A 72089-nucleotide genomic window follows, 5' to 3' on the forward strand; every position below is an offset into this window, starting at 1 on the left:
ATCAACAGCTGCAGACCTGCAGTCCATACTGAGAGATGTAGGTGTGAACACAACTCCCAGCATGTACTGACAGTCTGCTGCCCTCAGGATATGATGGGAGTTGTAGTATAGATGAACAGACAAGCCTTGGATAATCACTAGTGCTGTAGAAAAATTTATTGATGAACTTTCATGGTTGTGACCCACAGATTGCAGCCACTATCAGCCGCTGCACAACCATCATTAATTAAAGGGTTGTCCTCTCAGGCACTAAAACTCCCAGTAAACCCTGAGAGATTTATAAGTGTAAGGCATCCTGAGAGTTGTAGTAAAAGCGTGTTATTAGGGAGTTGTGGACACAGATCCTTCCAGGATAGAAACCAGTCATTATGGTTCTCACTAGAGATGAGCAACCGGGTTCGAGTCCATCCGAACCCGAACGTTCGGCATTTAATTAGTGGCGGCTGCTGAAGTTGGGTAAAGCTCTAAGGTTGTCTGGAAAACATGGGCCAATACAGCCAATGACTATATCCATGTTTTCCACATAGCCTTAGGGCTTTATCCAACTTCAGCAGCCACCGCTAATCACATGCCGAAAGTTCAGGTTCGGATGGACTCGAGCATGCTCCAGGTTCGCTCATCTCTAGTTCTCACTGGTTCTTCGTTGGTGGGTACCAAGCATGAGTTCTACTGGTGGGCACCAGGTACCCCAGTTTGACACTGGTAATCCGCTAGGCTTCTTCCATCTTAAGTAAGGGCAGCACTTACAGAACAAACAGCAATGTTTAGTATCACCATGACAACAACAGACGGTGTGTGTAGTGCAGTCACTGACAGTTACTGAGCTGTTGTAAGACATGTAAAGGGTCTTAGTGTTATGTAGTGACCCTTTATGTTCCTCTTTGGTCATCCAAAAAGTAGGGAGCTATGTGCTGGTTACAGGGTCGGTCTCCTCTGTGTCACATATACAGCCACATGTGTCATCTCTAATCTTTATAGTGTTCTTAGTGCCGAACCATAAGCTGCTTGCTTGGTCACAGGTGTGTTTAATGACCTCTATGCTATGGTATAGCAAATCGTCAGTCATTAAAGGGTTAAAGCTCACTGTACCTGTAGTCACCATGGCAACCACTACAACAATTGCTTATGTCATATAGAAGGTTCCATAAAAGAAAGGCCTGCTACCTGGATCAGTGCCATCTTGGATGACCTTGAGGACCTTGAGCTGGACCCCAATTTGGAGGTTCTACCAGGGGAAAAGAGGGTTGTCTGCTTTAGACTACCACTTTAACCAAGTCTCTGCCTTTTTGACAGGTGAACCTTGATCTGTAAGGTAGAAAAGATACTTCCACCCAGGCATTAATAAGGTGACAGATATGCAAGTCAGATCTCTCACATGCACTGTAGTATATGTATAGTCTATTTTCTTATGTTTTTGTCTGTAAATAATGTACAATGTTCAATTTTTTAAACTATGTTATATTGGTATTATCCTTTAAGCCCAGGGGATGGGCTACACTCCAGCCATGGCTCCCTTGAGGTTTCCTCCACAGGGGTTTTTTCCTTACCTGAGTGCAGGAGGGTGACTCTTTGTCGAGTCGTGGGTCTGCCATTTGCAGTGTGATAAATAAAATTGTGACCATTTGACACCTGATTACAACTTGTCATGTTCTGTGTTCTTTGGTTTCATTCATTTTGCTTAGGAGTTGGGGGTCGATCACATATTGCAGAGTCATAAAGCAGAACATTTGCCCACCAAAGAAATCCTTCTTCCTCTTTATTTTTTTTTTATATATATCTTCAGCAGGGGACAAGCTAATATGTTTCTATTAGCTCTCCATCAACACTGGAAATTTAGGGAAAGGATCGGATCTTAGAGCCTATTCACTTCAATACCTGTGTGAACAGTGCCCCCTGGAGGAGGCTGTTTAGAACACATCACACCTATATCTGTATGTGTGTATGTATGCGATATAGTATTCATGTAACTGTTAGTTTACATTCATTGTGGTATTTAATATAGGCTTACAGAGAGTGTAACCCTGCTTTCCCAGGTGACTGAATGTCAATATTGCTTATTTGGGCAGGAGCGATTTTTTACTCATGGTCTCTAGGCAAATGGGACATACACAATGGATTCCAGGTTTGGTGGAGGTATACACACTCTGTATGTAGATAGTGTTACCTGGTGCACAAGATACCTTGCTTTCCTGAGTTCCTGAAGAGGTAATCTGCCTGGGACAAGGAGGATTGATCCAGACAGATTAAATGTTCAGTTGTCTCTGTGACATCTGAAACCCTGAAACGAGCCTGAAATGTAATTCTGCATAACTAGATAGATGTAGAATTTAGCAGTTTTAGCATAACATGGTAGATTTGTAAATTACAGCTTCCCAGGGATTCTTACCAAGCTTATTACCTACTGTATATAACAAATCTGACAATTTACGTTATAATGTGAGAACTGGGGTCCTCGGCAGATATGGCGGCCTGAGAAGCCAAATATTCCTAACTTTTTGGGAGAAGTGTATTTTAATACTTTTGCAGAATAAATAAATTTTATAGTTTACGATGTCCATCTTGGTGTACAGTATATGTAATTCATACAAGAATGATGAAGATTTATTGGATCCCTAAGTGCTGGACTTTCTTCTTTGATATTTCATAGCCATCTTAATGATTTGTGCAGCGCACTTTTGTGCTTTTTTCACTAATATTTTCTACTCTTTACTACATTTATTATTCCTTAGTCCCACAGTATTTTGACTGCTCATAATATGACATTACTTACCTAGTAGAACATAGTATTGTTTGCCTATGACTAGTGAAAGGCGGCCTATTAGACTCTGCCTCTGGGATCAGCTAGTTCTGATCTGGCTATAGCCTAGCTGTCTACTGTACCTTGCAAAGCCAGTGCATTAGTAAGTTCTTCTCCCAGCACCAGTTATATATAGTAGTAGTACTATAGTAGTATGTCTTGATGATTGACCACAAGTTCTCAATGGGATTAAGATCTGGGGAGTTTCCAGGCCATAGACCCAAAATCTCTATGTTTTGTTCCCTGAGCCATTTAGTTATCACCTTTGCTTTATGGCAAGGTGCTTGATCATGCTGGAAAAGGCATTGTTGATCGCCAAACTGCTCTTGGATGGTTGGGAGAAGTTGCTCTTGGAGGACATTCTGGTACCATTCTTTATTCATGGCTGTAATTTTAGGCAAGACTGTGAGAGAGCTGATTCCCTTGGCTGAGAAGCAACCCCACACATGAATGGTTTCAGGATGCTTTACAGTTGGCATGATACAAGACTGGTGGTAGCGCTCACCTCGTCTTCTCCGAATAAGCTGTTTTCCAGATGTCCCAAACATTCGGAAAGGGGATTCATCAGAGAAAATGACTTTCCCCCAGTCCTCAGCAGTCCACTCCCTGGACCTTTTGCAGAATATCAGTCTGTCCCTAATGTTTTTTCTGGAGAGAAGTGGCTTCTTTGCTGCCCTCCTTGAGACCAGGCCTTGCTCCAAGAGTCTCCGCTTCACAGTGCGTGCAGATGCACTCACACCTGCCTGCTGCCATTCCTGAGCAAGCTCTGCACTGCTGGTAGCCCCATCCCGCAGCTGAAACACTTAAGAGACTGTCCTGGTGCTTGCTGGTCTTTCTTGGGCGCCCTGGAGCCTTTTTGGCAACAATGAAACCTCTCTCCTTGAAGTTCTTGATGATGCGATAGATTGTTGACTGAGGTGCAACCTTTCTAGCTGCGATACTCTTCCCTGTTAGGCAATTTTTGTGCAGTGCAATGATGATTGCACGTGTTTCTTTAGAGATAATCATGGATAACAGAAGAGAAACAATGATGCCAAGCACCAGCCTCATAAAGTGTCCAGTGGTGTCATTCTTACTTAATCATGACAGATTGATCTCCAGCCCTGTCCTCATCAACACCCACACCTCTTTTAATGGAGCAATCACTGAAACGATGTTAGCTGGTCCTTTTAAGGCAGGGCTGCAATGATGTTGAAATGTGTTTTGGGGGATAAAGTTCATTTTCTAGGCAAATATTGACTTTGCAAATAATTGCTGTTAAGCTGATCACTCTTTATAACATTCTGGAGTATACGCAAATTGCCATTTTAAAAACTGAAGCAGTAGACTTTGTAAAAATTAATATTTGTATCATTCTCAAAGAGCACGAAAATCATCTTGTCAATGCTTTAAAAGGTTAATTTTTTCAAATTATAATTGTATTACATTGACAAGACTGACATTAACTTAGGGTGGTATTACACGGGCCGATGGGGGCCCGATAATACCTGTAAACGAGCAGTGATCTGCTAGATCGGGGGCTCGTTTACTGGACCTATTACATGGCCCGATAATCGTTAACCCCTTCAAGACCAAGCCTTTTTGCACCTAAAAGACCAGGCTCATTTTTCAAAATCTGACCTGTCTCACTTTATGCTCTTATAGCTCAGTGATGCTTTAACGTATGCTAGCGATTCTGAGATTGTTTTTTCGTCACATATGGCACTTTATATTAGTGGCAAAATTTGGTAACTACTTTGTGTGTTTTTTGTGAAAAACATCAAAATATAATGAAAAATTTAAAAAATTAGCATTTTATGAACTTTGAAATTCTCTGCTTCTAAAAAAAGAAAGTCGTAGCACATAAATTAGTTACTAAGTCACGTTACCGATATGTCCTCTTTATTCTGGCTTCATTTCATAAACATATTTTACTTTTTTAGGGTGTTACGGGGCTTAGAAATTTATCAGCAAATTACCCCATTTTCGTGAAAGTTTCCAAAACTGATTTTTTAGGGACCAGTTCTTTTTTTAAGTTGATTTAGGAGGTTTGTATACTGGAAACCCCCATAAGTGACCCCATTTTGGAAACTAGACACCTTAAAGAATTAATCTAGGGGTATAATGAGCATTTTAACCCTACAGGGGCTGGAGGAAAGTATTCACCATTAGGCCGTAAAAAAATGAAAAAATAAAATTTTCCAATAATATATACTCTTAGATTAAAAGCACCGCAAAATTTGTAACGCACGTTCTCTTGAGTACTACGGTACCCCATATGTGGGCGTAAACCACTGTATGGGCACACAGCGGGGCTCAGAAGGAAGGGAGCGCCAATTAGCTTTTCCACTGCAGATTTTGCTGAAGAAGTTTCCGAGCGCCAGGTGCATTTGCAGAGCCCCTGTAGTGTCAGCAGAGAGAAAACCCCCCATAAGTCACCCCATTTTGGAAAGTACACCCCTCAAAGAATTCATCTTGGGGTAGGATGAGCATTTTGACCCCACAGGTGTTAGAGGAAAGTATTCAAAATTAGACAGTAAAAATGAAAAACTCTAATTTTTTCCAATAATATGTTCGTTTAGTTTGAAATTTCTCAATTTCACGAGGAACTAGAGAAAAAGAAGTACCCCAAAATTTGTAACGCAGGTTCTCCTGAGTAAAAAGGTACCTCATATGTGGGCATAAACCACTGCATGGGCACACAGCAGGGCTCAGAAGGAAGGGAGCGCCAATTAGCTTTTTCAATGCAGATTTTGCTGAAGAAGTTTCTGAGCGCCAGGTGCGTTTGCAGTGCCTCTGTAGTGCCAGCGGAGTAAAATCTCGCCATAAGTCAGATTCTAAGATTCTATTACATGTGGGTGTGAGGAAAAAAACATTTAGACATTCATATACGAAGAAAAGAGAAATGTAAGATTAAGTGCAGTAAAAATAAAAATAAAGACTGGCACCAGTAAAAAATAAATTCCAGTTATTTCTTGCCTAACCAGTAAGACAGGCAAGGTTCTGGATCCACATACCAGTGCAGGAGGAGGAGGGTTTGGGGGGTTTCTGTTGGGTAAATGATCAGCTAAATATTGTTTTATAGCTGTTTTTGCTCATGCAGGTAGTAGCGGTTGTAGCAGTGTGATGTAATACCATTTTTTATTTACCGTTATCCATGACTACCCACCGAAGCCAAAGCTGGCCATGCGTTTTGTTAGATGTGAGCTGAATAATTGTTCAGCCAACAGCTCTCTCTCTCCTGATCCCCGATACCCATGCACACTTAGTAACTTGTTTCAGGTTCCCACAGTGGGATATGGTTCAAGTGTATTTTGTGTTTTCCCCACTAGGTGTCACTACTGTGTTTTCTGTATGCCTTTTATGATGCATAGCTGAAGGAATACACTGGGTTAATTGTCTTTCACATGTTGTTCTTGTGTACAGTCATAGTGGCAGGCTTGTTTCCCTTACTTTTCTACCTATCCTCTTCCTTCTCTCTTTTGCACACACTCTTTTGCACCAGCCCGACCAACCACAAGGAGGTTTAGTTTGGCCTCTATAAAGGGAGGTTAGTTGCTGGTGGGAGAAGTTTGGGAGTTCGCTAGTCAGGAGAGAGAGACAGGGACACAGAGAGCGATTTTCCAGCTGTGAATGACCGCTAGCATGCAGTGCTAGACCCTTCAGGAGAAAAGGACGTCCTCTGAGCATCACCAGGGATACTCTCAACAAGATACAGGGGAGTATACCTGAGTATGGCACTGACCCCAGCAGGACAAAGCGTCCACTTGCCTATGTATTCTGCTGTAACATACAGTTCTTCTAAAAGGTTTCGGAAAGTCTGCTTCACGCAGCGCAAAGACCTGGAACCTCATACTACCCTAATAGGACGGGTACCCCAACACTGTAGGGCATAAAGTGGTCAGATCAAATCAGATATCTATACGTGAGTATGGTTATCATCTTCTTCTCCTCTCAACTACGCTATACCGGCAGAGTACACAGCTACCTTGAACTCTACTCTCACTTCTGCAGTTACTACCTCTTCTACCTCTTGCCTCACCTGCAGTTACTGAAGCCTTATTTTTTGTGTATAGCACTGAAGAACTTGAGTAAACAGACCTTATTCTGGTTAAGCTACTGGACTCTGGTCTATCATTCTGCACCTACACACCAGGTTACACTTGGGTTATCCAAATCTGCAGAAGCAGTGCCTGTCTGACCATGGGTGGGTACCATTGCCACCAAGAAGGCCTCCCCTTAGTGTGCTTCACACCCCCAGTCCGGCCTTACTTTACAGCTAAGGATCTCATTGTGGATTACACTTTTGTATGGGGAAGTGACTTAATTTTCCTGCAGCAGTGTTGGACTGAGGTATCTGGGCCCCCCCAGGAAATGACCCTAGGTGCCATCCAATGAAGAATCAGTGAAAAATGACATGTCAGTCAGTGTTCTAAAGCTGGGGGCCCACCAGAGGATCCTCCGGTGGACCATTCCGACACTGTCCTACAGACACACATCTAAGCTGTGAAGAACAGTGGAAGGGGAACAGCCATGACAAGCATTTTTCACTCCGGAGGACTTCCCATATATGTCTATTAATTTAAATAACTAGACAAGAATAATATACCAGCTCAACATTATATCATTTATAGTAACATAAAACACAATAGGAGTATTTTTACATTTGTATTCTTGGTCTTATCCAGAAAACCATGTCAGTATTTATACCCATTTTTCAATGGCAGTTGGATATCCAATTAAAAAAACAAAACAAAAAAAAAACTACTCGCTTGTTCAATCCGCCAACATTTCAGTGCTACAGTGCTTCAGCCAAGAGGAAACTTTATAGCTTTAGTAGTTATGTACTGAACTACTGGCATCACCACTGATAGAAGCCATGATGCCGGTAGAGTGGCGGAGAGTCATGTACTGGCCATTGGTAAACAAACACTGGGGGCTGCTAGAGCGCTTGTGTTTGATCACCAGTAGATTGAAAAGGTCAGTATTGTTTATTTGTTTTTGAAATTTTATAACCTAGAAGTCTAATGACCTTATTAAAGAGTGTTGTTGTTGTTAAGAAGTGGCGAGAGATCTGCTGGAATCCCGATCCATTCTGGAAGAAAAGCCGCTTCATACTTAAAAACTTTAAGGAAGGGAGAGTCAGGTAAAGTGTAGTTTGTTAGGTAGATGGTTTCTCCTCCTACCAAGTAGGCGGCCCAAATACCAAACGTCCCTATGGTCATGATGGTGTGGTTGCAATGTGCCAGCAAGGCAAAATCTCGACCGGGTGAACCTTCCTGGCCATCTCCAGCAAAGTGGACATCACCCAATGAATTGTCTATGTTCTCTTTACACCAGTCCATCCCATTACTGGTCACCACAAAGAGAGGGTTCTGATACTTCTTTCTGAAGTAGTCTGTGGCTTTATGCAGGTAACCCTTGTCAGCGACCACCCCTTTCCATGTATTTGGCATAAAGTGCACATAGTCTCCTCTTCGTACGTGAACCCCAACAAAGGTGACATTTTTTCTGTCTCCTCTAATTTTCTCGAGGTAAGCGTTAGACTCCTCTTTGATAAAGTCATGGAAAGTGAATTCTCGAAGAATCTCATGTTTTATATGGTGGTAAAAAGTAAAGGAACAAGGCCAACCATCAAGGCTAACATATTTGTCTTCAATGTGTCGGTACTCATCAGACATCCAATCGTGAAGTTCATAGTGTTTCCATTGGATTCGGTTAAATACCTCTTTATGAATCACTGGTAATCTAATTTTAAAGATCTTTCCTAACTGGCTGTGCATCTCAGGCAAAATGTAGGCTTGACGGCCATTCATCTTGGCAAGGGCATATAGTGTTGCATACTCGCCCATAAAGTTGCCCATCCTTCCCAAGGAATTGACAGTCCACATTCCTGTCAATGGTTTGGGTTTACCTACCACTTGCTGCCGTTCCAGTTTAAGAACTTTTCCTTTTGATTTGCTGAGCTGAATCTTTTTTCCGATCACAGACATGATCATAAAAATATCTGTGCTGGAGTAATAAATAAAGGAGGACCACATGATAACCAATAGGAGGGCAATGCCTATGGTCCAGAAATAACATTTTCTCATCCTTGCAGGGGTCTTAGCTACAAATGAAATGAAAAAAGATATGAAGTAAATATATAGCGGCATAGTAACACATTTCATATATATTTATATAAGGTTATGCAAGTAAGGCTGCATTCATACTTCCTGAATATACGGTCTGTGCATGGACTGTATGCTACAGACCCGACCTCGGAACTCCTGGCATCATCATTCATAATGTGAGTACAGTAGTGCGGTGATTTAACAGTTTGGGAGCTCATGGCATCACTTAGTGAGTAAGACCAGCTAGATTTGGGAGCATTTCTTTTTTTTTTTTTTTTTTTTTTTTTAAGCTTAAAATACCCATTTAAGTTAGTTGATAGAGGGGGTCTCATCTACCAGTCAGAGATGCTATAAGGGGCATCTTCCACCTGGTGAATTATATACAAGCTCATTGATTTTAGTGGATACGGTAAAATTCTTCTACAATTAACCACTTACGGCTGAGTTCTCTAATAGATGATGGCTGTGTTTTTTTTTGGGGTGGGGGTGGGGGGTCACAGTACCAAGATGTAATCAATGTACAATGTAATAAACTTTGTATTGGGGAGAGCCTCTAACCCAAAGTGATTTCCATGGCTGACATCCCCTTTAATGGGATAAGTATTTGTGACTTTAATGGGATGTATAGAGGACTAGGGGGATACTGGTTGAATATCTAAGACAGTGGGTTTAGCTATTTTATTTACTCTTATTCTACGGTGTCCATTTACCAAGTATGGCAAAAACTTTCGATCACTTTCATGTTGCCTCAAGCATGAGTCAATAAGGTGGTCTCCAGTGGACTCTTTGTAAGCAACCATGCTTGGTACTGCAGCTTTCTGGAAATTTAAGCTGTAAGTATTACCAGTAGGGATGGTCCGAACCGAGTTCGTACGGAGTTCGTACGAACCCGAACCATCCGCAATGATTACCGCTGTCTGCCCGCTCCGTGCAGCGGGCGGATCCAGCGGGAGGACCGCCTGGAAAACTGGGATACAGCCTATGGCTATGGCTGTATCCCAGTTTTCCAGGCGGTCCTCCTGCTGGATCCGCCCGCTGCACGGAGCGGGCAGACAGCGATAATCCGATGCTGAGCGTTCGGGTTCAGCTGAACCCGAACCTCGGCGGGTTCGGACCATCCCTAATTACCAGGAACAGGCAATACAAAACTTGCTTAGTAGTGTCTGGTAATGGAGAGGCCATTGAGCTGACCTGAGCTCATTGATGGGGGTTTGCCAGGAGTTGGACCCCACTGGTTTAATTTTGTTGTCTTATCCTAAGTAAAGGACGTTTATATTAAAGTCTCTTTAACATCCCTTAAAGGGGTTGGCCACTTTGTAGTAAAATAGTTCAGTGTACAGTATTAGTAAGTGTACTCACCGTATAAACTGACAGCAGCTCCCTATGTACATCAGAGAGCTAAAATCAGGCTCCCTGCCTCCAGGCTGGGCTGCCCTACTCTGTGATGTTTCTGTCCATAAAATGGCTGACATGGAGGAGCATGTGACCATGCCCCATCCCCTGTGTCCACCATAGGCATATACAGAATCAGTGTTGGACACTGGGGGGCGGGGCATGGTCACATGCTCCTCCATGTTGCCTTATCTTATGGACAGAAACACCACAGAGCAGGGCAGCCCAGCCTGGAGAAGGGGAGTCTGATATTAGCTCTGTAAGGTACACAGGGAGCTGCTGTCACTATATACAGTGAGTACGCTTACTTACTTACTAATACTGTACACTGAGCAATTTTACTATAAAGTGGCCAACCCCTTTAACCTCTTCCTGATTTGCTGTGTACATATACATCATAGTTCCAGTAGAAAAGTATTGAGCGGGCTCAGGAGCTATCCATACACACTGGATGCTGGTTGCCATTCACTAATAATAAATAGGCAAGGCATTGTAGTCATTTAAAGGGGTACTCCAGAGGGGGGAAAAAACACTTTTTTAAATCAACTGGTGTCAGAAAGTTATATAGATTTGTAAATTACTACCTATTATACTTACTACTAATTAAAAAAATAATGAAAACTTTCCAGTATTTAACAGCTGCTGTATGTCCTGCAGGATGTGGTGTATACTTGCTCTCTGCTGCCACCTCTGTGTGGATTTGGGGATTTGCTCCTGCTCTGGACAGATCCTGTCAGGGACTGAGGTGGTGACAGAGAGCATTGTGTCAGACTGGAAAGAATATACCACTACAGCAGCTGGTAGGTACTGGAAAGTTTTATTTTTTATAAATAGAAGTAATTTACAAATCTGTACATATTTCTGATACCAGTTGATTAAATTTTTTTTTATTTTTTTCAGAGTACCCCTTTATCTCTCTGGATGCCACAATCATTAGTCGCCACGGCATTTTTTTTTTGACAGGTGCTGTGCTGCTCTGATGGCTCCTTTGTTATACAGTGGTGTGGTGTTGATTGTCCCTCTGTAGGCTTCTATTACTGAAATGTCAGATTTACTGGTATAACCTGACAAATATTGAAATATGAAATATGATATGATTTCTTACATAACAGGCCAGTAAAAAGTTAAATAACTTCCCTTTTCCATTTGAGAAAAAAAAACTGTAAAAAGAATTGCAAAAATATCCAAACTATTTAAATAAAACACCATAAACAAAAAAGAATGAAAACATTCTAATGTGTCTGATATTTGTTCACATTATATTGGAGAAAAAAGATAATAAACTAAATTCTCATCTATCTTATCCCCTTCTGGACCGGGCTTATCTTCGTTTTTGCGTTTTCGTTTTTCCCACCTTGTGCTTAAAAGGCCATAGCAGTTGCATTTTTACACCTACAGACCCACATGAGCCCTTATTTTTTGCACCACTAATTGTACTTTGCAATGACAGGCTTTATTTTTGCATAAAGTACGCTGCGAAACTGGAAAAAAATTTAAATGTGTGGTGAAAATGGGGAGGTTTCGTGTTTACACTGTTTGCCCTAAGGTAAAATTGACTTGTTATATATGTTCCTCAAGTTGTTACAATTACAACGATATGTAACTTGTGTAACTTATTTTATTTGATGGCTTTTAAAAACTTAAAAAAAAAATTTTTCTTATAAAAATTGTTACCTCTTTTTTTAAATTGAAATTATTTTTATTATTATAAACTTTTCATTTACAAAATATAATGCTTAACAGCAAGACATGTCATTTTCCCATATCTTCCACAGTATTCATAAATTTGTTATACCCCAGATCCACCCCCCTACCCTTATATTCCCACCCACCCCTGAGGAGAAGGAGTTAGAGGAGGAAAAAAAAAAAAAAAATATCCCCAAACTGATATAAAAAAACCAAAAACACTGATCACTTTTCATTCCATTTGCTCCATATCTTATTATACTTTCCGATCCCCACTATGCCATTTGCCATACCTATCTGTTCATACCTATTAATTTTCCTCACCAAGTTTTCCCACATTTTTATATTTGGCCTTTGTGGAGATATCCATGATCTTAATATTACTACTTTAACAGCCATGATTAATTTCAATGTTATCTTAATATAGTTATCTATCCCCGTGGTCAACCCTAGAATCACCACTTTAGACTCTCTATTTATTTTATTCCCTAGTTTATTTTCTATTTGATCCAATACTTCCTGCCAGAATTCCTGGATTTTCGAACAGGTCCACAATAAATGTATACTAGTGGCATTCTCCTCATCACATTTGGGACATTTAGAATGATCACTATACCCCATCCTATGTAACCGTCTTGGTGAGTAGTATAGGCGATGAAGGATTTTAAATTGTATAAGTTTATGATTTGGGTTTACAGACACCCATTTAATGCTTTTAATAATATTGAGCCATTCCTCTTCCGTGATACCATCCTGCATAGATCCATGAGATCAGTGTTCTACTGTTCAACTTTGACAGCTGCATTTAAAAGGCTAATTAGCAGGCAATGGGATCAGACTGTGCCCACTAATGGCATATAGCACCCGGGGGCGCGGCGGTTCAGAGCGGGGTTGCCGCACGGCCCCCTTTTGAACAACCTTAATGACGCAAGGGCGCACATTTACGCGGTTGGTCGTTAAGGGGTTAAAGTGGTACTGACAAAAACTACAAATGGCTGTTCAGAATATGAGTAGAAAATGTGTATTGTACATATATCTTACAAAATGTCAGGTTCATATATAGCACCACGACAAAATGCATATATGTATACACATCAATACCTGCTGAAAATGAAAGTGCCAAGTGCCTATATAGCAGCGTGTGATCAAATAATGCAGACAAAAAGTAATGTGCAAACCAAGATCAAAGGTGCTTTTAGAAGTAAATACATACGTACATATTAGAGATGAGCAAATAGTGAAATATTTGATAATTCGAAATTCGATTAGCTTTCGATATTCGACTATTCGAAGGAATATCGAATCCCATTATAATCTATGGGAGAAAAATACTTGGGACCTGGAAATCAATATTCAACCACTAGGAGGTCACAAAGTGCACAATGAAACCTCAATAAATGATGCCAACACCTCTGCAATGCATATGGGACAACAGGGGAAGCATGCCTGAGTACATGAACGTAAAGTAGAAGTGTACCTTTTGGTCTAGCGGTACTTGCGTACGTATTAGGTGGTGCGTAATATTAGCGTATGCTTGTGTTTTGTTTATTTAGTTCACTTGCGAAATACAATTGTTTGCAGAGTTATATATTGCCCAGCCAGTGATGTGAATTGCACACATGTATATATTGCATATATAAATCCACTTTCAGTATTACGCCACTATCACAGATTATCAACTATAGACTCCAAACACAATATAACCGCTTTGCATAATGGGAAAAATACTCGGACAACTTATATCCTCTACATTAGCGTGGATAGAAAGCCAAATATTGAGCAAAAGAAAATTTATCATGCGGCCATTTAAATCACAAAAAGCAAAGTTGGTGTGGGGATTACTTTAAACGGCAATAGAGTCTCTCTCTCCATGCCGTTTAGCCAAACAGCAGTCCTTTAATTTTTTAGAAGCAATGGAAAAGCCTGGAATACGTTGGAGCAGTCATCCTACCTGTCTCTTTGACTGCTCCAGTAAAGCCGGACCCAGATCAGCTGTACAAACAGCTGATGCATTTGATAAAAGTGTCAATAACCTACAGTTACTGTCTAAAGCTACCGGTTTACTTCACCAAGACCAGGCACCTCAGTGTCCTCTAAAATCACAAATAGTATCTTCTCACAAGGCCCATGAGGTGAGCCCTCCAAAAAATTGTATAGAGGCCTATGAAATTAGGCCCATGAGGTGAGCCCTTAAAAAAAATTTGAACATGGCCCTTCAGGTGAGCCTTGATATATACACATTTTTTTTTTTTTTAATGGCCCATTTCTATGGTAGTGGAGGAGGAGAAGGAGGAAATGACCTAGAGCTGAAACATGCAACTTCACTTCTCGAGGATTTCAACTGGTGGAGAAGCAAAGTCTGTGTCTATCCACTGGGCGTTCATTTTGATGAGCATCAGCCAGTCAGCACTGTCAGTTGATAGGAGGCTGCACTTATCTGTGATGATACCCTTAGATGCGCTAAAGACTCTTTCAGACAGAACGCTGGTGGAAGGCCAGGCCAGCACCTCCAAGGCATATAATGAGGGTTTAAGCCACATGTCCAACTTGGAGACCCAATACGTGTAGGGTGCCGAGGGATCGGGGAGGACGGGGTTGTAGTCGGCCAGGTACTCCCGCAACATCTGCCGATACTTGTCCCTCCTGTTCGTACTAGGCCCTACACTGATGGTACTTTGGCGAAGGGGTGCCATGAACGTGTCCCATACTTTGGAGAGTGTTCCCCTGGTGGCTGTGGACCTGATGGATGTTGTCCGGCTTTGAGAGGAACTCTCTTCTCTGCCGCCAGCAGTGGAAGGTGGGAATATCTCCATCATATTCTGCAGCAGTTCTCTATGATACTCAAGAAATCTGGTAGTCCTCTCCTCTACTGGAATGAAAGAGGAGATGTTATCTCAGCATTGCGAAAACCCAGTATTTTTTGCTCCCCATTATGTGGACAACACATTTGTCCCTCGCAAAGCAGCCCAACATAAATTCAGCCTTGTGTGCCAGGCTGTGAATTGGCATCACTTCGCTGACCCCACCAGAAGGATCGCTCAATATTTCCTCCTCCTCTGGCTTCTCTTCGTCCAACTTCACTGGACCAATGGCACGCACACAAGTGCACCGCTAGCCTCACCGACAGTGTGGCCAACACCTTCCTCCTCCTCCGACACTGTGAAGTTGACAGGAGTGTAGTCTGACTGTCTAGTTCAGTCACGTCTCCTCCTATCCCGGCCTCCTGTTCATCAATTATTTAAAAACTGTCCAATTGGGGAAAAAGACCCAAAAAGAGCTCCTCGGAGTGGGCAAGGGTGGGATGACTATGATGGACTAATTGTCAAGTTTGGAGACATGAATGTAAGACTCTTGGATAGCCTTGAGGCTGGAGTGAGTGGATGGTTAATGGATAAATGACTGAAAGCACTTCCGCCATCCATCTTAACACTTGGTCACGCTGATCGGGCCTCGACAGTTGTGTACCCTGCCCCCTGCACAACTGTCCTATAAAGCCAGGGATGGTGGATGCGTGCGATACTGGATGTCCCTCTGAAGCACGCGCTGTATCCCACATCATTTGACTGCGACTTGAAACCCCAGCAGCATTTCCGCATCCCTGTCCTCTTCGCTTTGAACTATGCATTGAAGTAGCCATTTAACTTTTTTCATTACAATTTAGCTGTACCAGATAGTTTTAATTTATCCCACACTAACAGTATACAGCCGTATACCGGATACAGAATTGTTTTTACACTAATAAAATTAAAGGGCTGGTCAATGCCTTCACAGGACACAGATTGCTCAAATCAGTAGTAGCAAGATAAGAAGTATTATCCCACACACACAGAGTATACAGCCGTATACTGAAAATAGTATTTATTTTTAAAATAATAGAATTAGGGATGGTCCGAACCGAGTTCTGCTCGGGTTCGTACGAACCCGAACCCTCGGTAATGATTCCCGCTGTCTGCCCGCTCCGTGGAGCGGGCGGATCCAGTGGGAGGACCGCCTGGAAAACTGGGATACAGCCATAGCCATAGGCTGTATCCCAGTTTTCCAGCCGCTCCTCCCGCTGTATCTGCCCGCTCCACGGAGCGGGCAGACAGCGGGAGTCTGCTGCCGAGCGTTCGGGTTCATACCATCCCTAAATAGAATGAAAGAGCTGGTCGACTCTTTCAAAGGACGCAGACTGCGCAAATCAGTAGTAGCAAGATAAGAGGTATTATCCCATACACAGTATACAGCCGTATACACTATCAGTGGGTGTCTAAACACACCACCTGTCTCACAACAGCTTCTAAATCTCTGGATTTTATAGTTTTAGCCCTATCAAGGGCTTTTGGGGGTCCCTTCCTATCTAACTTCACCTAAAAGCTTTCTCTCCCTGGTATACAGTCTATCCTTCTCTAGCTCCAAACAGCAACTGACACGAAACTGAAATGACTATTCTAAGATTCAGGAAGTCACATGGTTTAGCGAGCCAATCACAGAATTTTTTTTTTTTTTTAAGTCCTGCCTATTCCTAGTGCCTGTTCCTCCCACTGCATGTTTATTGGCTGGAAAAAAGCACAAGGTGATGTGGGAAGGCGAATCAAATTTTTATTTCATTTTTGTTCGAATATTCGACCACAATTTGAATAACATACTATTTGATCGAATAGCTATTCGATCGAATACTATTCGCTAATCACTAGTACATATATATATATATATATATATATATATATATATATATATATATTGGGAATTAGCTGTGGTATAAGCAGGATTGACTGTTTTGGCAGACCGAGACAGGGACACAGGTATAAAGTCCAATAACAAAAGTCCAGTTTATTGTGGTGCCGCCAACAGAAATGAAAATGACTTTACACATCAGGCAGATTCAGTGACAAAACACAAAACAAAACCCTGCTTGTCTGAGCACTAACTAAACATATCACCTCTAACTAACTCCAGCACCTTACTACCAGGCACTGGTACAGCTACTCACATAGCAGTTTGGCACCTCCAGGCATGACACAGGACTGAGGAGGAGGCTGAACACTTTGCCTGGCTTCTTTGTATGCACCTGCTGCAGGTGCAGCTGATTAGTTCTCAGCCTAGTCCACTGCCAGAAGTGGACCATGGGTTGGAGAACCCGCCCAACTCTTCCCCAACCCAGAAATATCCAGGCCCTATTTTGGCTTCATTACAAAGCCAGCTAAGGTTTTTCCTAAAACACACACTGGGTACTCCCTGGAGCTATAACACGTATGACAGGAATCTGGGAGAAACATATCTGCCATCTACTATTTCACCAGTCACTATCTCACAATATAGTACCTTGGTTTAAGAGTGTTTTGGTTTAAGAGATTACAGTTTTTCAAAATTGTGACTTTGTTTAACCCCTCCTGCATGAGGGCATAACTGTATGTCCTCATGCGGGTGGGGGTGTTCAGAGAGGGGTCACAAAGCGACCCCGCTCTGAACCACCACGGTCCCTGGTGCTATCTGCAGCCCGGGACTGCAGCAATTAGTGGGCACAGTCTGATCGCTGTGCCCGCTAATTAGTCTCTTAAATAAAGCTGTCAAGGTTGACAGCTGCATTTAAAATGCAACGTTTCCCCTTCCCTGGTGTCTAGTGGTGGTTCCCCCACCACAACTTGGTCACGGAGTAGCGATCCCCGCATCTGTTACCGGACAGGGTCTGCTCCGTAACCCTTACCCCAGGGGGAATAACCCTAACCCCAGGGGGACTTCTAGTATGTGTGTAAAAAAATGTTTTTTTTATTATTAAAAAAAATCCCCTCCCCTAATTAAAGTTTAAATTACCCCCCTTTCCCCATTTTATAAATAAAAATAAATAAATAAACATGTTTGGTATCACCGCGTGCGTAATCGCCCGAACTTTTAATTTTTTTCATTTCCTGATCTCTGACGGTAAATGGCGTAAGCGCAAAAAAAATGTGCATTTTTGGTCACATCAAATCCAGAAAAATTGTAATAAAAGCCATCAAAAAGTCATATATGCGCAATCAAATTACTGATAGAAAGTAGAGATCATGGTGCAAAAAATGACACCTCACACAGTCCCATAGACCAAAGGATAAAAGCGCTATAAGCATGGTAATAGAGTAATTTTGAGGGACATTTATTTTTTTAAAAAGGTTTTATTTTTTTTAAAAACCATCAAATAAGATAAAAGTTACTTAAGTTACATATTGTTGTAATCGTAACAACTTAAGGAACATGCCAAACAAGTCAGTTTTACCCTAGGGCAAACAACGTAAACACAGAACCTCCCCCAATTGTTTTTTATTTTTTTTTATTTCATCACACATTAAATTTTTTTCTGGTTTTGCAGCATACATTATGCAAACATTAAGCCTGCCATTGCAAAGAACAATTAGTGGTGCAAAAAAATAAAGGCTTGTGTGGGTCTGAAGGTGAAAAAATACCAGCGCTATGGCCTTTTAAACACGTGGAGAAAAAAAACGAAAGAGCAAAAGCAAAAATGAGCCCGTCCTGAAGGGGTTAATAGCATTGCTTTGGTTTAAGAGCTCCCTGTACTGGGTGGGAGGGGGAGTGGAGGAGGGGCATGGTCTGCATAGCGGGGTCTACAGCACTGTACTGTGACCCAGGAAGTCTCCCTCACCTTCCAAATCATAGCAGATTCACTTCAGGCTGGGGCTTGCATCAGGGGACAGGACTGTGGAGGTAATCTCTGCTGTAACCCCTCTCTCCCCGGACAGAGAGTGCTGCATTATGTGCCCACATCTGCCCTGCTCATTCCTTCATGCTCCCTGCAGTCTCTGCCAGTCCTGATTGGTCCATGCTAAACACACACCCTTTCCCCATTGCTGTCATGTGACCACACAGACCTCTGACAGCAGCCCTGCTTCTCTATTTTAGCCTGTTGTACTACACTACTGCATTATGGGGATCTGCAGTTCCATCCTCTGTTTACAAACTGCGGCTGTTTTTCAGGTTAATGCCCTTACTATACATTATACACCACATGCTGATGGCTATACTGTACAGTAACTTATAATATCACATATTTAGCTTAATGTTTGTTTCATCTGTTTTACATGTTATTATAGTGCTTGAAAAGCACTATATTGTAATCCGTATTCTTTTTCTTCTACCGTTTCTTCTTCTTCTTCTTCTTCCAGCCATTTTTCTGCGCGTAAAACAGCCCGAACCGCTTTGCGCACAGACTCCGTTCAAACTGCGTTTTGAAGCCCTCGGCGGTGTGTGGTGTGCTATCTATTTTTCGTTTCGATTGGATTTGTCGTTTTTAAGAAATTTACGTTTAAAGACCCCAAATTTCCCATAGAAAATAATGGCCCATTGCAAATAATGGCCACACTCTAACCGCTAACAGCCACAGCACATATGCAAATAGCTGAAATATAGCAGCCAATAGGAACTGTAAGGTCTCGTCAGGCAATGTATCACAACATCCACAGTCACATGTCCATTATTGGCCTATAGAAGATGTAATATATGGAAGGTCCTTAACGATTTTGTCTCACTGACATGAGTAAGATTGTCATGGTAACCGAGCAATGATCTTTACCATTATAAGTACCCATATCGCTCTTAAAGGGAACCTGTCACCCCCCGTGCCGGGGTGACAGGCTCCCGACCCCCTGTTAGAGCCCCCTATACTCACCTAATCCCGCCGGGTCCCGCTTCTGGATCCTGTCGGGTGACGGAGATCTCAGCCGCTGCAGCCCGGCGCGCGCGCTAAGAGATGAGTCCAACGCTCATAGAGAATGACGGAGCGCTGGACTCTCCTGTCATTCTCTATGGGTGTTGGACTCATCTCTCAGCGCGCGCGCCGGGCTGCAGCGGCTGAGATCTCCGTCACCCGACCGGATCCAGAAGCGGGACCCGGCGGGATTAGGTGAGTATAGGGGGCTCTAACGGGGGCCCTAGACGACCCAGGACGTAGAGTTACGTCATGGAAGTCTGTCACCAGACGACCCTGGACGTAACTCTACGTCCTGGGTGTTTCTCCGGCTATGAAGCGTGCTCCGGAGCGGAGCGCGCTTCACAGCAGGTGGGGGCCAGCTGCAATCAGCAGCCGGGACCTCACCGGTAATGACACGCGTTTAAGTGTAAGTGACAGGGGGAGTCCCCTGTGTGACTGTGGGGGTCCCGATCATTAAAACGTACCGCCGGAGGTCTCTCACCTTCCTCCGTGCGGTCCGATCGGCGATCTGCTGCACCAAGCCTGCACAGGCAGGCTCAATGAGCAGATCGCCGATAACACTGATCAATGCTAGGCCTATGGCATAGCAATGGTCAGTGTAGAAATCAAAGTATTGAATGTAAAAGTCCCTCAAAGGGACTTCAAATGTGTAAAAAAAAAGTTAAAACCATTATTACACTACCCCAAAACCCCTCCCCCAATAAAAGTTGAAATCACCCCCCTTTCCCATTATATAAATAAAACATATAAAAATAAATAAACAAATAAACATATAATATACCGTAGCATGCGTAATTGTCCAATCTATTAAAGTATAACAAGCGTCATTGCGAACGGAGAATGGCGTAGACGAAAAGAGGGAAAAAAGTGCGCGGATTACCCATTGTATGTTACATTATATATATAAAAAAATTCATAAAAAGTGATCAAAACGTCCGATCTTCACAAATATGGTATTAAAGGGGTTGTCCGGCGAAAAAAAATTATTCACAGAATAACACACATTACAAAGTTATACAACTTTGTAATGTATGTTATGTCTGTGAATGGCCCCCTTCCCCGTGTTTCCCCCCACCCACGCTAGACCCGGAAGTGTGGTGCATTATACTCACCGCATGTCGTGTCGTCCACGGTCTCCGATCGTCAGCAGTGACGTCTTCTTCGGGAGCTTGGCGGATCTTCCCGAGTGCCGGCCGCCCTCTGCAGCGTCATCCGAAGCTCAGCCGCGATTGGCTGAGCATAACTGTGCTCAGCCAATCGCGGCTGAGCGGCTGATGACGCGGCCACGTCATCAGCTGCTCAGCCGCGATTGGCTGAGCACAGTTATGCTCAGCCAATCGCGGCTGAGCTTCGGATGACGCTGCAGAGGGCGGCCGGCACTCGGGAAGATCCGCCAAGCTCCCGAAGAAGACGTCACTGCTGACGATCGGAGACCGTGGTCGGCACGCGACAGGTAATGTATAGCGCACCACACTTCCGGGTACACGGGTGGGGGTGGTGGGACACGGGGAAGGGGGCCATTCACAGACATAACATACATTACAAAGTTGTATAACTTTGTAATGTGTGTTATTCTGTGAATAATTTTTTTTCGCCGGACAACCCCTTTAATAAAAACTAGAGATCATGGCGGAAAAAATGACACCCCATACAGCCCCGTAGGTGAAAAAATAAAACCGTTATAAGCGTCACAATAGGGCCATTATATTATTAACTAAATGCCAAAAAAAAAGGATTTAATAAAAAAAAAAATATAACATTAGAGAATCTGTGTAACCTGCATATGGTTGTGTTCGGGCTGACCTATAGAATAATAGTATCATGTCGCTTTTACCGTATAGTGTATTAGGTAGACACAGGAACCCCCCAAACGTTACCTTATTGCATCCTTTTTTACGATTTCACCAATTTATATCTTCATAAATAATATATTTGGAATTCCATCATACATGTTATGGTAGAATGAATGACGCCATTACAAAGTACAACTATTCCTGTAACAAATAAGCCCTTACATGGCCTGTAGATAAAAAACTGAAAGTGCTGGAGCTCTTAGAAGAGGGGGAGGGAAAAACGAAAGCGCAATGATCAAAATTTGCGCGGTCCACTGGGTCATTTTGGGCCTGGTCCTCAAAGGGTTAAATGGACCCAGGTCGCCCTTAAAGGAAAACAAGTCGCTCTTAAACGGACCCAAGTCACTCTTAAAGGTACGGGAGCCATGTCGCTCCTAAAGGGACCCCAGTCTTTCTTAAAGGGACCCAAGTCGCTCTTAAAGGGGCAAGACCCAAGTCGCTCTTAAACAGACGGGACCCAAGTCGCTCTTAAAGGGTCCCATGTAGCTCTTGAAGGGATCCAAGTCGCTCTTAAAGGGACGGGACCCAAGTTGCTCTTAAACGGACGGGACCATTTCGCTCTTAAAGAGACCCATGTTGCTAAAGCGACCCAGGTCCCTTTAAGAGCGACCCGGGTCCCTTTATGAGCGACCTGGGTCCTTTTAAGAGCGAAATATGTCCCTTTAAGAGCGAAATATGTCCCTTTAAGAGCGACCTGGGTCCCTTTAAGAGCGAAATGGATCTCTTTAAGAGCGACCTGGGTCCCTTTAAGAGCGAAATGGATCCCTTTAAGAGCGACCTGGGTCCCTTTAAGAGCGAAATATGTCCCTTCAAGAGTGAAATATGTCCCTTTAACAGTGACCTGGGTCCCTTTAAGAGCGAAATGGATCCCTTTAAGAGCGACCTGGGCCCCTTTAAGAGCGAAATATGTCCCTTTAAGAGCAAAATGGGTCCTTTAAGAGCGACCTGGGTCCCTTTAAGAGAGAAATGGGTCCATTTAAGAGTGAAATTGGTCCCTTTAAGAGCGTCCTGGGTCCCTTTAAGAGCGAAATGGATCCCTTTAAGAGCGACCTGGGTCCCTTTAACCCATAGCTGCACCAGGACGTTATTGAACGTCCTCGTGCCGCTATGGGAGTTCAGAGGGGGGTCGCGCGGCGACCACCCTCTGAACTGCCGCGATCCCGGGTGCCGCGAGTAGCCCGGGCTCGCGGCTATTAGCGGGCACGGTCCGATCGCCGTGCCCGCTAATTAAGTACTTAGAAGCAGCTGTCAAAGTTGACAGCTGCTTCTAAATACTTGCTGTTATACATGCCTGGTGGTCTAGTGGGGGGATCGCCCCCCTGCGGCGCGATTGCGGGGGGGCGATCCCCGCATCCATCCCGGGCCGGGGTCTGCTCCGTAATGGCGCTGATCCCGGCTCGGCATTCTATTGCTTTTGGCTGCAGCAGCCAAAAGTAATAGAACACCGATCTCATGGATTCATGCGGTATAACTATACTGCATGGATCTCTATGAGAGATCAGAGTACATATACTAGAAGTCCCCCAGGGGGGAATAACCCTAACCCCAGGGGGAATAACCCTAACCCCAGGGGGGCTTCTAGTATATGTGTAAAGTAAAAGAAAAATGTATTTTTAATAACACAAAATCCCCTCCCCTAATAAAAGTCTGAATCACCCCCCTTTCCCCATTTTATAAATAAAAATAAATAAATAAATTAATAAACAAACATGTTTGCTATCGCCGCGTGCGTAATCGCCTGAACTATTAATTAATCACATTCCTGATCTCACACGGTAAATGGCGTCAGCACAAAAAAATCCCAAAGTGCAAAATTGCGCATTTTTGGTCGCATCAAATCCAGAATAATTGTAATAAAAAGCGATCAAAAAGTCATATATGTGCAATCAAGGTACCGATAGAAAGATCATATCATGGCGCAAAAAATGACACCTCGCACAGCCCCATAGACCAAAGGATAAAAGCGCTATAACCCTGGGAATGGAGCGATTTTAAGGAACATATATTTTCTTTAAAAGGTTTTAATTTTTTACAAGCCATCAAATCAAATAAAAGTTATACATGTTACATATCGTTGTAATCGTAACAACTTAAGGAACATATATAACGAGTCAGTTTTACCCCAGGGCGAACATAGTAAAAACAACCACCCCCCAAATAAAAAAAAAACATTTTTTTTTTCAATTTCACCACACATATAATTTTTTTCTGGTTTCCCGGTACATTTTAGGCAAAAATTACATCTGCCTTAGCAAAGTACAATTAGTTGCGCAAAAAATAAGGGCTCATTTGGGTCTCTAGGTGGAAAAATGCAGGCGCTATGGCCTTATTTACACGAGGAGGGAAAAACGAAAACGCAAAAATGAAAACTGGCTGTGTCCCCTAAGGGTTAAGAGCGAAATATGTCCCTTTAAGAGCGACCTGGGTCCCTTTAAGAGCGAAATGGATCCCTTTAAGAGCGACCTGGGTCCCTTTAAGAGCGAAATATGTCCCTTCAAGAGCGAAATATGTCCCTTTAAGATTGACCTGGGTCCCTTTAAGAGCGAAATGGATCCCTTTAAGAGCGACCTGGGCCCCTTTAAGATCGAAATATGTCCCTTTAAGAGCAAAATGGGTCCTTTTAAGAGCGACCTGGGTCCCTTTAAGAGCGAAATGGGTCCATTTAAGAGTGAAATTGGTCCCTTTAAGAGCGACCTGGGTCCCTTTAAGAGTGAAATGGGTCCCATTAAGAGCGACCTGGGTCCCATTAAGAGCGAAAAGGTTCCCTTTAAGAGCAAAATATGTCCCTTTAAGAGTGAAATATGCCCCTTTAAGAGCAAAATAGGTCCTTTTAAGAGCGACCTGGGTCCCTTTAAGAGCTAATTGGGTCCCTTAAAGTGTGAAATTGGTCCTTTAAAGAGCAACCTGGGTCGCTTTAAGAGGGAACTGGGTCCCTTTAAGGGCGATCTGGGTCCCTTTAAGAGCAAAATATGTCCCTTTAAGAGTGAAATATGTCCCTTTAAGAGCAAAATGGGTCCCTTTAAGAGGAAATGGGTCCCTTTAAGAGTGAAATGGGTCCCTTTAAGACAACCTGAGTCCCTTTAAGAGCGACCTGGGCCCCTTTAAGAGTGACCTGGGTCCCTTTAAGAGCCAAATGGGTCCCTTTAAGCGTGAAATTGGTCCCTTTAAGTGTGAAATTGGTCCCTTTAAGAGCGATCTGGGTCTCTTTAAGAGCGAGCTGGGTCCCTTTAAAATCGACCTGGGTCCCTTTAAGATTTACCTGGGTTTCTTTGAGAGCTAAATATGTCCCTTTAAGAGCAAAATTTGTCCTTTTAAGATTGACCTGGGTCCCTTTAAGAGCGACCTGGGTCCCTTTAAGAGTGAAATGGGTCCCTTTAAGCGTTAAATTGGTCCCTTTAAGAGCGACCTGGGTCCCTTTAAGAGCGACCTGGGTCCCTTTAAGAGCAAAATATGTCCTTTTAAGAGCAAAATGGGTCCTTTTAAGAGCGACCTGGGTCTCTTTAAGAGTGAAATGGGTCCCTTTAAGCGTGAAATGGGTCCCTTTAAGAGTGAAATTTGTCCCTTTAAGAGCAACCTGGGTCCCTTTTAGAGCAAGCTGGGTCCCTTAAAGAGTGAAATGGGTCCCATAAAGAGCGACCTGGGTCCCATTAAGAGCGAAATGGGTCCTTTTAGGAGCGACCTGGGTCCCTTTAAGAGCGACCTGGGTCACTTTAAGAGCTAAATGGGTCCCTTTAAGAGCGACCTGGGTCACTTTAAGAGTGACCTGGGTCTTTTTAAGAGCGACCTGGGTCCCTTTAAAAGCAAAATATGTCCCTTTAAGAGCAAGATGGGTCCTTTTAAGAGCGACCTGGGTCCCTTTAAGAGCAAAATGGGTCCCTTTAAGCGTGAAATTGGTCCCTTTAAGAGCGAAATGGGTCCCTTTAAGAGCGACCTGGGTCCCTTTAAGAGCCATCTGGGTCCCTTTAAGAGCCATCTGGGTCCCTTTAAGAGCGACCTGGGTCCCTTTAAGAGCGAAATGGGTCCCTTTAAGAGCGACCTGGGTCCCTTTAAAAACGACCTGGGTCCCTTTAAGAACGACCTGGGTCCCTTTAAGAGCGACCTGGGTCCCTTTAAGAGCAAAATATCTCCCTTTAAGAGCTAAATATGTCCCTTTAAGAGCAAAATGGGTCCTTTTAAGATTGACCTGGGTCCCTTTAAGAGCGACCTGGGTTCCTTTAAGAGCAAAATATGTCCCTTTAAGAGCAAAATAAGTCCCTTTAAGAGCAAAATGGGTCCCTTTAAGAGCGAAATGGGTCCCTTTAACCTCTTAAGGACCCATGACGTACCGGTACGTCATGGATCACTGTCACTTAAGGACCCATGACGTCCTTTAAGAGGGCGCCGCGGACCGGCCGCATGCGATCGGGAGAGATGGCCTGCAGAATTACACTGCAGGCCATCTCTCCCTGACGGCATGGGGGGTTGTTAACCCCCCCCATGCCGACGATCGCCGCTATTGGCTTATCAGTTCAGATCAGCCAATAGCGGCGATCGGAACCTTTCCGAGGACGGCACCGACTGCCATTACTGTAAAAAGTAATGGTGGTCACGGTGCCACCGGCCGGCCTTTCACGGCGATCAAAGTCCCCAAAAGTTATAAATACCTGCTCCGGACCCCTCAGCTAGGTAGCTGAGGGGTCCAGAGCAGGTATTTGTACATTACTCACCTGTCCCGGGGTCCTGATCGGAGTCTTCCAGGTTCGTGGCGTCCTCGTCTTCTGGTCGGGTCTTCGGCTCCTTCCGTGACAACCCGTTCGGCCTTTTTCGGCTATTTTCGGCTCCAGCGTCGTCTTTTTTCGGATCTTGCGCTCTGCTGCCCCCTAGCGGCTGATAAGTGTAATACACGTATCAGCCACTATAGGGATGTTCAGTATGTAATAAAGGGGGTTTTTTTTCAAATTTTTTTTTTTTTCTATTTTCCGGACCCTATCGCCACTGAGTGTTGATCAGCATCACACGAAAGTGCACTGCTAATCAGCAACTCCTCCTTTTTGGCGTGGGGTGTTTTTTTTTCTATATCCTACTGCCACGGTCTGCTGATAAGCGGCACTTATCAGCAACACCATTTTTGGCGTAGGTTTTTTTTTTTTTTTTTATATACTTACTGTATAAGGGGTTAAAAGAGAAAAAAAAACACAAAATGTGTAGAGCAATTTTCCCCGAGTCCGTAAATACCCCACATGTGGACATAAAGCGCCATGTGGGCGCAGGGCAAGCCTCCAAAGAGAAGGAGCGCCATTTGGATTTTGGAGGTTGGATTTGGCTAGAATGGATGATGAACGCCATGTCGCATTTACAGAGCCCTCGGGCTGCCAAAAACTGGAACCCCCCAAAAGTGACCCCATTCTGGAAACTACACCCCACAAGGAACCTAACAAGGAGTGCAATGAGGATATGGACCCCTTGATGACGGGCACATTTGTGCCGTGAAAGTGAAAAAATGAAATTTTTCACTTTCACGTCACATTGTTCCACATTTGTGCCCGTCCCCAGTGGGGTACATATCCTCATTGCACCACTTGTTAGATTCCTTGAGGGGTTTAGTTTCCAGAATGGGGTCCCTTGTGGGGGGGTTCCAGTGTTTTGGCAGCACGAGGGCTCTGTAAATGCGACGTGGCCCTTGAAATCCATTCCAGTGAAATCCAGCTTACAAAAGCCAATTGGCGCTCCTTCCCTTTGGAGGCTCGTCCTGTGCCCGCTTGGCACTTTATGTCCACATGTGGGGTATTTCCGTACTCGGGAGAAACTGCGCTACATGTTTTGTGTTTTTTTTTTTCCTTTTATCCCTTTGTGAAAATGAAAAATTGAAGGCTAGAACAACGTTTTAGTGTAAAAAATACTTTTGTCTTTTTTCACGCCACATTGTTCGGAAAATCTGTGAAGCACCTGTGGGGTCCAAATGCTCACCGCACCCCTTGTTACATTCCTTGAGGGGTGTAGTTTTCTAAATGGTGTCCCTTTAGGGGTGTTTTTTAGGTTTTGGCACCCCAGAGCCTCTGCCAACCTGAAGTGGTACAGTCAGAAATGACCAAATATAACAGAGCCATTGAAATTCACTAGGCGCTCCGTTATATCTGAGGCTTGTGGTTCCGTCAAATAGCGCAATAGGGCCACATATGGGGTATTTCTATAAATTGCAGAAACGGAGCAATCAATATTGCGGTGCATTTCTCTGGTAATAGGTTCATAATTATGAAAAATATTGGATACCAATAAAATCTCTGCACAGAAAATTTAAATTTTCAAATTTCTTGCACACGTGGCTTTTATTTCTGTGACTCCCCTAAAGGGTAAAAAAACTTTCTGGATGTGCTTTTGCAGAGTTTAGGGGGTGCAGTTTCTGAAATGGGGTGCTTCGTGGGGCTTTCTAACACACAGTCCCCTCAAATACACTTTAAATCTGAACAGGCCCCTAAAAATATCTGATTTTGAAATTTTACTGAAAATTTGGAAATTTGCTGAAATTTGCTAATGTTTTACGCTTTCTATTGTCTAAAAAAAATGAAAGATAGTTTAATAAATGCCGCCAACATAAAGTAGACATGTTGCTAATGCTATTTAATATATAATTTATGTGGTATAACCATTTTCTGTATAAGCAGAAAAGTTTTAAAGTTGGAAAAATGTATTTTTTCACAATTTTTCACGCTATTTTGGGTTTTTTCATAAAGATTCGTTATTAGTATCGACTCCAATTTACTAGAAATGTGAAGTACAATATGTCACGAGAAAACAATCTCAGAATCGTCCGGATAGGTAAAAGCATCCCGAAGTTATTAATGAATAAAGTGACACAGGTCATATTCATAAAATTTGCTCTGGTCCTTAAGGCCATTTCAGGCCCGGTCCTTAAGGGGTTAAGAGCGAAATGGGTCCCTTTAACAGCGAAATGGGTCCCCTTAAGAGTGACCTGGGTCCCTTTAAGAGCGACCTGGGTCCCTTTAAGAGCAAAATATGTCCCTTTAAGAGCTAAATATGTCCCTTTAAGAGCAAAATGGTACCTTTTAAGATTGACCTGGGTCCCTTTAAGAGCTACCTGGGTCCCTTTAAGAGCGTCCTGGGTTCCTTTAAGAGCAAAATATGTCCCTTTAAGAGCAAAATGGGTCCCTTTAAGAGCGAAATGGGTCCCTTTAAGAGCTACCTGGGTCCCCTTAAGAATGACCTGGGTCCCTTTAAGAGCGACCTGGGTCCCTTTAAGAGCGACCTGGGTCCCTTTAAGAGCAAAATGGATCCCTTTAAGAGCGAATTGGGTCCCTTTAAGAGCAACCTGGGTCCCTTTAAGAGCGAAATGGTTCCTTTTAAGCGTGAAATTATTTCCTTTAATAGTGAAATTGGTCCCTTTAACAGCGATCTGGGTCCCTTTAAGAGCGACCTGGGTCCATTTAAGAGCGAAGGGACCCACGTCGCTCTTAAAGCGACCCATGTCGCTCCTAAAGGGACCCATGTCGCTCTTAAAGGGACGGGAGTTAAGTTGCTCTTAAAGGGATGGGACCCAAGTCGTTCTTAAAGGGACGGCACCCAGGATTAAAGTTAAAAGGAAGTCACTGGTAAAGGGGCGCTCTTTTCAAGCACTATGTATTTCCCTGGAAATGCTAATCTAGTTCAGAATATAAAATCATTATTTTTGGGGTGTGGAACCAATTGTCTGCATTTCAATGATTCCTTATGGAAAAAGTTGCTTTGGTTTAAGAGTGGATTTGGATTACAAGCACGGTCCCGGAGCACTAATTATGCTTGTAATCCAAGGCACCAATGTATATATATATATATATATATATATACACTACATTTTGTGGGGTGATTGTATAATACACATTAGGTTGGTTGTATTTATTTGGTCCTCCTTGTGTGGGAATCTATTTTTGAATGTTTTTACTGGGGTTATGGACTTGCTTGTTCTTGCGTATACAGCTTTTTTTTATTGGGAAAATTTAAATATTATGGATATTTAAGGGTAAGTAGTAAAAAAAACACACTTAAAAATAGAGAGTCACCAAGTCGGAATGGGGTTAAAGGACCACTAGAAGATTTAAGAGTGATGACATATGGCAGAGCTATACAACTTGACACTCCCTCACTTCTGTTCTGGCCATGTTCTTTTAAGCACTTGTAGCTCTTTGCCTCCTGGCTATAAGTCTCCTACAGTTAGGCCGTACAAAAAGGTGCAAGGCACCCTAAAGGGAGGCGTGTATGACTGGGCCTTGCTGTGTGCCTGGTGCTGCAGCAGTTAAGGGGTTAATGGCTGGGGAAGGGAGGTCAGGTCTGGGTCAGTGATATGGGCTGACGGTCAGTGATTGGTGGGAAGAGGGATGTAGCTGTTGGGGGCAGGGAGTTTATAAAAGGGAAGTATAAAGGGGTCGTCACCTTTTTGGCTTTGAGCTGGCTGAAGAGATCGACCGGCTTTAAAGGGGTTATCCAGCGCTACAAAAACATGGCCACTTTTCCCCCTACTGTTGTCTCCAGTTCAGGTGCAGTTTGCAATTAAGCTCCATTTACTTCAATGGAACTGAGTTTCAAAACCCCACCCAAACTGGAGACAACAGTAGGGGGAAAGTGGCCATGTTTTTGTAGCGCTGGATAACCCCTTTAAGGGTGTGAAGGGTCTCCAATATCTAAGGAGTCAGGCATTAAAGGGTTGTGTGGCAGTGGAGGGTCCTTGAAGCAGAGGTAAGCACAAGGGGGGGGGGGGGGGGGAACCAATGTGTTCTGGTCACCCTTAATGGTTAAATGTGGCACAAGTGGTGGCAGTGGTTTATGGGGAATGGCGGTTTAAGGTTATTCTCGCTAGGTTATGGGTCACTGGGGGCTTGGGGAGAAAAAGAGGTAGGGAAGAAACTCAGCTATTACACCTGGTGACTGCGAGCAGGCGGTAATCGGCTGCAGGTAACTCCCTGTGTGCGGGGACTAACTGGGAGACCACCATGTGGATCAGTATTATTAGTTCAGGGCTTCGAGGACCGCCCACTTATTATTATAAAAATGATGTGGCCATTTTATCCAACTCTGTTGTAGTGTCATTATTGGGTTAATCATGGGGGGTTGGTGAGGGCATAGCAAGGAGGCGACTAATCAGTAGTGCCCTAGTCATGTCGGCTATCAGCATCACTTTGCCGTAACAGCTGGTACTTCCCAATCATCTGCTGCAGATCATCTCCTGGTGATAGGGGTGCATCCTTACTGGCTACTTTTCTGTGTTTGTGTTACTATAGACTATTGATCCGGACCTTATCCTTGTTCCCGTTTTTCCTTTAAATACTACCCCTGGTACTTGCAGTCCTACCCCTGTACCTAACTACTGGTTACCTCCTACGTTCCGATACTCATCTGTAGTCACCTTTACGATCATAAGCATTAATTCTATCATAGGGGTGTCCGTGGAAATAAGGGCCTAAAAAACACAAAAAAAAATGCCACTGTAGTCACTAGCTGACTGCATTGGGGCCACTGAAGTCAAATATATTGGCATCCCTTTTTAAAAGGATGTAGACATGTAATGTGTTGGCATTCGTGGTCTTGACCTCATCACCTTAAGAAAGGCGAAAGGGAAAAAAAGATCAGTTTAAAAATGTAAATAATCCAATGCAAACTGGTCCTATGGATCTAGATTAAAAAATAAACAAAAAAAAGTTCATCTTAAAAAGCTCCCTGTTCCTTCAAGTTGGAGATCACTAACATATAGCATGTTCCTGGACAATGGAGAAGCAATGGACAAAAGGTTAATCCCTGACCAACCTAGTAAATACACAGAATTTCCATTGGTTATTTGAGAAGTCTATCAGCAACTGTATGCGCTATATATTTAAAGGTCAAACTATTCAAATAAGATCATGCAATACATCAGTGAGAGGTGACATTGGTAAAGTCTGGGATCTAACTGGTTTCCGGAATTAAGGGTCTCTATAAAGCAATCCAGCCCCTTTGGTACTACATATTCCTTCAAAAGTTCTTTCCTATGAACTAAAAAAAAAAAATGGATTGGTAGGGATCCATCTCCAAAGACCTCTGTCAATCTCAAAAGGGAGGACAATTGTCCTATTAGTGATGAGCAAACACTGTTCGATCGAATAGATATTAGATCGAATATCTAGGTATTCGATCTATCGAATATTATCGAATAGTTCGCCGAATATTCGAAAAATATTCGATAAGCGTTCAAATCCCCCAGCTTCCGGTTTTTACATCCAAGTGTTTTTCAATAATCGAATACTTGTTCCCATAGACTTTAATGGGATCATATATTCGATCGAATAATCAAATATTCGGGAGATATTCGTACGAATATTGAATATTCAAATATATTTTACTATTTGCTCATCACTATGTCCTATGAATAAATGGAGTGGACGCACAGATGGACTACCAGCCTTCTATTGATTCTCTATGTGGCTTCTGAATTTTGCAGAATTCAGCACTCAGAAAAGGTGAAAAGTGCCATAGAGAATCCATCATGTCCTGTCCACACATGTACCGTATTTTTCGGACTATAAGGCGCAATTAAAATACTATGATTTTCTAAGAAATTGTAAGTGCGCCTTATAGTCCAGTGCGCCTTATATATGGACCGGGACAGCCATGGCGCAGATAGGCTGCTGAGCTCACATCTCCCCGCCACACAGCGCAGCGCTCCCTCACCTGGACTCCCGGCCCATGGCTCCGTAGGCCTGTCCTGCTGTACCGCTCTCCCGCTGTAGCGCTCTCCCTGCTCTCCGCAGCCCGGATACAGGCTCAGGCATAGACTTTCATTCAATAGCGCCACCTAGTGGCCGGAGGTTATAGAGCAACACTGTACTGTACTGAGGCTCCTAACTATGGTGGCCACAATGCTCCATGCAAAAGTCTTGTGCGCCTTATAGCCGGTGCGCCTTATAAATGAACCTGGATGGCTTAGCAGGCTAAAATTGAAGGTGCGCCTTATAGTCCGGTGCACCTTATAGTCCGAAAAAATACGGTACAATGCTATTCCACTCATTTTGGTGGTTAAATGACCTCTGCTTTTTTAGAGGTCGGGGGGGGGGGGTCTCAGCTTTCGGCCCCCATCCCTTATCCTGTTGCTAACTTTATGAACTGCTTGTACACCTTTATTTACTGGTACTGGAAATCTGATAATATTCTTAGCTGCTGCCATTCACCAGAATAGAGTTTTGTTATCAAAGTTATCAGGTTTCTGGTAACAGAAATCTCTGAGCATTAACAGAGGGGGTTAATCTCTATAGCGTGATCCCTAGTACTGGAAATCAATAGTGGTATGAGATCACAGAATTCACTCTGAAGAAGTAGAACTCTATTAGGCTATGTTCATACTCGGGTTATTTCACCTTTTTATGGCCCATCTCTACTGTTTTATAGATATTATTGGTATTATAATAATACTATATTTGTATTTTTATTTTTTGTATTTTTTTATTATTATTGTATTTTTTTCACAGTGTGTTAACATTGCCTTAAAGTGCACATTTTAAATAGGTATATGAAAATGCGTAAGACTACAACTACTTAGGACTACACTAATAAAGTTACAAGACTACTTCTATCATAGTACTCAGGTTTCCCGCAAGGTTTCAGGCAAGAAATAGAAATTGCTTATTATACTCCTGTTATCTGGACTAGCCGTTTTACAAATGGCAATAAAGTGAAGGCAGGGTAGATAAGTTATAGGGAGAACAAACTCACTGGAGTTTCCTTAAATAGACTTATACATCAGTCGTTTCAGATATAAAGCTGCGTATGGAAGTCTATTTAAGGAAACTCCAGTGAGTTTCCAGTGAGTTTCCAGAAATTTCAAGGAAATTTCTTTAGTTTACTTACAGAGGTAGTCCAGCCAAAATCTTTTTCTTTCAAATCAACTGGTTTCAGAAAGTTATATAGATTTGTAATTTACTTCCATTTAAAAATCTCAAGTCTTCTAGTACTTATCAGCTGCTGTATGTCCTGCAGGAAATGTTGTTATCTTTTCAGTCCTACACAGTGCTCTCTGCTGCCACCTCTGTCAGAGACAGGAACTGTCCAGAGTAGAAAAGGATTTCTGTGGGAATTTGCTGCTGTTCTGAACAGTTCTTGTTAAGACAGAGGTGGCAGCACAGAGCACTGTGTCAGACCGCAGGTGATATGTACGGGAAGAATTGAGATTTTTAAAAAGAAGTAAATTACAAATCTATATAACTTTCTGAAACCAGTTGATTTGAAAGAAAAAGATTTTTGCTGGATAACCCCTTTAATTTCAATACCCCTCATAGGCAACTGATCATAGAATATCCTGTATCAGACAACTGTGATCTATAGGTGTTCAGTTGCTCTGCAGCAGGACCATTGGAGATATCATACTTATTACTGACATTAATAGAATAACAGAATGTAACTGATCAACAACCTCTCATCCTCTATAAAATCTCAGTAACATTTTATCACAATCCCACATGCAATCTATGATCCTAAACATCAGGAGTATCTGTAGATGTGGCTAAATACAATCCTCCATACATAGTAATATATATATATATATATATATATATATATATATATATGATAATCACAGCAGATGTACATTCTTACCTGTTGATACAATGCCTTTGTTTCCTATGTGATGACATTCACATAGGAGTCCAGGAATAAATCCTGCTCGGCACTCACCTGCCACCTTCCCTAGCTACAGGGTGTGAACTTGGCAGATACAGTAACTTTACAGTAAGATTAGGACCAGCCTTATGGGAGTGTGAACAACTGCACAGGATGCTACACCCAAGCTGGATGACGGGGGCAACACTTTCCTAGGATTGCTATACTTTATATCGCTATTGCTCCCTAAGGGTGCATTCATACTGAGGAATTCTCGCGGATAATGTCCGCGGAATTCCGCTGTCTGTCCACGCGCCCTTCCGCCGGCTCTATAGACACCATTCTATGGGCTGGCATATTCTGCTATCTGCCTAGAGAAGTGACACATACACACACACAAGGATTTAGTATTAGGCCCCTGTAGGAGGAATTAGTTCTTAATGGGAGGAAGTTCGGGGAGTTAATACTTGGAAGTCCAAGCGGATGGATGTGTGAGAGACTATTTCCTTACAAAGTTCTCCTGCTGAATATTAAAACCAATAAGCAGTGCTAAGCTCACCTTACGGGAGAGAAGCCACCTAGGAATAACTCTTGCCATGCCAGCAACCTCTCTAAAAAGTGCAGGCCTGAAGCAAGAGGAACTGACCCCAGTAGGACAAAGCTACAGTGCAAGGTCTACGTATCCTACTGCACCTCGAAAGCCTGCTCAACCCAGATAACTGACGACTGGGGCTCGTATTACTCACCTAGGATGGGTATCTCGCAACTAGAGGGCATAAGGCGCTTCAGAGCCACTACTGGCATGCATGAGTACGAGTATCTTCTTACTTCTCTACCTATACACCTGTTCCGACAGAGCACATTCACATCATTGGGCAGGGCTCCTCTGGCAACTCCTCTTCTCTTCTTCTTTCTCTATAAAGCACCTTCTACTTCCACATGCTCTGGTTACTTCTGTGTCAGCACTAATGTTGTGTGTGAAGATTTGCATTACTGTATAACGTGTACTGTTAAACTTAAATCTTACTTCAGTAAAGTGTTATTTAAGTGTTTTTACTAAGCGCACAGGACTCTGGTCTAATTTGTCAGCACCTGCACCCACACACACCTCCTGATATTTGGGTTATTTCCCCAACTATACCAACTACCCTGGTGGGTCTGCTACCATGACAAGTGCCTAAGTGACCCTCAACACTTACGGAGGTTACTGATCATTGGGGTAAACAGCAGGCAGGGCCGTTTCTAGGGGCGGGCCGGGCGACCGCACGGGGCGCCGACAGCTTGGGGGCGCTGGTGGCACCCCCAGGACGTCACTTATCGGCACGCACCGTCAGTCCACCCGCCCCGAATGCCCGACCACCCGCCGGACCGAAGCTCCGCCCCTCTCGGACCGAGCTCGGCTCGGCCGAGCCGGGCGCTCATCACCTGGCCGGCGACTGCTGCTCCCTCACACATCTTCTTCCTCAAGTAGGCGCAGTGACGTCATATTACTGCGCCTGAAGGAAGAGGATGTGTGCGGGGGCGGCAGCGGCCTGCCTGCTCCTCGCAGGCTGGAGGAGGAGAGGAGACAGGGACCCGATCTATGTATTAAGGTGAGTATAAGGTTGTTTGTTTTTTTTGTGTGTGTGTGTGTTTGGTAATTGGGGTGGCGGGGGCGGGGGGGTCGGTTAGAGCACAGGGGGAGATTATTACTATTATTACTATGGGGCAGACCAGGGGGGGGGTTATTAATATGAGGACAGCATGGGGGGGATTTTTACTATGGGGAGCAGAGCAGGGAGACGATTATTACTGTGGGGGGCAGACACAGGGGGGATTATTACCGGGGGGGGCAGGCACAGGGGGGATTATTACTGTGTGTAGAGCGCACAGCGGGGATTATTACTGTGGGGACAGAGCACAGGGGGGATTATTACTGGGGGAGAGCACAGGGTGGATTATTACTGTGGGGGGCGAGCACCGGGGGGATTATTACTGGTGGGGGTCAAGCACAGGGGGGATTATTACTGTGGGGACAGAGCACAGGGGGGATTATTACTGGGGGGAGAGCACAGGGTGGATTATTACTGTGGGGGGCGAGCACCGGGGGGATTATTACTGGTGGGGGTCAAGCACAGGGGGGATTATTACTGTGGGGACAGAGCACAGGGGGGATTATTACTGTGGGGACAGAGCACAGGGGGGATTATTACTGTGGGGACAGAGCACAGGGGGGATTATTACTGTGGGGACAGAGCACAGGGGGGATTATTACTGTGGGAACAGAGCACAGGGGGGATTATTACTGTGGGGACAGAGCACAGGGGGGATTATTACTGAGGGGGCGAGCACAGGGGGGATTATTACTGTGGAGACAGCACAGGGGGGATTATTACTGTGGGGACAGAGCACAGGGGGGATTATTACTGGGGGGGCGAGCACAGGGGGGGATTATTACTGTGGGGACAGAGCACAGGGGGGATTATTACTGTGGGGACAGAGCACAGGGTGGATTATTACTGAGGGGGCGAGCACAGGGGGGATTATTACTGTGGAGACAGCACAGGGGGGATTATTACTATATGGAGGCAAAGCAGGTAGCAGGGGATGCTACATACAGGGGGCAACCCACATAGCTACTGACTTTACTGCACATGACACAAAAAAGTAAAGTAAAGTTGTAAAATTGCAGAGCCTAAAATCTTTGTCTGGCAGGTTCAGAAGAGACGAATTGTAGCTGCAAGAAATCATCATGGTGGTCTGGGCTAGATGGAGAGGGAAAGGAAAGTGACACCTCAGAAGAAGACGTCACCTGTGAGTCACTGAATGACTTTTTTTTGCCCCAAATTGAAAAGGATTGAATAACACTGCTCTATGCCATAATACACACACTGTTTCTTCTTAGTAACAAACCCCCCCAACATCACTTTGGGGGGGGGGGGGGGCGCGCTTTTAGCAAGATTCGCCCTGTAGTTCAAATTACCTAGAAACGGCCCTGACAGCAGGCATAACAATAGCCTTAACACACGAGTGAAACACAAAGAGGCCCCCAGAGGCTCACCCATTACATTTACTAAGAGCCCTTTTAGACGCCACAGTTTGTTGCAGATGAGTGAGATTGGCGCTCATTTGCAGTACCTTTACAAGGAACAACAAATCGAGGGGCCTGGGCTGCTTGAATGATCTTAACAAGGTTCATGCAGCCGGGAAACTGACAGCACGGATATACATATACCTGTGCTGTCAGTTTCCATATCACAGAGCAGTACATACTTACCACTACTGCTGTGATTCAGCTTCCTGTTCTTCCGGCTCTCCTGTCCAGCCGCTGTGCATCTTCAGGCCCCACCTCCTCCAGAATGATTGGAGGATGCAGGGCTTGAAGACATTGTTGCTTGACGGGAGAGCCACAACCCTTGCGCTTGCTGTGTTTGGATAGACGCTTGCAGTCGGTGCTCAGCCAATCAGTGACTGCTATTGGCTGAGCAGACACTGCACAAACAGATCTTGCATATTCAGCTTTATAAGAAGACAGAGACAGGAGAGTAAGTATGAATACTTCCCCCCATCACTGTAACCTCCTAGGAGTTAAGTGAAGACTGTTATTCCTGCCCAAAAGTAATCAAGTGGGGATATTAGATGGATGCAGCACGCTCAGCACAACATATGAGGACTATGTTGGATTTGGTGGACTACGATGATGACCAGTGGATTTTTATTTTTAATAAAATGGTCAACAAGGGTTGTTTTTTTTTAAATGTAATTAAAAAAATTCTAGCCTGTATTGTCTTTTTTTATGCACTTTACAGGCTTAGTAGTGGAAGTTTTCTGATAGATGGCATCCATTACTAACTCAGCGATTAGTGTTAGGCCATAAAAAGGCTAACACTTACCCCCATTATTGCCCCGGTACACACCACAGGGGTACTGGGAATAGCCATGTACCAGTAGTCTTGTAACCTTCAAAAAAATAGCACTCCTGGACTGGGCCGCAGAAGGCTGGTATTATTAGGCTGGGGAGGACCACCCTTCTCACCCTAGTATTACTAGGCTGCTGTATTTGTTTTTGTTACATGGCTGGAAAAGAGGGGGAACCTTACCCCCTACTGTGTCTAGACACTTGAGAAAGAGACCCAAAATGCGTTGTGTCAGATTTTAATAAATGTGGAGTTTTTATTCTCCTCCTGTTAAAATCTAGGAGAGCTCTTACAAACTGTATTCTCAATGGTATAAAATGGCATCTTTTCTGTTAAGAGCTGGTTTAACTACTAATGTTAGCAATGCCACCAAGCTCCTGGCTTTGGTGCGATTGCCCATCTATAAAGCCGGACTGGGCTGCGGTTAAGGGAGTCATAGACCAGGTAGTGAACAAGGCCATAGATCTTACTTTTACTCTCATACTTTTATGGCTCCCTTCAAAAGATTTTACCCTATGGCGCAAAGACTTAACTACTTTTCTCCTTACGGCAGGCAAGCTGCTTATACCCCACCGCTGGAATTCAGTTGAACCACCTTCTTTGTCTGAGTGGAAAGTTAGGTGTGATTAGATGGCAAGCCTTGAGGAGCTAGCCAGTTGGGAGAGAGCACAGGCTCCTCTCCCTACAATGTAGGGAGCCCCATGAAAGGTAACATTTTATGTGAGTTACATAGTTAAAAGCTTGAACAAAAACAAGAGTTCATCAAGTATAACCTATAGGAACTCTACTGCGTTGAACAGGGGCGTAGCTAAAATGTTATGGGCCCTGGTGCGAAAGGTCAACTTGGGGCCCCCTCTTGACCAGTAACAGCATACCACTCCAGGAGGTGGGCCCGATAGAGTATGGCACTAGCACACAAACGGACCACCACACACACCCAGGACACAGCACACAAGCACCGCCCACTAGGCTTCAGCTGTGGCCAGGGAAAACGGGTGGGACGTGGGCGGAACCCCCACTCAGCTTGCTGTTAAGCAACTGCGTGCATCCATGGGTCTGTGTGACCGCTGCAACCCCTGTAGCTATGCCACTGGCGTTGAACCAGACAAAGGCAAAACCCCCTTATGAGTAGAGATGAGTGAAGCAGCCGGAAAATTGTTTCATGTTAGTGAATTTCGGTCAAATTCATTAATATTTGTGAATCGATTCTTAACAAAACTTCATTAAAACAGCCAAAACTATAGTAGCTACAATACTGGGACTATTACAGAAGGGTGAATTTGTTAAAGCATGTTGTTGTAAAAGTGTCAAAAATCAGAAAATGACAATTTAAAAAAAATGTCAATCAGCCAGTTACTCACCCAATTTCCACCATTCCTCTCCTCTCTGTCCCTATATCGCTCCTCTATTAGTCTCTCCCTGCTCTGCTCTAAGTGCCTGCTGCCATCCTGCTCTCTCCTACACACACAGCCGACTGGCCACCTCTGTTATCGCCTTTACCGATGTTACCGCCTCCCTTACTGCCACCTCCGCCTTATATAGAGGGGGAGGTGCTGACATCACAGAGGGGCATGCAGCTGATTGGACGGACACTAGGGATTATGGTTAATCCCTTTCTGCCGCCCAGTGACGCTCCATACAGGATGTGCGGCCGCCATTTTTTAACAAATTTTCTTAAATCCAAGTGAATTTGCTTTGCAGAAAAAAGTGAATTGACTGCACAATTCATAGTAAATCTTCATTCACCATATTCTCTTCGCTCATTTCTACTTAAGAGGCAGATGTCAATTGCCCCATCAAAAGGAGAAAAATTCCTTCCCCACACCAATGGCAATCAAATAAATCGCTGGATCAACGTTCTATCACATGTAATCTAATGTCCATAACTTGTAATATTTTATTTAAAGAAAAACAAAAAAGCATCCAGGCCTTTCTTCTTTGTTTATCGAGTCAGCCATAACAACATCATGTGGCAGAGCGTTCCCTAGTCTCACTACTCTTACAGTAAAGAATCCCTGTCTGTGCTGATGGTGAAACCTTCTTAAAAGATTTTTTTTTTTTTAAAGCCAAAGTACGTCTGTGAACATACTGGCAATGCACTATGCTCAAATGATCAGTAGATGGCGCTTTGGTACTGCTTTGTGCTGGTATACAGTATACAGTATACTAGGCTAGCTCAGACAGCATTACAGCTCAGAAAACAGGCAGATTGGTGTGGGTTTGCACAGATTGCAGGTTGCTAATTCCATATGAGGAAGTTTAATAAGAAGAATTTTATTTATATAGAGCTAGCATATTCCAGCACGTATGGTAAGTATGAAGGTAAAGAAACAGACCACTTTGATTGTATTTCTTGCTTTTTTGTGATCACTTTTTTATGTATTACATGTTTCGCCCCCCTCTTTCTATCTTGTTGTGACCATTGCTGTATCCCCCCCTTGTGGCCCCTGCCTCCCCCCCCCCCTCCTTCCTTGTGGCCCCCTTCCCTATGCCCCCCTCCTGCCTTCATTGTGGTCTCTTCTCTATGCCTCCTTTCCTTTTCAACCTTCATGTGTGTTGTATCAGGAAATCCTGAAGGCAATGGCTGATGTTTTCCTGAAGGTAAAAACTGACTACTCTGAGGAAATCCTGATGCTTTTTTGAGGCCTCCTGATTAGGATTTCCTGACAGTAAAACTGACACAGCCGTATAAAGGGGGTCTTAGGAAATGTAAATGGTCTTGTAGGAAAAGTCACTCTTACAATTTTATGTATATGATAACTATCCAGGTGCATTTGTATTTGTTCCATGGATAAATCCTTAAATTGACTTCCCTATTCCCTAGCTCTGGTCCGTGGACTGTCTATAAGCATAATAGACAGATCATTGTATAGCTTCTATATTGTAATGGGGGGGGGGGGGGGGGGGTGTGGAACTAGATCCAAGATGATGCCTTGTAGTAGTTGGAGAAAAAGAAACAGCGCAGTAAGATACCTAGATGATGCCTCGTCGAGGGATCAATATCTATGAAGACAGGGTGTATCCACAGCTCGGCCGCAGAGCCATCACCTTTGTGCTTTACAAAGGAATTAGTCTGATTCAAGGCTGAGGCCACATCAGTTGCTCCAGAACAAGTTGCTTTCTCTATTGATGCATGAGTATGGCATAGTCTGACCACTGCTAGATACCTGTTCATGGGAATCAAAGGGTTTGAAGGGCTTTCTGGAGGTTTCGTACATAACTGACAAACAGAAATGCATATATGTACAGAGGGCGTATAACCTCAGTGCATGTAAGCACAGAACACTGCAATGGAAGTATACAGAGGTTTAGGTGGAAGACGACTGCTCAAAGGCTTCCTGACAGAGTATTCCTGACTGACTTTCTAAGTATTTCTTGTGTTTTACATATTTGTTACTTGTTGCACTTTTTTTTTTGGGGGGGGGGGGGGGGGGGGGCATTTTTTGCACTGGGCTTAGAGAGGAACTATCAGCAGGTTAGACAAATCTAAGGAGGAAGGTATGTGTTTTACCTTCCTCCTCTGTGCCGGTCCCATGCTTTTAGTCAGCTAAAACTTCAGCCGGGAGCACTGTTAGGAGCACTGCCCCGTCCCCACAACGTCATCTGGCCCACCAGCTCCATTGATTATCAGTTGAGGCGATTGGCCGGATGACGCTGTAGGGGCAGAGAAGGGCTCCTAACAGTGCTCCTGGTTGAAGATTTCCATTGTGGTCCCTGGTGAATTGTTGATATATATATACACTACCGTTCAAAAGTTTGGGGTCACATTGAAATGTCCTTATTTTTGATGGAAAAGCACTGTACTTTTCAATGACTTTAAACTAGTGCTAACTTTAAAGAAATACACTCTATACATTGCTAATGTGGTAAATGACTATTCTAGCTGCAAATGTCTGGTTTTTGGTGCAATATCTACATAGGTGTTGTAGGGATATTCCCGGGGGATGGTGTGTTTGGACACAGTTCAAACAGCAAACTTGGACTTATAAAAACAGCTTGGTGTTTATTTGTAGCATAAACAGTCCACCACAACAGAAATATAGCCACACCGTGCTTTTAAGAACAAAACAAAACAAAAAGGTCCTGCCCATCTGGGCACTTAATAACAAACAGGTCACCTATCTGACACTTCGATAAGCGGTATCGCAGGGTATGAATAAGCCCCAGCAGCGGCAGTATTCCTTGCTCCCAGCAAACACAGCATGCAGGCTGTTCACTCCTGGCTGAGAGCCATTTTCTGCACTCTGTGCAACCTTTTGCCTTCTTAGGCTGAATGCTCACCTGATGGCAATACCCGAACTGGATCGGGGGGAAGGGAATGGCAAGTCCCACTACCAACCTACCCGCCATTCCAGTAAGTCCAGGCCCGGAAAAAAGAACAACAACTCAGCAGCATAACACTGCTGAGTAACAGATCTCTCCTGGACTCACCATCTCACACTATGCAGTAACCTAGGTGAGATGTACCTCCCCTCGAACACTTTTCCAGTGATATGTCTACATATCCCCCCCTCTTTTTCAGACCGGAGGGCTGAGTGTTTTGTCCCCACAGACAGTGTACCCTTGATAGGGCGTCAGCATTTGCCTGTAACTTTCCTGGCCTGTGTTCCACCGTAAAATTAAAGTTTTGTAGGGACAGAAACCATCTAGTCACCCTTGCATTTTTCTCCTTATTAAGCTTCATCCATGTTACTAGCAAGTAATACCTAAGGGATTCTAGGGCCCACTTCACTGCCAGACATTCTCGCTCAACAAAGCCGTAGTTTTTCTCGGCCGGGGATAGCTTTCTGCTCAAGTACATCACTGGGTGCTCCTCGCCATTCACGACCTGTGAGAGGACGGCACCTAACCCTGTGTTAGAGGCATCTGTTTGTACTAGAAATTCTCGCCTAAAGTCAGGGGTAACTAGCACCGGTTGTTGGCACAAGGCAGACTTAAGGCTTTGAAAAGCCTTCTCGGCCTCTGGAGTCCATGTCACCATTGCGGACTTCGCACCCTTTGTCAGGTCAGTTAGTGGGGCTGCAATTGAGGCGAAATTCGGCACAAACCTTCGGTAATAGCCCGTAATACCCAGGAAAACTCTGACCTGTTTCTTTGTGAGGGGTTTAGGCCAATTCTGTATTGCCTCAATTTTATTTAGTTGTGGTTTCACTAACCCCCTCCCAATAATGTATCCCAGGTATTTGGCCTCCTCTAAGGCTAGTGCACACTTCTCTGCATTGATGGTTAACCCCGCATCACTTATGGCATCTAACACAGCCTGTACCTTACAGAGGTGACTTTCCCAATCCGGGCTAAAAATGACCACATCAGGTAGGCAGCGGAGTAATCACGATGTGGTCGCAGAATCAAGTCCATCAACCTCTGAAAAGTGGCCGGGGCTCCATGTAACCCGAATGGCATTACTACATACTGGAAGAGTCCATCAGGGGTGGAGAATGCAGTCTTCTTTTTAGCCTCAGGAGTGAGGGAGATCTGCCAGTAGCCCTAAGTGAGATCGAGGGTGGTTATGTACCTGGCATTACCCATCCTTTCTATCAACTCATCTACCCTGGGCATGGGGTAAGCATCGAACTTGGAGATCTCATTTAATTTTCTGAAATCATTACAGAACCTCCAAGTTCCATTGGGCTTTGGGATTAGCACAATCGGGCTGGACCACTCGCTCTGTGACACCTCAATGACTCCTAGGTCAAGCATACGTTTTACCTCGGACGATACCGCCTCCCTACTTGCTTCTGGTATCCTATAGGGCTTGAGGTTTACTCTGCTTCTAGGCTCAGTTTCAATATGATGACGAATGAGATGCGTACGCCCTGGGAGGTCAGAAAACTTGTCCCTGTTTTTCTGCAAGAACTCCTTAGCTTCCTGCTTCTGTGACACTGATAGGGTGTCACTAGTCTTGACCAGAGGGATTGGTTGTGACAAATGATTAAAAGGGTTTGTCGCTACCAAGGATTTCCTGTCTTTCCAGGGCTTGATCAAGTTTATGTGATAAACTTGGAAAGGCTTCCTTCTACCGGGTTGGTGTACCTTGTAGTTGACCTCTCTGACCTTCTCTACAATTTCATAGGGACCCTGCCACTTCGCTAAGAATTTACTTTCTACAGTGGGAACAAGTATGAGTACCCGGTCACCTGGGCTGAATGTCCTGATTCTTGCAGAACGATTGTAAATTCTGCTTTGGCCCTCTTGCGCCCTCTGGAGGTGTTCCCTTACTAGGGCATTACAGTGGCTATACGGTCCTGCATCTGTGCTACATGCTCAATAACACTCTTGTATGGGGTGGACTCACTTTCTCAGGTCTCTTTCGCTATATCCAGCAAACCCGGGTGACGACCATAGACCAACTCGAAGGGAGAGAACCCTGTGGATGATTGGGGCACTTCCCTAATAGCAAACATCAGGTAAGGTAGTAAGTGATCCCAATCACGACCATCTTTTCCCACCACTTTCTTTAACATATGTTTCAGGGTTTTATTAAACCTCTCCACTAATCCATCTGTCTGGGGATGATATACAAAGGTACGTAGGTGTGAGATTTTAAACAGTTTGCATAGATCCTTCATCACCTTTGACATAAATGGGGTACCTTGGTCAGTCAAGATTTCTTTGGGGATCCCCACCCTGGAAAACATATAAAACAATTCACGTGCAATTGTTTTAGATGCAGTGTTTCTTAAGGGGATAGCCTCAGGATAGTGGGTCGCATAATCTAAGACAACCAAAATGTACTGGTGTCCCCTTGCCGACTTTACAATGGGACCCACTAAGTCCATTGCAATGCGATCAAAAGGTACCTCTATGATGGGGAGCGAGACCAAAGGACTGCGGAAATGTGACACTGGGGCGCTAAGCTGACATGTGGGGCAGGACTCGCAATACTTTTTAATGTAATCATAAATCGCAGGCCAATAAAACCTCTGGAGGACTCTCTCCTGCGTTTTGTCAATCCCCAAGTGGCCCCCAAGAACATGATTATGGGCCATGTCCAATACCTGACGCCGGTACGGCTTAGGAACCAGAAGCTGTTCCACCACCTCGTCATTAATCCTAGTGACTCTATAGTAGAGATTGTTAGTCACAGAAAAATGTGGAAATCTTTTTTCAGCATCTGGTTCCTGAGGTACCCCATTCATAACAGCAACCCGCTCTCTCGCATTTTTGAGAGTGGGGTCCTGCAACTGTGCAGTACCAAAATTATCCCTAGACACCTCTAAGTCTGGAACATTCTGCTCAGTAGGAGGAGCCTCTTCCTCACCAGCCAGGACCAGCAAAGGAAAAGCATCATTTTCATCCTGTACATTTTTATCATTTACCGTGGGTAATGCATTAGACTTAGGGGTATCCTCACTCCTTTCAGGGGATTTTCTTTTTCCCCATAAAGCCCAGAACAAGGGAAAATCACGCCCCAATATTACATTATGCATGAGGTTTGTAACCACACCCACTTCATATTGTACAGCGCCTAGTTCAGTCCCGACATTAGCCAGTACTATAGGGTAAACCTTTGTATCACCATGTATGCACACCACTCATATGTTTGTTTGACACAAAGTCCTCAGCCACCAGACTGGCATGCACCAAGGTGACAAGGCTTCCTGAGTCCAGCAACGCCTTAACAGGGAAGTCATTGACCGTAATGTTGCAGACTTGCGGTTCAGTCTCTAGTCCATTGACTGCAACAAAAGACAGTTCCGCAAATAGCGACTGACGCCGGCTAGCGTCACACTCCATGGGCTCATTGGTAAGGGGGCAATGGGCAAACATATGTCCCGCCTCGTGGCATCTCCAGCACTGGATAGGGCCTGGTCTCCTGGCAGGGAGTCCTTTTTAGGGCCATTTAGCCACCTGGGACAATCACCAGTCTTTTGCCCCTGAGCGCTCTTCCCTCTATCAGCACCCCTCCACACTCCCCCACTAGATGGAAGTCTCTTACCAGCTGATGGCACAGATCTGGCATTCCGGGGAGGCGAAGGTGCTGCAGGAACATCACGGAGGTATTCCTCAGTCGCCTGGAACCTCTCCACAAGGTTGACAAGTTCGTCGGCACTCTTAGGGTCACCTTGTCCCACCAAGCGTTGCAGATCAGCAGGGAGTGCTCGTAGGTACCGAACCATCACAAGCCTCTCTAGGATCTGGGCAGGAGTAGAGGTGTCTGGCTCCAACCACTTTCTTGCCAAATGGATCAGGTCATACATCTGGGACCTCGCTGATTTGTCCAGACTGTAGCTCCAGTTGCAGACTCTCCGGGCACGGACAGCAGCAGTAACTCCTAGTCGGGCAAGTATCTCTGCTCTTAGCCGAGGATATTTCTTGACATCTTGCTCACTGAGGTCATAATAGGCCTTTTGAGGTTCGCCTTTTAAATAGAGGGCAATGACCTCTGCCCACTCAGTGGATGGTAACTTCAGTTAAGACAGTTAAGTAGGCCTAAACATCGTCATCAGCAGTCATCTTTTGCAGCGCACGCTGTACAGCTCTTCTCACAGAAAAAGTCTCTGGAGCGGCTGCTGCCACCGGCTATGGATTAGCACCTGCAGGCGCCTCTTGCTTTGCTATCAGGTGCTCAATGAGTTTCTGTTGTTGAGCCATTGCTTGCTCATGGCGCAGGTTAGCGGCTATCTGAGCTTGCATGAACTGCTTCATCATCTCTTCCATGTTGCTTGACTGTTTTGGGAGTGAAGCAGCAGCCTTCACCCAGAACATAAGCAGCTGTATCCAAGTTGATGCACACCGTTGCCCCTAGCAACCGATTTGCTCGCTCCGCAGCACCAATTGTAGGGATCTTCCCGGGGGATGGGCAAAAGAACACAGACATTGGACAGAGGAAGACTGGAAAAAAGTGTTGTGGACGGATGAATCCAAGTTTGAGGTGTTTGGATCACAAAGAAGAACGTTTGTGAGACGCCGAACAAATGAAAAGATGCTGGAAGAATGCCTGACGCCATCTGTTAAGCATGGTGGAGGTAATGTGATGGTCTGGGGTTGCTTTGGTGCTGGTAAGGTGGGAGATTTGTACAGGGTAAAAGGGATTCTGAATAAGGAAGGCTATCACTCAATTTTGCACCGCCATGCCATACCCAGTGGACAGCGCTTGATTGGAGCCAATTTCATCCTACAACAGGACAATGAGCCTAAACACACCTCCAAATTGTGGAAGAACTATTTACAGCAGAAGCAGCAGCTGGTATTTTATCATAGGTAATGGAGTGGCCAGCGCAGTCACCAGATCTGAACCCCATTGAGCTGTTGTGGGAGCAGCTTGACCGTATGGTACGCCAGAAGTGCCCATCCAACCAATCCAACTTGTGGGAGCTGCTTCTAGAAGCGTGGGGTGCAATGTCTCCAGCTTACCTCAACAGATTAATAGCTAGAATGCCAAAGGTGTGCAATGCTGGAATTGCTGCAAAAGGAGGATTCTTTGACGAAAGCAAAGTGTGATGTAAGAACAATGTTATTTCAAATACAAATCATTATTTCTAACCTTGTCAATGTCTTGACTATTTTATATTCATTTCACAACGTATGGTGGTGAATAAGTGTGACTTTTCATGGAAAACACAAAATTGTTCGGATGACCCCAAATTTTTGAACGGTAGTGTATATATATATATTAGCGTTTAGGTGGCATGGGGACATGAAGTGTTATAAAAATATGTTTTTTTAACCCCTTTTCATTATTTATATACAAAAAAAAGGGAAAACATTTATAGGGAAAATATGAATGTTCTTTATTTATTGTTTAAAAATATATAAAAAAAAAACACACACACTCACACAGGCACCAACACTGGGATCAGTGTGATGTCACATGGTAAGAATTCATTACAAGATGGACACTTATGACCACAAGAATGCAAAAAATGGGATCCCAAATAAATATATCTAGTGTAGTGATGTTGCCATCATACAATGTCCCCCCCCCTCCACAACCCGACGCACGTTTCGCTGCAATTGCTACCCCAGAAGAAGCTATTGTAGTGAAACGTGCATCAGGTTGTGGACCTGAGACCCTCCATTTCTGGTTCACAGGTTTGTGGTAGGGAATGTGTGATAGGCGTACTGGTGCCTTACTGTCAGCCCCCCTGTCCTTGTGATGTTGCATAACTTATGTGTATTTCTCCCTCAAGTTACAGCCTATTGGTTGTATTAACCATTTGAGCCCTGTTACATCGTCTGAGCACTTGCACTTTGAGGCCATGTTCACATGGCGTAAGAGACTGGCCGTTCTTTGACCCGGCCGGGTCACGGAGCAGCCGGTCTCTGAAAAGATCATTCCGGCCGGTACAGCAGTACCGGCCCGCAGAGTTCTGATGTGGGTGCATCAGCGCGCACCTGCATCAGGACTCACCACAGAACACTATGAAGCAAGCGTCCAGAGCCGCTCACTTCATAGTGTGAACTGACTAAGCTTTCTGCGGCTTCTATTCACTGAAAAGCGGACGCCAAAAACTGACTTGTCATATGTTTGCAGCGCCGCTAGGGGTAACGGCTGGAGCATATACCACGTGTATACGCTCTGGCCAGGACCCCATAGACAGCAAGCCAACGTATTTTTTCTATTAACTACGGCCGTTGTTGCAATCGGCAACAACGGCCGTAGAAATACAAAAAAAATATGTTGTGTGAACATAGCCTAACTGTATATATACTTATTGACTTTTATTCCATGTGTAGGGGGGAACATTGTATGATGGTAACATCACTACACTAGATATACTCATTTGGGGGTGTCTTGGTATCCCATTTTTTGCATTTGTTTGGTCATAAGTGTCCGTCTTGTAATGAATTCTTTCCATGTGACATCACACGGACCCCAGTGTTGGTGCCTGTGTGTTTTTACATCTTTTTAAACAATAAATAAAGAACATTCATATTTTCCCTATAAACGCTTTCCCTTTTGTTTGTATATATTGAATTGTGCATTGGGATTTTTTTTTTGGTTTGTGTCTCCACCTAAAGGCCCTATTCCACGGGTCATTTAGAGGAGCAATTATCGTTCGTATTCGGCCGATATCGGCCGCTACGAACGATATTCGTCCCGTGGAATAGAGTGCAACGATCAGCCGACATCGTTCATGTCGGCTGATCGTTGCAGTCGCTTGTTTTTCAACATGTTGAAAAACAAGCGACTGATATAGCAGTGATCTGCTGCCGTCGCTCCGTTGAATAGGAGCATCGGCAGGAGGCGCTGCTGTATCCTATGGGCTGCCCGGACAATCAGCGATCCCCCGGGCAGCCCCCCCAGCAGCACCCCGCCGCCCCTCCCGCACTCACCCGCTCGCTGACGCCGCGTTGAATAGCGGCGGCAGCGAGCGGGGAACGAGGAGCAAACGAGCGCTAATAGCGCTCCTTTGCTCCTCCAAACGACTCGTGTAATAGGGGCATAAGGCTCCAGGGCACTGTAATGGGGGCAGCTTGCATGCCTTCATATGCTAATTTGTTTCTAGGGCCATGGGAGAGGGACAAGCAAGGCAAGGACAAGTGAACAATTTCAAATGTTTTAACCAAGTCAGACAAGATCAAGTCAGGATGAAGTAACATTTTTTACTATCATCCCATTGGGATGAGATGCCTAAATGTGCTGTGAAGTATAGGTCTATCGGTTTCTAGCACCATTTTATCATTCTGAGAATCTTCAATACAGAGTATGTCCACCGGCACTACCTGTTATATGGACTTAATCAGTGGTGCTCAGTCGAGGTGCTCCTCATTTATAGACAGCTTTGTAATGTGTGACAAGTGTATGATAGAAAAAAAGAGTTGAGGGCACTTATGTTTCTTGTGCACAATCTTTATTCCATGTGTAGCATAGTAAAAATTCATCAGGATAAAATCATGTCAGACAAGGACACCAAACTCTCATCAGTACATGCTGTCAAAGCTGTATCACGCGTGCATGATCAGACCGTGATGGCGTCCTTGCCCAACATAATTTTATCTTGCTGAATTTTTACTATGGTACTTGTGGCATAAAGATGGCAAGAAATGGTGAGTGCCCTGACATCTAAACTTGATACCTTTAGAGCTGAGGAGGATTCTTTTGTTCAGTTCTTCTTTATCTTCTTTTAACTGAGTGTTCTCCCCTCAGTTATAGAGCCCACTATGCATATATGAATATGTATAGTGGGCGGGATGGGAGGGAGCAAGACGCGGCGTTGTTCTCTGGCCCAGAGCAACACCCTAAATGCTCTTATGCAGGTAATTTGCATAAAAGCATTTAGCGATTTTACAAACATTGCGGGGGGCGAGAGTGCTGAAAGTAGTGGCTGTGTACTACTTAGGTACACAGCTACTGCGTCATATCAGCAGGTTCTCTGGAAAGAACCTGCTGATAGTGCCGCTTTAAGTATTAGTATTTGGTTTTCTTCTCTTTTTTTTTTTTTTTGATTTATTAAAAGTTACATTTTAAGCCTTTTTTTCTACTCAGTGAAGATAAATAAATAAGTTATCTATCATACCCCTGTGAATTGGAATCCTCAACAGTAAGGTGGATAATACTAAATGGTTGGAGGATGCTAAAGAAGTATTTTCTGAAAAAGAACTAAAGTTCAGTAACCAAACCCTATCTCTCAAATCATCATTTAAATCCTTGACCAAGCTATATAAGGACCACTACATAGAGCATGGTATTGTTCCTAGAGGACTGAGAAATCCTCTGACCTCCGCCCCCATGTTAAAGACTGAAAAGATTGAAGAACGCTGGGAAAAAGAGGCAACTGAATGGTCATTTAGATTGATGCAAATACTGTTAGAAAAAATACAACTTGAGTCAATAATGAAAAAAAATGCAATAGAACAAACTAACATTTATCGGGTTTCAGCAAAAAAGAAAAAGATTTGGAGGAAGAGCTATCCAAATTTGTGACCCATCTTAAGGAGCCTACGCATCAATACAGTGATGTCAGATTTTAATGGGAAATGAATATGAATTTGTAAAATCTAATGTACCTGTGTCCTGGGAAATCGAAAGATGATCTGCAGAGGCAGAGATACCAGAGACTGACAGTAATACAAGCTGGGGAGGAAGATCGGAGATAAGAGGACGTGGTCGTGAAAGAGGAAGGGGGAGAGGACAAGGTTTTTCAGATGAAACCCCATCCATGTCTCAATATTCATATACTTTTCTTCTCTGAGTAACAGAAAGTAGAACATGTAGATGTGGATGAATTACAAATAATAAATCTCTTTAACAAACAACTCTCTAACGATGAAATGAAGTTACTAACAAAGGAGTTATCATATGTACCATCTGGGTATGTGATATAAACATATTAGCAAGGAATTTGAAATGGAAAAAAATATTTTTGAGATTAAACATAGAAAGGAAGGTGCGTAGTTTGATTTAGAGGAGGAAGACCTGCATAGGTTTAGGGATATGTTAGAACTGGCGAACACCAACAAGAGGGGGAAGGACCGTTCACATCCCTTAAACTTAAGAGTAAAAGAACTCCACCTATTGGGGACTATGGACATATAGAAATATTTGTCAAGATGGTCACTCAAGCCCTGCGTAGATTGAAAAAAACTGTACAAGCCCAAAACCTTACAGAGGGGGAGAGACAGGCACTAGTATCTTTAGAGCGTGATTCCTCCCTCATCAAACCATGTGTTAAAGGGGGTAACATTGTGGTTATGACCAGGGAGGATTACGACTCTATGTGCCTTAAAGGGGTTATCCAACATTTTTTTCTTATTTGAAATGTGAATAATATGTAATCTGTCCCTTTCTCTTAGTGGTTTTCTCTAACCTTTTTTCACCTCCGTGTCCCCGGGCCTCCTCCTCTGTTGCTGATTTTTGGATTTGTGTTTGTTTACATAAAGAACTTCCAGGTCAAAGGGGTCAGCAGTGACATCACAGCTCTGCAAGCCTGTAGCTCCGCCCACTCTGCCCATAGGCAGGTAATGTCTGTATTACTACAAGTGTCCTTTGAGCAGCATGGTGGCTCAGTGTCTGCCAATTAGTTATGTTATCAAATCAACTAGTTTTTTCACACTTTTATCTGTTGTAGGACTACAAACCCCAGCACACATGTACATGATAGGAGTTGTGGTCCTGGATTACATATAGGTGGGCGGAGTCTCAATGAGGCAGCATTCTGTTACAAGTTTACCTCAGCAATAGATTGATAGATGACATGGTGACTGCCATGAGGTGAAGTCTCCTCTCTCCTCTCCATATCACACATAGCAGCAGCGTTGCCCTAACACTGTACATCCTTAGGCCCCGTTCCCACTGAGCAAAGCTAGCGGAATTCCGCGACGGAATTGTCCGCCGCGGAATGCCGTTAGCCTCCCGCTCATAATGGGAGTCTATGGGAGGCGCGCGCTGCTGCTCTGTACGCGCTGAAGAATGAACATGTTCATTCTTCAGCGCGGACAGGGCAGGAGCGCGCGCCTCCCATAGACTCCCATTATGAGCGGGAGGCTAACGGCATTCCGCGGCGGACAATTCCGTCGCGGAATTCCGCTACCTTTGCTCAGTGGGAACGGAGCCTTACACTACAATAGTAACAATATAGGGGAAGATTTAGCAAAGTCTGTGCAGAGGAGCAGTTACCCATAACAACCAATCACATTGCTTCTTTCATTTTTAAAAAAGGCCTTGGAAAATGAAACCTAGAATCTGACAGGTTGCTATGGGTGACTGCTTCCCTGTTCCTCTGCACAAGTTTTGATAAATCACCCCCTCATACTTCCTTTATTTACTGTTTATAGCTCCAACCTATGCTGCAGTGCTGTACAGAGATTGTAGTCTGTCATGCTCTCCTTACTGCTGCAGTTTCTTCTGGGCTCAGATTTTAGTTACATGTAAGGGGTGGGGCTAAAGAAATATATACATAACCCCACCCACCTGATGACTCACTGTTCCCTCACTGGCAGGAACAGGAAACAGAAAGGGAACAGAATTTCACAGGAAGTAAAGAAAAGACAGGCAGGGTGGTCATGTGACTAAGTCTGAGAACACAGTAAGCGCTCTAAATAAAAAATAGAAGTGTATGTAGAATATGCAACACCCACAGAGGTCAATGCAATGCTAGTTTATTGACAAATCCCGGACAACCCCTTTAAATTACTGGATGATAACAAATGCAATAAAAAAAAAATTAAATCAGACCCTACTGAAGTATTCAGCAAGGCGTTACTGACACTTTTGGATAGAGCGAAAACATTAAAACTGATTGATCTGGCAGAATATAACTATCTTAAGACAGATAATGCAAAGATAGCCATTTAGTATCCTCAAGGTACACAAGAGGTTTCCTCCCTTAAAGGGGCATCCTAAAGTAGCAGCTACGCATCTGCCATGAGGCAAAGTTAGGTCTTTGCCTCAGGCGGCAGATCACACGGCCCTGAGGGGGGCGGCACAAGCCTCCCCTGCGCTGTCAGCTTTCATGTTTACATCACTTGGATGACTGCTCACCATGCCAGGACGTCCTGTGCTTTGAGCGCTGACAGCCACATTACACTGCCTGAGGAGGAGGAGATCTGCTGCACAAGGTGTAGGCACAGTACACAGGGGGTTACTGGGCAGTCCCGCCCCCTGCAGGAGGAAGCTCCGCCCACACACGGCCGGCAACATACAGGAGAGGGGAGGAGGCCTATGTAAGTACCTCAGCATTGTGTATGCGTAAATATATGTCCCTAAGTGAGTGTGTGGTTATATATACCTGAGTGTGTGTGTATGTGACTGTATGTGTGTATACCTGTGTGTGTGTGTGTATGTGACTGTATTTGTGTATACCTGAGTGTGTGTGTGTATACCTGAGTGTGTGTGTGTGTGTGTGTGTATGTGACTGTATTTGTGTATACCTGAGTGTGTGTGTGGGTATATGTGACTGTATGTGTGTATAACTGAGTGTGTGAATGTGACTGTATGTGTATACAGTAAATGTACTTGAGTGTGTGTGTACATGTGTATATATGTACCAGTGTGTATACATGTGACTGTGTATATATCTACCTGAGTGTATGTATATGTGACTGTTTATATATGTACCTGAGTGTGTGTATATGAGATTATATGTGTATATACCTGAGTGTGTGTATGTGACTGTATGTGTATATATATATCTACCTGAGTGTGTTTGTGACTGTATGTGTATATACATACTTGAGTGTGTGTATACATGTGTATATATGTACCAGTGTGTATACATGTGACTGTGTATATATGTACCTGAGTGTGTGTATATGTGACTGTGTATATATGTACCTGAGTGTGTTTATATGAGATTGTATGTATGTATATGCCTGTGTATAGGTACTTGTATGTGTCTTTCTGTAGGCACAGTATGTTCAAGTCCATATGTGTATATGTGATTAATGTATGTATGTATGTGCCCCCATGTATGTGAGTTTTATTCAGTAACAATATGGTGGTATGACATCATTAGTCAGTGGTAATATGTGGTCAGAATTTGTCCCTTGTATAGCGTTGCTATTGGCCCTTTATATACTGGGTTTTAACAATACGATGATATTCAGCACAGTGTGGTGGTAATACATGTTCCTGGTGTGGTGGTATTATTTGTTCTGTATATCACATATCTCTCAGTATACTGGATGTGGCCAGTAAGTGTGGCAATATGGATGGGCATATTTTCTGTATACTCTATAGACCATAAACTTTGCTGGTACCGTGGTATATGCAGCAGATTTAAAGTGTGTTTGTTTTGGTGCAGAAATACCGTACAGTAGATCTGCCGCAGGTCCGCAAAGTCTGCAGAGGATCCGGTCCACTTATCTTCAGTGCGGGGGGGGGGGGGGGGGGGGCGTCATGTCAATTCTCGCCTCAGGCAGCAGAAAAGCTAGAATCGGCCCTGAGTAGCAGGCATTTCCAATTTAACACAAAATGTAAGTCAGTATGTTCATGTCATCCTCAGACCTTTTGTGGTCAATTCCGTCGTATGTAAGGAACACAACAGATGTCCTTAAAAGAATAGATGGGGTGCAAGTGGAAAAAGGTGCCTTTTTGGCTTCCCTGGACATAGAGGCTTTATATTCGTCCATTCCCCATGATGGAGGTAAAACAGTGGTTCAATTCTTTTTGAACATTCAGGGAACACAGTATGGTCCATACCAGGGCTGTGGAGTCGGAGTCGTGGAGTCGGAGTTGGAAAAAAATCTTAGAACAATTTAAAATTGAGTTTTGATATGAATTTTATAAGTTTTGCTCATCAATATATATTATGAGCAACATTCTGATAGGACACTGTCCCTATTAGATAAGGGTGGTCAAGGAATAGTTGTCGGTCACTATTTGGCAGTTTGTTTCTGAGCTGGAAGAGTCCATTGTGTGGGGAGAGATCTGTGCTGTTCTCTTCCTGGATGCTGGATGATTGTATATGAGCAGAAGTGTAATATAAAGATATCCTGTGTAATATAGAGGAGGAGGAGAAGACCTAAGTAGTGTAGCAGTAACCTCTGTCCTCAGTGTCGTGTTTTTCTTTAGTGTTCTATGGCTGCAGCTGTGTGTGTGTGTGTGTGTGTGTGTGTGCGCGCTATGGCTGCAGCAGGCTGTGTGTGTGCTATGGCTGCAGCAGGCTGTGTGCGTGCGCTATGGCGTGCCCCCACACCCACAGTGACCCCTCTATCACTTTGTGGAACTTCTCTATATCACTATGTGTGACCCCCTCTGTATCACTATGGCTGACCTCTATATTACAGGTATCTGGCATTGTTAGCAGTGTTTCTGTGTGTATGGTGAATAATTTAGGTAGAAACATAGAAGATTGTCAGCAGGAAAAGACCACCTGCTCCATCTAGTCTAGTTGTGAGTAGTTCAGGACATGGAGGCTGGAGACTGGCTGCATCCACTGCACACACAGGAGAAGCTGCTTTATTCTGCTTTATATCTTTCCTCATTCCCTCAGAAATCGGCCCAGGATCATGTAGGACATTAGGGAGAAGCTGCTGACCCAGTGTGATAAATAGCTCCCCTGGTATATAACTGAACATTTATGAAGGAGCAGGAGTCAGAGTCGGTCCTGATAAAATTCAGGAGTCAGAGTTGGAGTCGGAGCTGCGGCTTAACGACTCCACAGCCCTGGTCCATACAATGAACTGGTGCTCCAACTTCTTGTTTTTGTACTGACACGCAACAATTTCCCCTTCGGGGACAACTTCTTCCACCAGCAGCGAGGTACAGCGAGGGGAGTCCCTGTGCCCCAACTTATGCAAATGTGCAAATTCTATCTTAAAATGGGATAGCTGTCACCCCAAAACACTAAAATAAGACATACTGGTGGGTCAGTACCTCCGGGTCCGTCGGAACTGTCCCACGGTGTCTGAATTTAAAGTAAAAGCAGCAGAACTATGTGATAGACTGCTAAAGCGGGGTTATACAAAGAAGGTATTAAGGACGGCTTACTGGAGAGCTTACTTCTAAGGTGAAAAATGTGGAGGCTGATCAAAACATTCATATCATAGAGTCATTTGATGTAAAAGCTCAGGAAGTCAGAGATACTGAGTGCCCTTTGGCCCATATTAAAAATGCTTTGGACAATTGCTCATTTACTACCAGAGTCACTTACAGAAGAGGCCAAAATTTACGAGACTGTTTGATCCATAGTTACTTGCCTACCAATGAGAGGATCAGTACACTGACAGAGATAACTGGTACATATAAATGTGGACGATACACAATGTGTAATTATTGAGTGCAATAACTGTTTAAAACGTAAACAACGGTGTGAACAAGTGCAGGGGTGTAGCTAGGATTCATGGGGCCCCATAGCAAAAAGCTGTATGGGGCTCCCCCTCCCCTACACACCAATATATATATATATATATATATATATATATATATATATATATATATATTATTCGGTGATGTGGCCAAAAAAAATTCTCTTGTGGCCAGAGGCAGAATCCTATGGTTATATACATAGGTGCAGATGCAGACTACCTTTTGCTTAACCCTTTATTTACTGCAGTGTGTAAGTAACCTAATTCTCATGCTGCAACACAAAAAAGGGTTAATGCAAAAGACAATTAGCTCTTCTACTCCTGCACTGCTAACCCTGCAGGAACTCAGAGAACAGAGGTTATCAGAGTAGTCAGGCAGAGAGCTAAGGGCCCTATTCCACTGGACGATTATCGTTCATATTATCGTTAAATCGTTCGAATCTAAACGATAATTGTTCGGTTGAAATGCAGTTAACGATTAACGACCGAACGAGAAATCGTTGATCGCTTTATAAGACCTGGACCTATTTTTATCGTTGCTCGTTCGCAAAACGTTCGCAAATCGTTCGCATTGAATAAGACATCGTTCGGTCGTTCGAAATAGATACGAACGCAATAGTGAATAAATAGCGAAGAAAAAGCGATCGCAATTACGATCATAAGTAACGATTATCGTTCCATGGAAATGAGTAAATGTTTTCAGGTCTTTCGCAATAGCGATCGTTTGAGATCGTTAATCGTTAACGATTATGCAAACGATAATCGTCCAGTGGAATAGGGCCCTAATTGTCTTCTGTATTAACCCTTTTTTGTTTTGCAGCATGTTAGAGAACACTGGGTCACTTATACAATGCAGTAAATAAGGGGTTAAGCAAAAGGACACAGGAGGCTCTTATCTTCCCTGGGCCCCCTCCCTCCACGGGCCCCATAGCAACCGCCTTCCCTGCCTTTATGGTAGCTACGCCACTGAACAAGTGCAACAATGAATAATAGGACAGTGCATGTTATCATTTATTGGACTTGATGCAGTGTCCTTTGCATTTGGTTATGAGACTTTATGAACTGTTACACAAGGTTTTCACAGTGTTATTGGTAATGGCTGCTTAAGCCTGACCACCATGTTTTGTTTTGTTTGTTTTAATTAAAAGTTATATTTTAGGCCTTTTTTCTATTTGGTGAAGATAAATATTAGTCAGTGAAAAGGCTATATTAAACTACTGACAATCTTTAAAGTTTTATATATATATATATATATATATATATATATACATACACACATCTACTGTATATTTTAACACTAGAGTTAAAGGGGTAGTGCGGCGGTAAACATTTATTCACAGAATAGCACACATTACAAAGTTATACAACTTTGTAATGTATGTTATGTCTGTGAATGGCCCCCTTCCCCGTGTCCCACCACCCCCACCCGTGTACCCGGAAGTGTGGTGCGCTACACATACCTGTCACGTGCCAACTCGTCTCCGATCTTTAGTCAGCGATGTCGTCTTCGGACGGCCGGGCCGAATCCCTCCGTCCGTCCTGAGTGCCGACCGCCCTCTTCAGCGTCATCAGATGCTCAGCCGCGATTGGTTGTATAACTTTGTAATGTGTGTTATTCTGTGAATAATTGTTTACCGCCGCACTACCCCTTTAAGAGAATTTCTCAAGTTTACTGGACTCCCCAGGGCTGCATCCAACTTCGAAGTTCAGTCAACTCTAGTTAACATATGTGCTTACTAATATTTTAATGCAGTGGACCATTACACTTTTTTATACCCCATTCTACCTTTCATTTTATCTTAAACGTATTTCAAGTCTCATTAATAATAAATACATCTATTATATTATTTATGAAGTCACAACATTTTTTTTGTAGAATGGCAACCTATAGACAGTAGTCACTACCAATAATTGGCCCATGTAAATGGAAAAAACAAGAAATCTTTTGATCGTCAGCTGATCACGTCACCAGTCGGGTTCTGCATGTCTTTTAAATGGAAATGTATGCCTGACCATCATGAAATCATTAGGCCGTTACTCCAACTTATGCTGGAGGGGCTGCGATCAAGTTGCTACCCAACTACAGTCCATATGTGGTGGTCTTATCCCAATATTTCCTTTTTCTTGGAAGAGATCTTTGACCTCATCTAAAAAGTTAGCTCTTCCCCCTGCCCTAAAAGTCTAGCTGATTTAGATATTGGTATAGACTTTTTCCCACCAACATTTAGAACAGTCATTCACCATATTTTATTAGCCGCCAGATCTTCCTTAGCTCAAGCCTGGAAATTGCCCTCTCCTTCGCCCTTGTCAGACATTGTAAGAGTTAATTTTCAATGCAGTGATGAAACTTTCTTATCTCCGACAGTAGTGTCTAACAAGAAAGTCATTCGTTGATGGCAACCGTGGACTTCATCACCCTTTAGAAAGGGTGATAAGTTTTACTTCTCAGCCGGGGCTGAAGAGATTTAAGATGGCGCCGACCACGAGGTGTGCTCCGACCCCCCTGTGCGCAGATGGCTGAGTCTGCGCTGTTCTGGTTCTCCGAGGCAACGGCATCAAGGAGATCTATATCTGACCCCAGTCTTCACTTATCCCATTCCTTATAGAGCGATGCTATATATGTTCTTGTTATACCTGTTGCATTGGTTTGGTTTATGTTGGTTCCAATATGTTGTCCATCTTCACCACTTCCTGTTCTTCTGCATTCCGGCTGTGCTCTGGCTGGGACACTGCCGGGACGTTTCATTCCACATTGTATTCTGTATGTGAGAGCAACCTATTCTCACGAATATGGTGTAACTGTTAGCTGGCATCAATGTCAAAAGGTTAAACAGTCCATATAAGAGGCAAAAACTCTGTCCTGTGATATTTTATGTGCTCAAGAAACACACCTGCTGGAGGGGGATACTGGTAGAATTAAACAGCCGGCGTTTTCTGATTTCTGATGCCCCAAACAAGCATCAACTCAGTTTTGCTAGGTGTTGGGTGTTGACTAGAGTTAAAAAGGCGGCACAAGGGAAAATAATTGTGGGGGATTTCAATGTCACTTCTAATCAGTCCGTAGATTCCTCAGCTACACATCTCCAGACACTTCCAGCATTGCAGCCTGTCTTGTGGGAGCACAAGTTCTATGATATATGGAGGTTTTATCATGCCTCGGAACGGGACTATTCTTTCTATTCAGAGGTGTTCTTGCTGGACAGGTCTTTGCTTCCACTAGCCTCACAATCTGATATCCATACACTGACCATGCGCCTATTACACTGAAACTGGAAGAAGCTTTTAATGACTGTTCTACTTTTTCTGGTGTCCCATCCCAAACACCGCTCTCACATACAGTCAGAGTTGGCTGATTTCTTTGATTTCCTTGCTAAGTCCGGCTATCATATGGAATTTCCATAAAGCCTATATAAAGAGTTCCTTCATTAAGCTAAGAAGCAATGAATGCAGCGGGTGTCAGCTTTTTAGGAGAAAATCCACACACTGGAATCCTCGAATAAACAAGCTCCCTCTCAGGTCCAGGCTAGCCAAAGTGAGGTTATAGTTGAGAGGCTTCTTATTAGCTTTGTATGAAAAGCTATTACGTAAAGCGAAGACATTGTATTACTCACAAGACAGAAAGGCGGGAAGGCCGTTAGGGAGGAGAAGCTAGGTATGATAAATCTAGGATCCCTTACGTAACCGACCCCTACACCCAGGCCCAGGTACTGACCTCTGACGGTATTGCCAATTGCTTCAGGGACTATTATATAAAGATTTACAATTTAAGATCTGATTCCTCAGTCCCGCAGTTACAGGAAGCTGACATTCAGGCCTTTTTAGCTACTCTTAATTTGCCATCTTTATCGGCTGCCCAACTTTCAGGACAAGGGGTGTCCTTTTTTCCTCAGTTATTGTGACTGTGTTTCGGGTGTGCATCTATTGCTGTTTTTCCTTATGTCTAGTCTATTTTGCAGGTCTGGTGATCAAACCAAAGCAAGGACTTTTTTTATTATGGCATCATCTCTTGGTTTCTGTCCTGTTCGTAGCTTTTTGGATGGCTGGCTAAGTGTTTTAAATGACTTGCCCTAGAATGTCCTGTTTGACTATGATTCTGTCAATGACGATTTAGACTGCATTGTGTATCATTTTGCTTTGTTCTGTAAAAAATTCTACAAAAATGATTAAAAAGAAATGTTGACACTTGAGGATCTTTATGATATAGGGAGCATCCATCCAATGGAATTATGCTTTCCATTCTGTGATTCATAATACATACTCGAGAATCGATCTGTTCTTATTCAATAGGTCTCTATTATCGTCAGCAATGCAGTTTACAATAGAATTAATTAAGTGGTCAGTCCATTCTGATATTACACTTATCATATATATATATATATATATATATATATATATATATATATATATATATATAGTGGACCCCGTTCTTCCATATAAATGACACAGCTGACATTGCTTCCACAACTCTGTGGAACTCGCACAAAGCGTTTGTTCAGGGGGTACTACTGAAATATAGCTCTGGACAAAAGAAGGAGGGTAACCAGAAAGTGAATGGTATTCTCAAGGAGATTCAAAAAGTGGAAACTCTTAATAAACAAAACCCCTCCCCAGATAAAGCTGAAACATTAGTTCAACTGAGACAGGTGTTTAGAGGGCACTTACTGGAAAAAGCACTGCGAAAGACTAAAGCCAAGTATTTTTCACAAAAAGATAATGTAAGAAAACTTCTAGCTTCCTGCTTAAAAGCACAGCAGGCCAAGTCTAGAATACCCCTTTTATACCACCCCTCCTCCTCTTCTAAATTATACACACTCAAGGACATTATACCCCCCCATATACATTACCTACCTTTCCTCACTTCCTCCTTCTCATTTATGCTAAATCTTCCTACACTTTCCCAGGCCCACCTAAATATTCTTAAGGCCTTATTCACATGTCCCGTGAAATTGTCTGTGGTCTCGGATCCGCAACCACGGACAATTTTAGGGCCTATTGAAGTAAATGTGGTCATTCACATGATCGGTGCTGCGACCCACACCGTGAAAAAAAAGGACATGTCGTAGTGCGGATCGTGGCACGGATCACCGCCCCGCCGCCTGGCCGCAGAGATGACATCTAATCTACTACTCACCTACTCTCCGCGCTGACCGGCTTCATCTTCACCAGAAATGGCCTGGACTATGCTATCTTCTCCTAGTAGCGTAGTTCAGGCCACTTCCGGTGAGCGTGTGTAGCATGTCAGTGCGGGGAGTAGGAAGTAGTAGATGAGATAACAGGAAGGCACATCATGCTCTCCTGTCATCTCTGCAGCCGTTTGGGTGGATCCGTGCCGGGCGGCGGGGGCTCCGGCTAGGGGATCCTCATCTGGATCACAGCATGTATTGTGTTAATGAGCCCTAACTCTCCAGGTACAGGGGAGGAACTCACTAATATTATTAAATACTTACCTGCTCATAAATCTCGGGGTCTGGATGGCTTTGGTAATCATTATTATAAAACATTTTCAGACACTTTGTACCTCATAATGGTAAAAGTTTTCCATCACGCTATAGGTGTGGGAGGATCCCCTAAGGAAAACCACCCAGGCTCTGGTGATCACTCTTCCCAAGCCCGGTAAGCCTTCCGACCAGCCCTAGAACTTTCATCTGATCTTTTTATAGAATTTGGATGTTAAGATATACGCCAAACTTGTAGCCCAAAGATTAGTTCCTACGATGTCTTTGCTAATGACGACCAAGCGGGCTCTACACCTGGTCGTCAGAAATCGGGCAACATGCCTTGTCTAATACACATCCTTTATCACATTGTATGGGTACCATGGACCGAATCAACCCCTTGTAACTTCCCTTAACTATAGCAATCATTTCATACCCAGTCAGTGTAATTTGCTTGTTTACTCCTTTGACTATACAGTATATGTAATTGTATAATTGAATGTTGTTCCTCTTCTTATGTTTATGTTATTTTCCTTGCAATGTTGTGGCTCTGTTTTTGCTTCACTGGTATACATTGCTACTGTTTTAGCCTACATGCTGGCCATTTGTATATTTTGTGTTTTGAAATTATTTTCGTTAAAAAAACAGATGGATATTTTACAAGTAGGCAACTATCAGGTGCGTAAATGTTGCTATGATTCGACACTTTGACATTTCGTTCTGCACAGGGTCTTTTTCAATGTCGCTGTGGAAAAACTGAACACATATTGTAAATTGATAATGTCACAAAGCTTTATACATAAGGCAGTCATGGTAGTCATGGTAGATATATATAAGCCGTATATCTAATACTTATGTGGGGGCTGAGGGGGATATGGGGTATCATATATATATCAAAGAGGGGCGTATCCCTCGAAACATGTCGAAGGTTGTTTGACCATTCCAGGCTTCCTTAGGAGACGTGACGTTGGAATCTGAAGGACTCTGTTCAAAGTTCTGCAGTGGGAGAGAGGAGCGTTACCGGCCGGAACGCGCCCCCCCCCCCCCATACTATATTTTCGAGGACTCAGACAGCCGAATACTATTCGGATATCCGGGAGCTGATTTCACCCAATGTGGAGAACATTAAAGGGAACCAATCACACACAAATTGGCCATAAAGATAAGGAAACGTGCTGGTACATCAGCCAGCACGCTTCCTAACCATCTTCCTGTCCCCTCCGTCCCATGAACATTCAGCCCGCAAAGTTAGTTTAATAGTGTCCCGCGCTGTATGCAAATTACCATCTAAGTAGTCAAGGTGGGCGGGCGGCTGGTCAAGTAGTCACGGTGGGCGGGGGCTTCGTCATGTAGTCACAGGCTCCTGGGCCGCCTCCGGTGCTGTAATCACGCCCCTCCGGGCGTGTTGTAAAGCGGCTCCTGGTGACGTCACTCGGGGGGGCCGGCATTGCACGTCGGCCACGCCAACGTCTTTACTAAGCTGCGCATGCGCAGTGCAGCCTGAGAAGACACTGCTGTACTGCGCTTGCGCGGCGTAGTACAGCAGCGGCTTCACCCACTGTACTGCGCATGCGCAGCTTAGTAAAGACGTCGGCATGGCCGACGTGCAATGCTGGCCCCCCCCGAGTGACGTCACCAGGACCCGCTTTACAACACGCCCGGAGGGCCGCGTGATTACAGCACCAGAGGCGGCCCAGGAGCCTGTGACTACATGACGAAGCCCCCGCCCACCGTGACTACTTGACCAGCCGCCCGCCCACCTTGACTACTTAGATGGTAATTTGCATACAGTGCAGGAGACTCTTAAACTAACTTTGTGGGCTGAATGTTCATGGGACGGAGGGGACAGGGGGATGGTTAGGAAGCGTGCTGGTTGATGTACCAGCACGTTTCCTTATCTTTATGGCCAATTTGTGTGTGATTGGTTCCCTTTAAGACAAACCACACTGCTGGGTGAGTGACACCTATATCGTATTATTTATAAACATCGACCATCACTGCGTGGATACAAACAGGGCAGAGGAACGTTTTTGGACTGCTTGACAGTCCACTTGCATATATACCATCACATAACATAGGAAGAGGGCCAGCAAACATAGAGAGACATTAGAGTATACTAATACAACTGTTTGTTTCATCCGGCTAGACAGGGTATCCATCTAGCAGAATAATCTATTCCTCTAGTTGCTGCACTCACACAGGAGCGCGATCAGCCACATTTTTACACACATTATAAAAGACATACATAAGGTTGCCTTACCCACTTTCAACAATTTGCCAGCAATTGAAAGGCAAGCTTTAAAAACATTATAGTCAACCTCCCAAATCATTGTCAAACTGGCCAATAAAGGCGAATCCACAGTTGTATTTGATAAAAAAAAAGATTACATCAATGAGATTAATTGCCAGTTAAGTGATGCATCCACTTACACACCTCTCCCCATTATCCTTCTTCCTCAATTCATCATCTCATAACTGAAGTGCTAGACAAAGCCGTCCACAAACAAGTAATTGAAAAAAAAAACCCACAGACATTTCTTACCAACCCACATTCCATCACACCAGTGTTCTATGTTTTGCTATGATATGTCACAAATCCTTGAAAAATCTGCCAGGCCACCCCATTGTGGCCTCCACAGACTCTATATTATCTTTATATGATATATTATTATTTCTTGGAAAAAAATAACTACTCCACTCACCAAGACATCCCCTGTCCTTTATTCTCGACACAGGCCACTTTCTACAGAATCTCAGAACTATACAATCTATTCCACCCTCCAGTCTTCTCATCACACCTGATGTAAACAGCCTGTACACATCCATCCCCCATGGCAAAGGTATACACGCACTTTTGGCATCATCCAATTTGTCTAACAAAGCTCCTACACATCGTACTACACAACAATGTATTTCTCTTTGGGTACAACTACTACATACAGCAGTGCGGCACCGCAATGGGGTCCAACATGGTGCCCTCATATGCTAATAGCTACATAGCCCTTTTTGAAGCAGAACACATATAAACACAACCCCTCTTTCAAAATGCTGGAACAGATTTATAGATGATGTTTTCTGCATCTGAGATGGCAATCAAGAATCCCTAGAACAATTCCTCCATCATTAACATTAGATTGGAGCTTCAGTTCACACTACAAAAGGACCTCACACAAATGTGCTTCCTTGATACACTGATACTTAATGATCCATCAGGCAAACCCAATACTGACATTTATTTCAAACTCACGGACTAAAACAGTCCCCTACATTTCAAGAGCTCATATCCCAAAGAGACCAAACTATCATTGCCCAGATCCCAATTTAACCCCTTCGGGACCAGGCTAATTTTCGTTTTTTCCTCCTTGTGCTTAAAAGGCCATAGCACTTGCATTTTTACACCTACAGACCCACATGAGCCCTTATTTTTTGCGTCACTAATTGTACTTTGCAATGACAGGCTGAATTTTTGCATAAAGTATACTGCGAAACCAGAAAAAAATTCAAAGTGTGGTGAAATTGAAAAAAAAAAACGCATTTCTTTTATTTGGGGGGGGGGGGGAGAATGTGTTTTTATGACATTCGCCCTGGGGTAAAACTGACCCCAAACCATTGTTAGCAAATATACGTTCCTTAAAATCGCTCTATTCCCATACTTATAACGCTTTTATCCTTTGGTCTATGGGGCTGTATGAGGTGTCATTTTTTGCGCCATGATGTTAACTTTCTATCGGTACCTTGATTGCGCATATACGCATTATTATTATTATTTATTAATAATACTTTTTTTTTTTTTACACATATACTAGAAGTCCCCCTGGGGTTAGGGTTATTCCCCCTGGGGTTAGGGTTATTCCCCCTGGGGGACTTCTAGTATATACACTTTGATTTCTCATTGAGATCTTTGCTGTATAGTTATACAGCAAAGATCAATGAGATCGGCACTCGTTTGCTTTCGGCTGCTGCAGCCGAAAACAAACGAGTGCCGAGCTGGGGAAGGCGCCATCTTGGAGCGGTCCCCGGCCGGCTTCAGTAACGGAGATCGCTCCTCCGGGAAAACTTCCCGGAGGAGCGATCTCCTCCACTAGACACCAGGGAAATGCTGCATCCGGTAATCAGATGCAGCTGTCATGTTTGACAGCTGCATCTGATTACTGTATTAGTGGGCACAGCAATCGGACCAGGTCCGCTAATACCCGCGGTCCCGGGCTACAAGCGGCACCCGGGACCGCGGCGGTTTAGAGCGGGGTCGCCGCTCGGCCCCGCTCTGAACGCCCGCACCTGCGCGAGGATGTACAGTTACGTCCTCGTGCGGGAAAGGGTTAAGATAGTGACTAGGATAGTCACTAACAATACCACCATGCCTTGACACCATGGCAAACAAATTCAGAGAAAGAGGGTACTTAGATAAACTCCTAACCACTGGGAAAACATTGAGATTTTCCAATAAACCCCTACCCCCCAAACGAACAACAATGTCTGCATCCCATTTGTCCACATATACCATCATCATTAGAAGGGGCCGGCCGGCTCGGTACAATGGGGCCAGGGCAGTGCTCCTAATGGTGCCCTGGGCCTTGGGTTCAACAGCTAACTGCACGGGAAAGTCACCGAGGAGGAAGGTAAGAGACATACCCTCCTTCTTGGTGCCTTGTGCACATTAGTGCCCTATTAAAGGGGTATTCCCCCCAAAATTATTTTTGCATTAATACGCTGCCCACTCGTAGCTTTCCATCTTTCCAATATAAAGTTATTACGGATTCTGCACAGTTTTGCTGTTATCCACCTGCATTCACCCCCATGGATTGCAGAGAATCATCAGACCTCAGTCCACACCGACACGCTCCCTGCTCCTGGCCCCCACCCTCTGTGTCGGCATCACGTGTCCTCAGTCCCAGCACAGTGAAGTGACTGAGAACACTGATGCGGTGGCTGCTGTTACAGAGGGAGACAGTGATCAGCGCAGCTGTGACTGCATCCCTCTCTAACAGCAGCCACCGGGTCACCCCCAGCCCAGAGCTCACCCCGTGTCCAGCACTTACCAACTCAGCTCTGCTACACCGGCGTCCCCGCCAACTCAGCTCTGCTACACCGGCGTCCCCAACTCAGCTCTGCTACACCGGCATCCCCAACTCAGCTCTGCTACATCAGCGTCCCCGCAAACTCAGCTCTGCTACTTCACCATCATCAGGCAGAAGCATTGCATGATGGGAAATGTAGTTTCCTATCTTGGATATAGACCATGTTTTAGAAAAAGTTGTAACTCAGGAACAGCAGCATCTAGAAAGATGGGAGACATTTTAAAATACTCAGGGGGACTTGGTGAGTAAGGCCAGCTAGGTTTGGGGGCATTACATTTTTTTAGCTCTTAGGGGGAATACCCCTTTAAGTATTCTTCTTCAGTGCAATACAATAAAACACATGGTTGTAGAAAAGTGCATTAAAAATTAACACAGAGGTATGCAATCCTTTCACGTGAGGGACCACACAGAAGACTTTAGACTTTGGTGCTTGGAGTGCTTGAAGTACATTGTCAGGAATCAGTGGCGTAGCTATAGGGGTCGCCGGGGTCGCCATGGCGACCGGGCCCCTACGCTAGGGGGGCCCGCACGGCCCCCCTTGCCACTTGTGACACTGTCACTTTAAGCATCCCGAGAAGCTGCGGCCGCGCAGCTTCTCGGGATGCACAGATCGCTTTGATGTTCCGCCCGCACAGTGAGCGGGCGGAACATTAAAGCGATCAGAATACAGGAGAAGGACCTGTCAGCATCCTGCTCCTTTATTCCCTCCCATAGGCTGCCGGCACTTCATACCAGCAGCCTATGGGAGGCCGGGACGTGACCTCTCCGGCAGGCGTGATCATGTGACGTCATCACGCCTGCCGGAAGTCCCGTCCCGAAGAGGAGGAGGAGCTGCTGCCTGCAGCCACAGCACAGATTAGGTGAGTAGGATGTTTGTTTTTTTAGGGGCACCTCTGGGGGCATTATTAGTGTATGGGGGCACCTCTGGGGGCATTATTAGTATATGGGGGCACCTCTGGGGGCATTATTAGTTCTTGGGGGCACCTCTGGGGGCATTATTAGTGTATGGGGGCACCTCTGGGGGCATTATTAGTGTATGGGGGCACCTCTGGGGGCATTATTAGTGTATGGGGGCACCTCTGGGGGGATTATTAGTGTATGGGGGCACCTCTGGGGGCATTATTAGTATATGGGGGCACCTCTGGGGGCATTATTAGTGTATGGGGCACCTCTGGGGGCATTATTAGTATATGGGGGCACCTCTGGGGGCATTATTAGTTCTTGGGGGCACCTCTGGGGGCATTATTAGTTCATGGGGGCCACCTCTGGGGGCATTATTAGTGTATGGGGGCACCTCTGGGGGCACTATTAGCATATGGGGGCACCTCTGGGGGCACTATTAGCTCATGGGGGCACCTCTGGGGGCATTATTAGCTCATGGGGGCACCTCTGGGGGCACTATTAGCTCACGGGGGCACCTCTGGGGGCATCATTATTGTATGGGGGCACCTCTGGGGGCATTATTAGTATATGGGGGCACCTCTGGGGGCATTATTATTGTATGGGGGAACCTCTGGGGGCATTATTAGTTCATGGGGGCACCTCTGGGGGCATTATTAACTCATGGGGGCACCTCTGGGGGCATTATTAGTGTATGGGGGCACCTCTGGGGGCATTATTAGTGTATGGGGGCACCTCTGGGGGCATTATTAGTATATGGGGGCACTTCTGGAGGCATTATTAGTTCATGGGGGCACCTCTGGGGGCATTATTAGCTCATTGGGGCCACCTCTGGGGGCATTATTAGCTCATGGGGGCACCTCTGGGGGCATTATTAGTTGATGGGGGCACCTCTGGGGGCATTATTAGTTGATGGGGGCATTAATAGTATATGGGGGCACCTCTGGGGGCATTATTAGTTGATGGGGGCACCTCTGGGGGCATTGTTAGTTCATGGGGGCACCTCTGGGGGCATTATTAGCTCATGAGGGCACCTCTGGGGGCATTATTATTGTATGGGGGCACCTCTGGGGGCATTATTAGTTGATGGGGGCACCTCTGTGGGCATTATTAGTTCATGGGGGCACCTCTGGGGGCATTATTAGCTCATGAGGGCACCTCTGGGGGCATTATTAGTATATGGGGGCCACCTCTGGTGCCATTATTAGCTCATGGGGGCACCTCTGGGGGCATTATTAGTATATGGGGGCATTATTAGTATATGGGGGCCACCTCTGGTGCCATTATTAGCTCATGGGGGCACCTCTGGGGGCACCTCTGGGGGCAATATTAGTATATGGGGGCCACCTCTGGTGCCATTATTAGCTCATGGGGGCACAGCAGGGAATCCTACATACAGGGGGCATCCCACATTCCTACTCGCTTTACTGCACATTACACCACACAGCGCAGTTACTATGGGAGCCTACAGGAGGGAGGAAGGGAAGGAAGTTGCTAGAAATGTGCGGAGCCTGAATTGTTTGTCTCGCAGGTTCTAAGGGGATGAAACGTATCTGGAAGGAATCATCTTGGAGGACTGGGCCGGATGAAGAGGAAAAGGGAAAGTGACGCCTCAGATCAAAGAAGACATCACCGGTGAGTCACTGTATGACGGTTTTCTTATTTTGTAGAACATCATTTAGTAGGGGCGCCCCGAGGTGGAAAAGGTTGGGAAGCACTGCGCTAATCTGTCCCGCTGCGCCCGCTGGCACATGCTGTCATCTGATTGGGCCTCTTACCTAATCAGATTACAGCAAGTATCAGCGCCCCCTCCTCCAGACATCTGCCTTGGCGGCCCAAGCTATGTCCTATGTCCTGTGCTGCATCTACATTATCTGTACTCAGAGATATCACTGTGTTATCTGTGGTGTTACATAGGACTGCAGGGGACATCTACATGATCTGTACTCAGAGATATCACTGTGTTATCTGTGGTGTTACATAGGACTGCAGGTGACATCTACTACATTATCTGTACTCAGAGATATCACTGTGTTATCTGTAGTGTTACATAGGACTGCAGGAGACATCTACTACATTATCTGTACTCAAGAGATATCACTGCGTTATCTGTGGTGTTACATAGGACTGCAGATGACTACTACATTATCTGTAGTGTTACATAGGACTGCAGGAGACATCTACTACATTATCTGTACTCAGAGATATCACTGCGTTATCTGTGGTGTTACATGGGACTGCAGGTGACTACTACATTATCTGTACTCAGAGATATCACTGTGTTATCTGTGGTGTTACATAGGACTGCAGGTGACTACTACATTATCTGTACTCAGAGGGATATCACTGTTATCTGTGGTGTTACATAGGACTGCAGGTGACATCAGGTGACTTCTCCAGGTTGCAGAAGTTCAAACTTCATCGTGCCCTGCTGACAGTTTATAATGGGAGTTGTAGTTGTGCAGCATGTGGCTCTTCAGGTTGCAGCACTACAACCCCCATCGTTTCCAACTGGCAGTTCATGATGAGAGTTGTAGTTTTTCAGCTGTAGAGTCAAAGATTGGAATACAATGATTAGACAATGACACAGTACAGTCCATTATTTATAGGGGGCAGTAGTGCAGTACATGAGGTGGAGGCAGTGACAGTGCATTAGAACATGGTGGCACATTAGAGTAATTGGATATAACGTTAGATAGGACTTTGCCTGATCGGGGGGAGATGGGGGGGCCCCAAGCTAACATTTTGCACCAGGGCCCATCAGCCTTTAGCTACGCCCCTGTCAGGAATAGTTGAGTTGAGGAAGTTAAAAAAGGTGTAGTTGAGCTGGTATAGGGACTGTCTTGGACACCTTGCCTAATTAGTAGGAGTACTCTGCTGGGATTGTAGCGACTCTTGTGAAGAAGACAACTCTTGGTTAACATAGGTAGACAGGATAGGAAAAAGACCGCCTTTTGCCAAACAAGTCCAGTGACTGTCAGGTTTGGTAGCACGAGTCCTAGGCTTGAACTACTGGAAAGCCGAGCAAGTATCAGTGGAATACTTCAGCTTAGGTTCTTTGTTCCACTGCGGATCAATCTCTGACTTCATAGACTGTCTGGAAGTTTTAGAAGGATCCCAGGCATAGGCAAGGTTGTACCCATGTGGCAGCTACCGCACCTTTAAGCTTGGTACTGCATTATCTCTTTCTCAACAGCTCTGGAAAACTGTGTCTCTGTCTCACACCAACTCCACTACAGAAGATGGCATCCAAAGACCCTAGGGCCCTGGCCTAGGCCAGGCCTGATTGTAGACTGCAACAGCAACTCTCTCTCTGTGTCTCCTCACAGCAGCTGACCAAAGACCCCCCCACCACCATCAGGAACTAACTCACATATATTTGAGAAGGAAGAAGTGTGATAGGTTATGAGTGTGTGTGGTACCAGCACCAGTGATTGGACAACAGTAAACAAACAGAGCAAAGTTAACCCCTACACCTTCATCTGTTCCCTAGAAACAGGGGAGAGTGAGACACCATGTGGTGATGGTGTGGAAAAGCACCTATCATCCAAGAGTGTGACACCTGACAGTGTTACCTTTAGACAGGTGGTATACAAGGCATAGTGGCACACCTGTACTGGTTCACTACAGTACAGGTGTAGATGGTAAGGGGGAATGCAAGAGGGGCCACTACCTATCAGGGTAGCTCCTATTTCTAATTGTGGATTTTAAAGGGGTTATCCAGTGCTACCATAAAACGGCCACTTTCTTCCCAAGACAGCACCACTCTTGTCTCCAGTGTGGGTGGGGGTTGCTCTTCCACCTGCAATATCACATACCTGGCTGAGCAATGACCTGCACAGCCAATCAGTGACTGGGGCGGCACACCACCTCAGTCACTGACTGGCTGAGTGGGCACTTGCTCAGCTGAACTATGACATTGCAGCTGAAAGAGTTCTATGGAGGCTTGAGGACTGTAAAGTATACTTTGTTTTTTAATTTCCTGTACACCCCCC

General features: G+C 44.4%; 1 protein-coding gene across 1 annotated transcript; it reads right to left on the reverse strand.

Annotated features, from left to right (window-relative positions):
• Positions 1 to 7478: 7478 nt before the first annotated feature.
• On the reverse strand, positions 7479 to 52149 carry LOC138769430 (galactoside alpha-(1,2)-fucosyltransferase 2-like). Its single transcript, XM_069947908.1, has 2 exons — positions 52106 to 52149; positions 7479 to 8885 (listed from the first exon to the last, which is right to left on the reverse strand). Exon 2 carries the CDS (start codon positions 8866 to 8868, stop codon positions 7813 to 7815), a length of 1056 nt encoding a protein of 351 aa, XP_069804009.1. The 5' UTR covers positions 8869 to 8885; positions 52106 to 52149; the 3' UTR covers positions 7479 to 7812.
• Positions 52150 to 72089: the final 19940 nt, after the last annotated feature.

Source organism: Dendropsophus ebraccatus, chromosome 12, assembly GCF_027789765.1.
Source record: "Dendropsophus ebraccatus isolate aDenEbr1 chromosome 12, aDenEbr1.pat, whole genome shotgun sequence".
Taxonomy (NCBI): domain Eukaryota; kingdom Metazoa; phylum Chordata; class Amphibia; order Anura; family Hylidae; genus Dendropsophus; species Dendropsophus ebraccatus.

Bases quoted from the DNA above. Each gene is read 5' to 3' on its own strand.
- LOC138769430 (XM_069947908.1), bottom strand. From the start codon at position 8,868: ATGAGAAAATGTTATTTCTGGACCATAGGCATTGCCCTCCTATTGGTT.